General features: G+C 35.9%; 8 protein-coding genes and 1 non-coding gene across 10 annotated transcripts; 6 read left to right on the forward strand and 3 right to left on the reverse strand.

Annotated features, from left to right (window-relative positions):
• Positions 1–12,580: 12,580 nt before the first annotated feature.
• Positions 12,581–19,441, forward strand: LOC108340254 (callose synthase 12). The gene is made up of 2 exons (XM_017577501.2): positions 12,581–18,315; positions 19,087–19,441. The coding sequence occupies exon 1, from the start codon at positions 12,994–12,996 to the stop codon at positions 18,301–18,303; it is 5,310 nt and encodes a 1,769-aa protein (XP_017432990.1). The 5' UTR covers positions 12,581–12,993; the 3' UTR covers positions 18,304–18,315; positions 19,087–19,441.
• Positions 15,953–16,033, forward strand: LOC128196868 (small nucleolar RNA J33). Its single transcript, XR_008249274.1, has one exon. It is a non-coding gene; the product is annotated as a small nucleolar RNA J33 (small nucleolar RNA).
• Positions 19,442–20,757: 1,316 nt separating the features above from the next.
• LOC108338909 (protein SUPPRESSOR OF npr1-1, CONSTITUTIVE 1-like) lies at positions 20,758–24,155 on the forward strand. The gene is made up of 4 exons (XM_052877636.1): positions 20,758–21,461; positions 22,122–23,235; positions 23,330–23,602; positions 23,691–24,155. The coding sequence occupies exons 1-4, from the start codon at positions 20,953–20,955 to the stop codon at positions 24,012–24,014; spliced, it is 2,220 nt and encodes a 739-aa protein (XP_052733596.1). The 5' UTR covers positions 20,758–20,952; the 3' UTR covers positions 24,015–24,155.
• Positions 24,156–31,264: 7,109 nt separating this feature from the next.
• Positions 31,265–32,314, forward strand: LOC108339356 (callose synthase 11-like). The gene has a single exon (XM_052877637.1). The coding sequence runs from the start codon at positions 31,499–31,501 to the stop codon at positions 32,285–32,287; it is 789 nt and encodes a 262-aa protein (XP_052733597.1). The 5' UTR covers positions 31,265–31,498; the 3' UTR covers positions 32,288–32,314.
• Positions 32,315–35,988: 3,674 nt separating this feature from the next.
• Positions 35,989–36,553, reverse strand: LOC128196706 (secreted RxLR effector protein 161-like). Its single transcript, XM_052878216.1, has 2 exons — positions 36,333–36,553; positions 35,989–36,286 (listed from the first exon to the last, which is right to left on the reverse strand). The coding sequence occupies exons 1-2, from the start codon at positions 36,551–36,553 to the stop codon at positions 35,989–35,991; spliced, it is 519 nt and encodes a 172-aa protein (XP_052734176.1).
• A 2,462-nt stretch (positions 36,554–39,015) lies between these two features.
• LOC108340229 (disease resistance protein Roq1) lies at positions 39,016–43,103 on the forward strand. 2 transcript variants are annotated; one of them, XM_017577454.2, is made up of 5 exons: positions 39,016–39,580; positions 40,021–41,137; positions 41,234–41,506; positions 41,601–42,434; positions 42,519–43,103. In XM_017577454.2, the coding sequence occupies exons 1-5, from the start codon at positions 39,072–39,074 to the stop codon at positions 42,942–42,944; spliced, it is 3,159 nt and encodes a 1,052-aa protein (XP_017432943.1). In that variant the 5' UTR covers positions 39,016–39,071; the 3' UTR covers positions 42,945–43,103. The 2 variants fall into 2 exon arrangements, with proteins under 2 accessions (XP_017432943.1, XP_017432942.1); XM_017577453.2 differs by having other exon boundaries at positions 41,601–43,103.
• Positions 43,104–48,412: 5,309 nt separating this feature from the next.
• Positions 48,413–49,316, reverse strand: LOC108339357 (uncharacterized). The gene is made up of 2 exons (XM_017576496.1): positions 48,899–49,316; positions 48,413–48,831 (listed from the first exon to the last, which is right to left on the reverse strand). Exons 1-2 carry the CDS (start codon positions 49,314–49,316, stop codon positions 48,413–48,415), a joined length of 837 nt encoding a protein of 278 aa, XP_017431985.1.
• Positions 49,317–50,508: 1,192 nt separating this feature from the next.
• On the reverse strand, positions 50,509–52,075 carry LOC108339358 (mannan endo-1,4-beta-mannosidase 2). Its single transcript, XM_017576497.2, is given in 4 exon segments — positions 50,509–50,969; positions 50,971–51,030; positions 51,032–51,141; positions 51,342–52,075. Coding segments are annotated over 4 exon segments (639 nt in total). The 5' UTR covers positions 51,600–52,075; the 3' UTR covers positions 50,509–50,758.
• A 13,506-nt stretch (positions 52,076–65,581) lies between these two features.
• On the forward strand, positions 65,582–69,728 carry LOC108340230 (disease resistance protein Roq1). The gene is made up of 5 exons (XM_017577455.2): positions 65,582–66,159; positions 66,589–67,705; positions 67,801–68,073; positions 68,168–68,935; positions 69,020–69,728. The coding sequence occupies exons 1-5, from the start codon at positions 65,651–65,653 to the stop codon at positions 69,488–69,490; spliced, it is 3,138 nt and encodes a 1,045-aa protein (XP_017432944.2). The 5' UTR covers positions 65,582–65,650; the 3' UTR covers positions 69,491–69,728.
• The last annotated feature ends 1,051 nt before the right edge of the window (positions 69,729–70,779 follow it).

A 70,779-nucleotide genomic window follows, 5' to 3' on the forward strand; every position in this document is an offset into this window, starting at 1 on the left:
TTATAAATTATAATGAGTAAAGCGTATTATTGTGGTTATATTACTATTTTTACTGTGGTCAAGACTTAAAAGTCATATGACCTTGCAAAACTCACTCTTTGAATATAAATTAATTTTAAGAGCTTACAAAAAATTTATTGTGTTTCCTTTAGTGAAAATGGTGCTTGCATAGTTAAATTTTCTTAATTAGTTTCTTCTCTTGTCTTTTTGGAGCTACCAAAGAGTCTATCAAGTCTTGCCATCTTAGAGCTAACAAATATTGTGTCAAGAGACTAATAAAGAATAAGGGTTGCTTATATTTGGTAAGGTACTCACCATTTTACCTTTCCTCGTTTCAATTCCAATTGCATCCTTATGTTAATATAAATTGTTTTCATTCCATTTCTTGCATAATCTTTGTATTTTTTATAAGCTTCCATTTTTTAACTCACCATAATCTAAGGCTTGTCAATAATCACAAAAAACTCTCACCCAAATACCACTCCATTACCTAGGCAAGGTTTATCCAAAAAAATACCTCTCACACCCTTTTCTTAGTTTTCGATAATCAACCAAAAAAACCCATGACACCACCCATAATTCAAACTAAATTTTCCTAAACCTTATCTAAGTATACACTGTAAAACCTATAATGTCCTTACTTAAGAGGTACATTATAGTATTATGCTTATATATTATTTATGTTTTAGTTTTTAATTTTGATGTGAGATTGGAGTTCGTCTATGTTTGGAACTTTCATACAATTTTGTCTTTGAATTTTAAAAATGAATGAATATAATCTTTTTAATCCAATTATCTTAAATTTCTTTATGTGTCAAACATGTTTTATTAGTAAATATGAAAACGGGAATGTGTTAAACAATATAATAACTCAAATGTTAAATGAAACTTGTTTGATAGGTAAAAAGAATTAAACATAATTAGATGAAAAAAATTATATTAGTTTATTTTTAAAGCTTGAGAACCAAAATGTATCAAAGTTTTCAACAAGGAATAATTTCAATTTTATATCAAAGTTAAGGGATTAAAGACACATATATAGACACACACACACATATATATATATATAATATATATATATATATATATATATATATATATATATATATATATATATATATATATATATATATATGTGTGTGTGTGTGTGTGTGTGTGTGTGTAACATCTCAAAAATATATAGTATAAACTATATAATCTAAAGTCATCACATGCATGATAAGATAGTACAATTATCCGACTAAAATATAAAGTATTATCTATACAGTTATCTAGAATAACTGTAGAATTTAAAACTTTATATACAACCGATCTATTTCAAAACTATCTACAATACTACACCACAACGAACTAAACGACTGGATTCTCTTCATCAAGTGCCTGCTCCACAGAGATCTCATCTCCTCTGCTCACACCTACAGGATGATCATAGCAAAGGAGAAACACCACACATACAACACACAAACACAAAATAGAAGGGTAAGCTAGATATAAAAACATTCATATAATTATAGAACATAGATTATGCACATGCTAACTTAGGCAAGATAAATTAGTTCAGACATTCTAATATGTTAAGACCTATAACAGACCGTCCGGACTGAGAATGAATACCATGCTATGACGGGTTTTGCACTTATGGTGGCCTCTACTGCTTTGCAAAGCCATTGTCATGGGTTTCCCCCTACCACACACACACAAGGTTAGTCAGTTTCGCACAATAGACCTCCAAGTAGCGTTTACACTAAGACCTCCTACCACTCTCACCACGTGAATCAATCCTCTCTATGTGAGAACGAAAGTTCATTAGAGTGTTAGGATAACCCCCCATACTAAGCTTCCTCTATTCATTCTCAAACACACTTACATCTCACCAAGAGATTCCACTTTGAAACTCACTTTTACCACATTGAAATCATACTTTCATTCACTTTGAATTCCCATTTTATACCTTTTATATTCATATAATTCAATACACCTTCATACATAGCATTCAATGATTTACCATCATTCAAACAACTCATGAACCAATAAGAAAATAATGAACTAGACTTAAATAATTCGCTTAGCGCACCTTCTCGCATAGAGAGTGTAGAGGTTTCTCGCACAGCGTATTAGGATTATACCTAATCCATTACTGTCATAAAGACATTAACCATTTCTGTTTTACAAGGTTTTACTGTTACTCGTTTTTAGTTGTTAGTTAGAGCTCTATAAATAGAGCTCTCCTCTTTACCTTTCAACACTCTCTGTATCAATGCTTATCAAACTATAATAAAACAAGGAAAGAAAACACTTTTCTTACCTCTTTTGATTTCCTCTTCAACTTTGTCTTCTCCGGTGTCGTGAGCCACCGTCTCCTCCGCCGCTGACAGCACCGCTGCTCCATCGCCAGAAGGAACCCTCCATCGCTCCGTTCTCTCTCTTCCTACGCTCGTTCATCACAATGATTGCGTGGCAGTATTACTCTGCCTACGCTTATTCACTACAGGCCATTGTGGGCTGGGCCACAAGGACATCTACAGTGCTGGGCCAGTTCTAATATGGTATCAGAGCTGCTCTGCTTCCGTAGCCTCTGATTCAATTCTTGGTATCTTCTTGGGCTGTTTCTTGGATTCTTTCTCTCATGGATCAATCATCCAATACACCCATTTCTTACTATACAGCTGAAGCATCCAACCCATCCAGCCCCTACTATCTACACCCTGGTGAGAACCCAGGTCTCACCCTCATTGCCCAAACTCTAAACGAGAACAATTATTCCTCATGGAGCAGAAGCATGAGGAGAGCTCTTCTGTCCAAAAACAAAACAAAGTTCATTGACGGGTCCATAAAGAAACCCCAGAAATCTGATGTGCTGTTTGATGCATGGGAAAGGTGTAATGTAATGATACTGTCCTGGATAACAAAGACATTCTCCCCACAGATTGCTGAAAGCGTCATATACGTTGAAGAGGCTAAGGAATTATGGGATGAGCTGAAAGAAAGATTCTCTAAAGGGGACTACTTCAAGATTTCTGACTTGCTACAGGATATACATTCTATCAAACAGGGAGAGAGAGGAGTGAGTCAATTCTTTACTGATTTAAAGATCTTATGGGAAGAATTGGAATTTTTAAGACACATTCCCACTTGCACATGCAACATACCATGCACCTGTGATCTTTCAAGAATCACCTTCAAATACAGGGAAATGGAACATGTAATATGTTTCGTGAAAGGGTTAAATGACTCCTACAGCACCGTTAAGACACAAATCCTTTTAATGGATCCTCTACCTAATATCAATCAAGTCTTCTATCTCATTATGCAGCAAGAGAGACAAGAGAAAAATAGCTCTCCTGAAGTCAAGATTCTGGCAAGTACCACTGATAAAAACAATCAGTGGAAGGGCCAAGGAAGGGGATCTGGATTTCGTGGTCAAGGTAGAGGAAGGGGTAGGAATCCTAACTATGGCAAGCAATGTTCCTTTTGCAACAAGATGAATCACACCATAGATGAATGCTACTCTAAGCATGGATACCCCCCTTGGTACAAGAAGGGAGACAGCAACCAAAACAACCAAAACAAGATGGCTGACTGGGGTTCTGCAAATGCATGCCAGAACAGCACTGAACCTGCAGGTGTTCAGAGCACTCATCCAGCAAGCAATAGTGACATCTTTCAGTCCTTCACAACTGAACAGATGCAAAAACTTCTAAAAATGATAGACAAAGCCGATGAGCCCTCTCACAGAGTTAATCAAGTCCAGAGAAATGACACTCAACACAAACAAGGTACTCTTTCCTGGATTATAGACACTGGTGCCACAGATCATGTGACACATGATAAAACAAACTTTGTGACCTTTTACAAAATTAAACCAGTTTCTGTAAAACTGCCAAACAACTCTATTCTAACTGCTGAACACGCTGGGACAGTGCAATTTTCGAAAAATTTTATCATTTTTAATGTTCTCTATATTCCTGAATTTTGTTTTAATTTGATCTCTGTTCAAAGTCTCATTAAGGACCTAGATTGCAGTCTAACCTTTTCCTCTAAGACCTGCCAGATAAAGGAGAATCATACATTGAGGATGATTGGATGTGCTAATTCCTGGAAGGGGCTCTATTATCTGCAAGTTTCTCCTAAGTCTGATCACAGATTTACTGCTAAAACTGCTCTTTCTTTTAAAAATCTTGATGTAAACCTGTGGCATTGTAGATTAGGCCATCCAGGTGACAAGGTTATGAAATACATATCTGAGAACTTTCCCTATGTTAAAACTGATACTGATATTGTTTGTGACACCTGTCATTATGCTAAGCAACGAAAGCTATCTTTTCCTAAGAGTACTTCTGCCTCTACTGACTTTTTTGACATTATTCATTGTGATATTTGGGGTCCTCTTAATACTATTTCTGTCCATGGTCATAAATATTTCCTCACTATAGTAGATTATTACAGTAGACACACATGGATTTTTCTAATGAACAACAAGGGTCAAACTAGAGAATTATTGCAAAACTTTGTTACTAAGATTAGGAATCAATTTAACAAATTAATCAAAATCGTTAGATCTGATAATGGCCCTGAGTTTAATTGTATGGACTTCTACAACATGCATGGGATCAACCATCAAAAGAGTTGTGTTGAGACCCCAGAACAAAACTCTGTTGTTGAAAGAAAGCACCAACATATTCTAAATGTGACCCGTAGCTTACTCTTTCAATCTAATCTACCTAATGCTTACTGGTCCTATGCCGTTGGCCATGCTGTTTATCTGATAAACAGGCTGCCCACTGTCATCCTTAACCACAGAACTCCTCATGAACTCCTCTACAAGCTGCCTCCCACCTACTTGGATCTCAAGACCTTTGGCAGCTTATGTTTTGCCTCCACTCTTGAGAATAACAGGGGTAAGCTCGACCCTAGAGCTAGAAAAGGAATCCTTTTAGGATACAAACATGGTGTGAAAGGGTACATCATGCTTGACATCAATACCAAAGAACTCTTTATAAGTAGAAATGTTGTTTTTCATGAGAACATTTTTCCCTACAAAGAGGGGCAGGGCAGCAGAGAAGAATGTAACATTGAAAGAGACAAGGCTAATACTTTGAATGACCTCCTAAAGGACCAGTATCCCACTGATGATGGCAGAAATGACGATTTGGATACTGCTGGTCCAGCAGCAGTAGAACACCCAGGAGAACAGCTCTCTGACGATGAAAATGACAGTGAAGATACAGAAACCAGCCAGGAAAGTCAATAACAGAGAAGGTCTGACAGACCCAGAAGACCTCCCACATACTTGAAAGATTATGTTCACCAGGTGAATCAATCCTCATCTATTCAGAACAGTCTTAAAACACCATACCCTATTTCTGATATGTTATGCTGTGATAATCTTTCAGACAAACATTTGAAATACACTATGACTATCACTGGAAACAAGGAACCCAGATCATACAATGAAGCAAAAGGGATGAATGAATGGGTAGAGGCCATGCATAGAGAAATTAAAGCACTGCAAGACAATGATACATGGGTTCTGACTCAATTGCCCCCAGGGAAAAATACTATAGGCTGCAAATGGGTGTATAAAACAAAGTACAAAGCTGATGGCAACATTGAAAGGTACAAAGCTCGTTTAGTGGCTAAGGGCTATACACAGCAAGAGGGCATAGACTATTTGGACACCTTCTCTCCTGTGGCCAAACTCACCACAGTCAGATTACTCATTGCTCTAACAGCTTCCAACAGTTGGTTTCTTCATCAACTGGATGTTGACAATGCCTTCTTACACGGAGACCTTCATGAAGAAGTCTACATGGAACCACCCCCAGGGTTAAACGTATACAATAAAGGACAGGTTTGTAAGTTAACCAAATCACTGTATGGCTTAAAACAAGCTAGCAGGCAGTGGTTTGAAAAACTTTCTTCCTTCCTGACAACTGCAAAGTTTGTCCAATCCAAATCTGACCATTCTCTATTTACTAAGAAAACACCTACTAGCTTCACTGCTCTTCTTGTGTATGTAGATGATATTGTGCTAACAGGGAGCTCTATGATCGAGATCAACCACATAAAGGAGCTTCTCCATAACAGGTTCCGAATAAAGAACCTAGGAGAACTCAAATATTTCCTAGGACTGGAAGTAGCTAGATCTAAAAGAGGGATCCACTTATGTCAAAGGAAATACGCCTTAGATATACTGGAAGACACCGGAATGCTGGGCTGTAAGCCTTCATCTACTCCCTTTCTTAGTGACACAAACTCTTTGTACAGATTGGACAGCTACCTGGATGACCCAGGCCCTTACAGAAGGCTGATAGGGAAGTTGTTATACCTCACAAATACTAGACCTGACCTGTGTTTCTCAGTTAATTTACTTAGTCAATTTGTTCAATCTCCTACTGACCATCACTATCGGGCCATCCAACATATTCTCAGGTACATCAAGTCTAAGCCATCTGAGGGGTTGTTTTTCCCTGCTGATTCTCTTCTACAGCTAAAGGGATTTAGTGATTCAGACTGGGCTACATGTCCCAACACCAGAAGATCCACGACAGGATTATGTATCTTCCTTGGATCCTCTCTCATCTCTTGGAAATCTAAGAAGCAGAGAACTGTCTCCAGATCATCTACTGAAGCTGAATATAGAGCGCTTGCAGCCACTGTATGCGAGATACAGTGGCTCAGTTATCTCCTACAGGACCTTCAAGTAGAAGAGTCAGGAACACCGGCCTTATATTGCGACAACAAGTCAGCCAGGCACATAGCTCACAACCAGAGCTTTCATGAACGGACCAAACATATTGAGCTTGACTGCCATGTAGTGCGTGAGAAGGTACAAGAACAACTTTTGAACCTTCTTCCCGTACGCTCTGACGAACAGTTGGCTGACATCTTCACGAAGTTTCCCCATCGCGTCAGGTTTAGATCGATTATTCCCGAGCTTGGACTGACCACCATCCATCGTCCAGCTTGAGGGGAGGCTATTAGGATTATACCTAATCCATTACTGTCATAAAGACAGTAACCATTTCTGTTTTACAAGGTTTTACTGTTACTCGTTTTTAGTTGTTAGTTAGAGCTCTATAAATAGAGCTCTCCTCTTTACCTTTCAACACTCTCTGTATCAATGCTTATCAAACTATAATAAAACAAGGAAAGAAAACATTTTTCTTACCTCTCGTGATTTCCTCTTCAACTTTGTCTTCTCCGGTGTCGTGAGCCACCGTCTCCTCCGCCGCTGACAGCACCGCTGCTCCATTGCCAGAAGGAACCCTCCATCGCTCCATTCTCTCTCTTCCTACGCTCGTTCATCACAATGATTGCGTGGCAATATTACTCTGCCTACGCTTATTCACTACAGGCCATTGTGGGCTGGGCCACAGGGACATCTACAGTGTTGGGCCAATTCTAATACAGCGACTCAACTCGCTATGCGAACCCTCAAACAGAGACTCACCCCTCATAACCCTTCACACAACGATTTAATTCGTTGTGCGAATAAACCCTTTTATTGCATCAGACCCTAACCACTCGCATAACGCCCCAAAAGCTACGCGAGAGTCTCCAAACAGTGGCTCAGACTTCCCAAACTATCCTTGTGTGCCCATTTTCGCTATTCGAATAAAATTGGTAATAGTTTCAGACTCCAACTAGTCGCATAGCGCCCCAATTCGCCATGCGGATCACCAAACAGAGAGCAACCCTCTCAACCCATTTGCATAGCGCGCCCATTCGCTCTGTGAATGGCCTAGTAGAAAGCATCTCACCAGGGTAACTCACTATGCAAATCTATTCGCATAGCGAGTCTACATAATCTGTAGAACAAATTCTGCAGAATTAAGCAACTCAACCACCAATTACCAATTTTAACTATTTTTCCCAACTTCTAACACTCCCAGATTGTTTTATATACTTGATTAGACTTGTCTAAGTGATTCTAAATATTCCTAACATCAATTTAAAGTGTTTTATGAATCAATTTCTACTCTAAAACATCAAATTCATCAACTTATGGACCAAAAATCAAATCTACCACTTTGAACCTGTTTTTAATCATTTTGATGACTCTAACAAGTCACAATGGACTTCCTCAAGCTGTCCCAACAGTCTAATTGAGTCCACAACCCCTAACTCTCCAATTCACTACTCCACTTCCTCTAAAAAGACTCAAAACATGCATAATTCACTATACTTTCAATTTAGTTAATAATACAACATATTTCTCACATCAAGTACCTCCAATGTGTTCAATCACAATAATTAAATTCCTCCAAATAAGTTCATAAGCATCACAATATAGTTTCACAGATTAAACATTCCAGCACATACAACTCAATCTACTCAAAACATAAACAGTAATCGAAACCACATACCAATTCAGAATTTATCATATATACATATCATACAACCAATTTAAAGAAAGTATCTAGCTCCCCTTACCTTAGAGATAAACTGCTTAGCTCACAGAAACACTCCAACAGTACCTTTCATTGCAAGGGAACTCAATAGAACCTACAAATCACCAATCAGTGATATAAAACAGCTCTTAGAACCTAAATTGAGTTGAGAATTGAAAGATAAAACTACAAGACACATGCAATCAGCAAAAATTGCATGATCCAGGTTTAAGAACATGCTGAGAAAGGGGGAAAACAACTTACTAGCCAGAATCAAGAAACTGATAAGTCAGTTGTGTAGCACTCTACGCCGTGAATGTCTAGGTACCTCCTAATCATCAATCAGACAACTCGGTAGTGAGAAATCCTAGAGAAGCGAGAGAAAGAGTAGAGAATAATGTTTTAGAGAGATGAAGTGTTTTAAATAATAAACCGAGCTTTAGAAAGTTCTGTCTATTTTATAAGATTATTTTTAAAGTAAAAAACTCGTCTTATTATTTTAATAAACCTATCTACTCTATTACTCTATTTTCTAGGTTATTACAATATATATATATATATATATATATATATATATATATATATATATATATATATATATATATATTTATACACACACGAATAGAACAACTTGATCTTTCTGGATTTTTAAAATTTCATTTTGGCTCAGTAACTGGCTAGCTTGTCTATCAATATTGAGTTTGCATAATTTTAAAAACTTCACAAATATATTAAATAATCAAATTGGTGTATCTACACAATTTTATTTTTTTGTTTCTCATTTAAAAAATACCTCTATTTAGTTCAAAAGTGTCTCTGCACAGAATGAATTGACTAAAAAGATATATCTTAATTGATTAGTATTTACAAAAAAAATACCAACATATCACATATCATATTTCTTAACAAATTTTCAATCACAATTCAATTATACCGATCAAATTAATAATCTACATTTCACACAACAAAATAATGATCATATAACCTCTATTATTAGATAATTCAATCAAAACACTACTAGGAAATAATTAGTTTCCCGTATACTGAGTCTTGTGATTCTATTACAACTCTATTGCTAGTATATTGCTAGTCACTATAATTCAAGTTTTAATAAAAATACAAAAATGATTGATAATTCACGTATCCAAAGATCGGAAAATTAATTTATTTTAATTATGTTTCTATTAATATTTGCACATCTAATATAATGTTATATTCTTCTTATTTCTTACCATATTAAACACATTATTATTATTATTATTATTATTATTATTATTATTATTATTATTATTATTATTGTTATATAAGTAGACTTCAACAAAGATGATTTGAAATGAATTTGTGTGTTTTTGAATCTATTCAAACCTAAATTTAATAATTCATGTTTTCATACATTTATAAGTAGTTTTACACTAGCCATCAATTGTCAATCATTATGATAACTTTCAAAGCATAAATTTTATTATTATTATTATTATTATTATATATATATATATATATATATATATATATATATATATATATATATATATATATATATATATATATATATATATATAACTTTCTTTCTGAAAGTTTCTAAAATTATAACTTAAACATTAAGTTTATAATAAAATGGTAGGTAAAGAGTATGCGGAAAGGGAGAAGGAAAGATAAATCTCAATTACGAATCTATAATGTATAAATTTTATATTTGTTTCTTATTTATTAGAGTTTAATGCGTTTTCTTATTTTATAGTAAAGATTTAAAAATATTTTATATTGAAATTCTCGCTGTACAAAGAGAAAACTTATGTACTTTGTTAAGCAAAATGTTTCTGCGAAAGAGTTTACAGTTCAGTTTTAATAAATTACAACGATTTTTTATAATTTCCATAAATTAAAAATAAGCTTAAACATAACTTTTAAAATATTTATTTATTACAAAATTTAGGAATTTGACCCATGTAAAGTTCTTTAGTATGACTAAAAAGCAAGTTGTAATAACGTGATAGTGTGATGGTAAATGTATTTTTAAATAAATAATATTCGCCCAGTCTCATTTTCATTAACTAATTATTTGATATCATGAAAACATGTTCAATGTACAATTAATGTCTTAATTAATTATTTTTATCATTTGCTTAATATATTTACGGAATATAAAGATTTTAGTGAAGTAAAATTATTTTATCAAAAATATCTTTAGATATTTAAGGAATTTAATGTCTGAATTTCTTTTAATTATTTTTCTTAAATATTAATTACAATTTTCTTAACCATTAAGACTAGAAGAAGTAAAATACCTGCTCCACATCCGTTATGATTAGGTCCAATCTAGTGGGCCACTCTTCCATTGGACAACTAACCTGCCAGAAAACTGGCTAGCAGCTTTAACAAAATCTTTATATCTTTATCTCTATATATATATATATATATATAAAGAAATTTCATATTTATACAAAGTTAAATGATAATAATAATATTGCTTACAGGAATCAGGTTAGATGGATGAATGCAATTACTTTTTAAATTTAGGTTTAAATTTTATTTCGTGATCACGTTGATAGATGAATTTTTGTTTAGTACGTAATTTTAAAAATGAAAATATTGGATCTTAAAAATGAAAATATTGGATCTTTATATTATAGAAAATATATGAATAAGGTTCAGAAAAAAGAACAAATTTAATAAATTATCAAACAAAAACTTTAACAAGAGAAAAAAAATTGGACAACAAATGAAAAATATAGGTCACAAAGAAAGAAAAAGTTCAACAAATAATTAAACAAAAAGTTTAACAAGAAAGAGAAAAAACTTGACAACAAAACAGAGAAGAGAAAAAATACGGTCACACCAACGTAGCAACTCAATATCTTACCTTTTTAGAATTGAGTACTAACCAAAAATTCATCTGTTAACACAGAGAGAACCTTATATTTATTTTCAAAGTGAAAGTTTATTTTTTAATATTGGATGGAAATAAATTGTGTTTAATCTTTCTCAAATATATTTGTGCCAGTTAGAATATTTATTAAATATTCAAATTAAAAAAATAAAAGCCAAAAGAACGTTATACAATCATTCAAGTAATTAACACATATTTTTTAACGTCGTATGATAATGAAAACATTTTAATATAAATTAAAAATATTTAAATTGATTTAAAAGATTTGAGAATGTTTAATTTGATTTAATATTCCTTGTCAATACCAAGTTTATAAATGTTATTATTAATTTATTTGTGATCTTGATTTGGGTTATTTTTTCCATTTAATTGTATATTCTAAACATATACGGGAGATAAAGTTTAATATTTTTATATATATTTTAAAGTGAAAAAAGAGGTAAAATCAAAATTTGTATTTTTTTACAAGTTTAAAAAGTAAATCTCACAATTCTTTTATCAGGTTACCCGTTCCTACTAACTCGCGAGAATAATTTAATTTTTGTATTGTCTTAATTAATTTTCAAATATAACAAAAATGAAAATGCAGTTTTTTAAATTCAAATTTATCAATACAATATGTAAAAATGACAATATCTAATTACATCAATTGAAAATACAGTTTACAAAGACTGGACATATATTCATAACATTTTTATTTCAACATTAAAATTAACTGACACATTAAAATGTATTTTCTATTTTTTTTAATATAGAGCCATATTGTGTTAGCGTTCAAAATTGAAAGACTTGCTAGTGGTGATTTTTCTTTCTTTCTTAATTTTATTATTACGTACGCTTCAGCGGTTTTGAAATGAGAGAAGCGCGTAGCGTTTGTCTGTCTCCGCCATTCAAATTGCACGTTACGTTACCTTTTCACTTTTCTTTCGCTTTAAATCCAATTTGTCAACTTCAACATAATACAAAATTATTTCATTGTTACTTTATTGCTGTAAAACAAAAAAATACAGTGCTTCAAATTAATTAACTCCCCATATTTTAACTGAAAAAAATATAAAAAATACATATATTTCAATACAATTCGTTCAAGCACCTTTTAAGAAGCTGCTTCTTACACATGCCGGGAAGGGATATTCTCACACGATCACATCAACCCACAATTTCATTTTCTGTGTTTCAATGTCAAATTGGATTCAATGGTCAACAATACTCGTAAGTTGCAATTTTATTTTCAAATTTAGGGATCACGATCCATAAATTGACCACAAGAAAAAGAAAAGAAAAAAAGACAACGACGGGGAAAGCGAAGCAAGAACTAGGTCAAATTCGAGCTTACCAAAAACTTCATCGGTAAATTAATTAAAATAAAACAAGAAATAAATTCAAAAGAGACGAAAAAGGTACAAGTTTTAGGCAATATTGGTTAGGAAAATATTTAATCCGTTTAATTAACTCAGCAATTAATTAAAACTAAATAAGCAATGTGAAAGTATCTCAACGCGCTTCTAAGGCGCCTTTCTTCTTCCCCCTCAGCTTTCACCAGTGCGCACGTTAGCCACCATCACCATTCATCACCTTCTCTCTTTCTCTCTCTGTAACTAACACTACCCACACTTTCGGCACCCTCTTCAACTTCAAAACCCGTTACTGTGTCGTACTACTGCTACTGCTGTTACAGTTGCATCCTTCTTCTAGGGTTTCGATTCCCATGCTATGAGTCTCCGCCACCGTCACCCTCAGCCGCCGGCTGCCGGCGCTCCGGGCCGGGACGATGATCCTTTCAACATCATTCCCTTGCACAACCTCCTCACGGACCACCCGTCGCTCCGCTTCCCAGAGGTCCGCGCGGCGGTGGCGGCTATGCGGGCAGTCGGGGACCTCCGACGACCTCCTTTCGGGCAATGGCAGCAGAACATGGACCTCCTCGACTGGCTTGCGCTCTTTTTTGGATTCCAGCGTGACAACGTTCGGAACCAGCGTGAGCATTTGGTTCTCCATCTCGCGAACGCTCAGATGCGCCTCACGCCGCCGCCGGACAACATCGACACGCTCGACGCCGGCGTGCTCCGGCGGTTCCGCAAGAAGTTGTTGAAAAACTACGGGGCGTGGTGCTCCTACCTCGGGAAGAAGTCCAACATCTGGATCTCCGACAACCGGCGTGGTGGCGCAGGGGAGGACCTTCGACGTGAGCTGCTCTACGTGTCTCTGTACCTCTTGATCTGGGGAGAGGCTGCAAATCTTCGCTTCATGCCGGAGTGCATCTGCTATATCTTCCACAACATGGCGAACGAGTTGAACAGAATTTTGGAAGATTATATCGACGAGAACACTGGGCAGCCGGTTATGCCCTCGATTTCCGGTGAGAACGCGTTTTTGAACATGGTTGTGAAGCCTATTTATGAGACTGTTAAGCGTGAGGTTGATAGTAGTAGGAATGGTACTGCTCCTCATAGTGCTTGGAGGAACTATGATGATATTAATGAATATTTTTGGAGTAGGAGGTGTTTTGAGAAGCTGAAGTGGCCTCTTGATGTTGGGAGTAACTTCTTTGTTACTGCTGGTGGTGGTGGGAAGCATGTGGGGAAGACTGGGTTTGTGGAGCAGAGGTCGTTTTGGAATTTGCTTAGGAGTTTTGATAGGCTTTGGGTGATGTTGATATTATTTCTTCAGGCTGCTATTATTGTGGCTTGGGAAGAGAGGAAGTTCCCTTGGCAGGCTTTGGAGGATAGGACTGTGCAGGTCAGGGTTTTGACTATATTTTTCACTTGGAGTGGTTTGAGGTTTGTGCAGAGTTTGCTTGATGTGGGGATGCAGTATAGGTTGGTGTCTCGGGAGACAATTGGGCTTGGAGTGAGGATGGTGCTGAAGTGTGTTGTGGCTGCTGCCTGGATTGTTGTGTTTGGTGTGTTTTATGCCAGGATTTGGACGCAGAGGAACCAGGATAGGCGGTGGTCACCAGCAGCGAATGATCGGGTGGTGAACTTTCTGGAGGTTGTGGTTGTTTTCCTTATTCCGGAGCTTCTAGCTGTGGCTCTTTTTGTGCTTCCTTGGATTAGGAATTTTGTGGAGAAAACAAATTGGAAGATTTTCTACATGTTGTCATGGTGGTTTCAGAGCAGGAGCTTTGTGGGACGTGGTCTGAGGGAAGGTCTTGTGGACAATGTGAAGTATTCAGTTTTCTGGGTTGTGGTGCTGGCCACGAAATTTTGCTTCAGTTACTTTTTGCAGGTGAAACCCATGATTGCTCCGTCAAAGGCAGTGTTGGACCTGAAAAATGTTAGCTACGAATGGCATGAGTTTTTTCATAACAGCAACCGGTTGGCTGTGGGGTTGTTGTGGCTTCCAGTTGTGTTGATTTATCTTATGGATATACAGATTTGGTATTCGATATACTCGTCTTTTGCTGGGGCGGGTGTGGGGTTGTTTGCACACTTGGGTGAGATAAGAAATATGCAGCAGCTGAAATTGAGGTTCCAGTTTTTTGCCAGTGCAATTCAGTTTAATCTCATGCCGGAGGAGCAGTTATTGAATACAAGAGGAACATTGAAGAGTAAGTTTAAGGATGCCATTCACAGGCTGAAGCTCAGGTACGGTCTTGGTCGGCCCTATAGGAAGCTTGAGTCTAACCAGATTGAGGCCAACAAGTTTGCTTTGATATGGAATGAGATAATTCTGTCTTTTAGGGAGGAGGATATTATATCTGACAAAGAGTTTGAGTTGCTGGAGCTGCCTGAGAACTCTTGGAATGTCAGGGTAATCCGCTGGCCATGTTTTCTTCTCTGCAATGAGCTACTGTTGGCACTCAGTCAGGCTAAAGAACTGGTTGATGATAGTGATAAGAGGCTTTATAAGAAGATATGCAAGAGTGAATACAGACGCTGTGCTGTCATTGAAGCTTATGACAGTGTCAAGCACTTGCTTCTTGCGATTATCAAGCACAACACCGAAGAACATTCTATTGTGACTGTTCTGTTTCAGGAAATTGGTCACTCTCTCGAGATTGAAAAATTCACTAAATTGTTTGATACAACTGCACTGCCTAAGCTCCACGACAAGTTGATAAAACTAGTTCAGTTATTAAACAGGCCGGTCAAAGATCCTAACCAAGTAGTGAATACCCTTCAAGCCCTTTATGAGATTGCTATCCGAGACTTTTTCAAGGAGCAAAGAAATCCTGATCAGCTAAAGGAGGATGGTTTGGCTCAACAGAATCCTGCTTCAGGTCTACTTTTTGAGAATGCCATTCAGTTACCTGACGCCAGGAATGAGAACTTCTATCGGCAGGTCCGGCGCTTGTACACAATTCTTACATCCAATGATTCAATGCAAAACGTTCCAGTAAATTTAGAAGCTAGACGGAGAATTGCTTTCTTCAGTAACTCACTTTTTATGAACATGCCCCATGCTCCCCAAGTTGAGAAAATGATGGCTTTCAGTGTGCTAACACCTTACTATAGTGAAGAAGTGTTATACAATAAAGAACAGCTCAGAAATGAGAATGAAGATGGGGTTTCAATCCTGTACTATTTGCAGACTATATATGATGATGAGTGGAAAAATTTTATAGAGAGGATGCGTCGAGAGGGAATGACTAAGGACAGTGATCTTTGGACTGATAAACTTAGGGATTTGAGGCTCTGGGCTTCCTATAGGGGCCAGACCCTATCACGGACAGTTAGAGGAATGATGTACTACTACCGGGCTCTCAAGATGTTGACTTTTCTGGATTCTGCATCAGAAATGGATATTAGAGAAGGTGCCCGGGAACTTGTTTCAATGAGACCAGATAGCTTACATAGTTCCATCTCTGAAAGGTCACCTTCCTCTAAGAGTTTAAGTAGAGCAAGCAGCTCGGTTAGTCTGTTATTCAAAGGCCATGAGTATGGGACTGCTTTAATGAAATTCACGTATGTGATTGCTTGTCAGATATATGGAACTCAGAAGGAAAAGAAGGATCCTCACGCTGATGAAATTTTGTATCTAATGCAAAAAAATGAGGCTCTTCGGGTTGCTTATGTTGATGAGAAAACCACTGGAAGGGATGAGAAGGAGTATTACTCTGTTCTTGTTAAGTATGACCAACAGTTGCAGAAGGAGGTGGAAATTTACCGAGTAAAGTTGCCTGGGCCCTTGAAGCTTGGGGAAGGAAAGCCAGAAAATCAAAATCATGCCATAATCTTCACCCGTGGTGATGCAGTCCAGACTATTGATATGAATCAGGACAACTACTTTGAGGAAGCTCTTAAAATGCGAAATCTCTTGGAAGAATACAGGCATTACTATGGTATCCGAAGACCCACTATTTTGGGAGTTAGGGAACACATTTTTACAGGTTCTGTTTCTTCTCTTGCCTGGTTCATGTCAGCTCAGGAAACAAGTTTTGTCACCTTAGGGCAGAGGGTTTTGGCAAATCCTTTGAAGGTTAGAATGCATTATGGTCACCCAGATGTATTTGACAGATTTTGGTTCTTGACTCGAGGTGGTATCAGTAAAGCTTCCAGAGTGATCAACATAAGTGAGGACATCTTTGCTGGATTTAATTGTACTCTTCGTGGAGGGAATGTCACTCACCATGAATACATTCAGGTTGGAAAAGGAAGGGATGTTGGGTTGAATCAAGTATCAATGTTTGAAGCAAAGGTTGCTAGTGGAAATGGGGAGCAAATCCTAAGTAGAGATGTGTACAGATTGGGACATAGGCTGGATTTTTTCCGGATGCTGTCATTCTTCTACACTACTGTGGGGTTCTTCTTTAACACAATGATGGTGATTCTGACTGTATATGCATTTTTATGGGGTCGGCTATATCTTGCGCTTAGTGGTGTTGAGAATGCAATGGAAAGTAACAGCAATAACAATGAAGCACTTGGTACCATCTTGAATCAACAGTTCATCATCCAACTTGGACTGTTCACTGCCCTTCCCATGATTGTAGAAAATTCCCTTGAGCATGGGTTCCTTCAAGCCATATGGGATTTCTTGACAATGCAGCTCCAGCTTTCATCAGTTTTTTACACATTCTCAATGGGCACTCGTAGTCATTTCTTTGGTCGGACTGTACTGCATGGTGGGGCGAAATATCGAGCTACTGGTCGTGGTTTTGTTGTTGAGCACAAGAGATTTGCTGAAATCTATAGACTCTTTGCTCGTAGCCATTTTGTGAAAGCAATTGAGTTGGGGCTAATACTTGTAATTTATGCATCACATAGTCCTGTAGCTACTGACACTTTTGTTTATATAGCGTTGACGATCACTAGCTGGTTCTTAGTAGTGTCATGGATTATGGCGCCATTTGTGTTCAATCCTTCTGGCTTTGATTGGTTAAAAACTGTTTATGACTTTGATGATTTTATGAACTGGATTTGGTACAGTGGAAGTGTGTTTGCTAAAGCTGAACAGAGCTGGGAAAGGTGGTGGTATGAAGAACAGGATCATCTGAAGGTGACTGGCCTTTGGGGAAAGCTTTTGGAGATAATCTTAGACCTTCGATTCTTCTTTTTCCAATATGGAATTGTGTATCAGCTTGGCATTTCTGCTGGAAGTACCAGTATTGCTGTTTACTTGCTATCCTGGATTTATGTGCTTGTTATATCTGGGATTTATGTGGTGGTTGTGTATGCCCGGAACAAATACGCAGCTAAAGAGCACATCTATTATCGGCTGGTCCAGTTCCTTGTCATAATTCTTGCAATACTTGTGATAGTTGGTTTGCTGGAATTCACTAAATTCAAATTCATTGATATTTTCACTAGCTTGCTGGCATTCGTTCCCACAGGTTGGGGCCTGATATCAATTGCCCAAGTATTCCGACCATTTTTGCAGTCCACTATCATTTGGGATGGTGTTGTTTCAGTGGCTCGTCTATATGACATAATGTTCGGAGTCATTGTTATGGCCCCTGTGGCACTCTTATCATGGTTGCCTGGATTTCAGAATATGCAAACCAGAATACTTTTCAATGAAGCATTCAGCAGGGGCCTCCGGATATTCCAGATTGTTACAGGGAAAAAATCACAGAGTTGACTGTGAATTGAGGTAATTTTTATTCATATTTATTGTATATTTGATCTGGCTTAAGTCACGCTGTATTAGTATTGGAATCAGCATGTGCTGGTGTATTTTGTGAATGTCTAATGTTTGTGTGAAATATTATATCTGTCTAAGGCCTCAATGCATTAAATCCGGATCACAATAAGTTGGTGTACTTTGTTAAGTACTGCTATTTCTGAGCTATTGCGGTTTCTTTTGAATGAACTATATATGTATACTTGTGCCTTCGTGCATGTGATATCTGTCGACTGCAGTCCCTAAGGGGACGATAACCTGCTTCTAATGAAGCAGCTTCTGCTTTAATAACCTAAAAATATATTTACACCAAAAAGAAGAATATAAATAAGTGAATCAGCGTAGTTTTCTCAATTTTTCTATAAGCCCGAGTAAATTAATAGTGTAATATCAATTTCACTGAACCATGGCTATCATTTGACAACCCAGCACCCATATATATGTATTTTTTTTCTGAAAAATATTAAAAAAGTTCTGAAAAAATATTAAAAGTTCTGAAAAAAAGTTCAGCCCTTGGATTTATAGCCGCAGAAGGTGTTGTTGAAAATACCACTGCCGCTTATCCTATTATGCGTGTCTTGTTTGTCTATTGTTCCTTGTTGTTATTTATCTAAAGGCTCGTGCGGTTCTTTCCATCTTTCCTCTTATCACATTTGAACTTTTACTTGACTGAATTAATTACCTGCTATCATATGTTCGTGTATTTGTCCCTTTAGCTAAGAGGTCTGTTTATGTTTGCAGTATTGACGATGGAAAGATGTGTAGAGAAGACCATAGAAGACGAGAGATGAACTTTTTTGGGTTTCCAAATTTTCATCTGGTTGAGTTGGTGGCTGTGATATATTTTTTTCCTGTTCTGTGGATAGGGGAGATTAATTTTTTGCTTTACTTTGATTATCATATTTGTTATTGTAATTAGTCAACTCTGACGTTTTTTAAAATTAGTTTTGGCCGGTGATTTTCTGGTTGTGTGATACATCCCTGGCCATAATTGAGTTTTGTTAGCTTATTTCCTTAGTTAAGATTATAGTGCATGTTTAAGTCAAGAAAGATAATCGTTTATCTCTTGAATACCAAAAATACTTGCTGAATTGAACCCTCAGTCTTTGCAATTGAAATTGAAACTTATCTTTCTATACTATGTTGACGACCAGGGAGAAACTGTGGCGACTTTTTGTGCCTGATATTTATGAATAGACGACCGATTTGTGTCAGAAATTTTAAGGATTGTTCTTTGAACTTTACACCTAAATATCCATTTGGTCTTAAAATAATACATATCAGTAATACAATTTATATGAAAATGGTTCTGTAAAGTTAAATAATTTTGTATTTTAGCAAATGAAATAGTACATTAGAGTAATGCAATTTTTTTAACATTTTTCTCTTTTCTATTGTCTAATCATTCTTTTTGTCTTCTTTTTTTTTATATTCTTTCCATCTCTTTCACTCCTACTAAATTCTACTGGAAAAGAAATAAAGAAAAAAAAAGCTAAAGAGTCAACGTGAATGTAAATAGAAGTTGATGGAAAAGAAATAGATGAGAAATATAAAGAAAATGTTTTTTTATTGAAATAAAGTAAAATTATCATCCATTTGTACGTAGAAGTAAAATTACTTGTACGTGCGGCTTTAGTATTTTTGAATTAAATTAACATAAAAAGCCGTGACACGACTTTTGTATAACCAATATCCATTTGTACATATTACTGAAGTAATCTATATGGAACACATATTTTTAACCGAAGTCGTTCCTCCTAAGTATAACTAACTCACGACTGATAATATTTTTGGAATTTGGTCATTAGTAATTTTAGTATAAAAGTACATCATTTTTATATATAAAAAAGAAAATAATAGCTTCAATTGGTCTAGATCAAATATTTATCTCTGATTAATTTAATATATTTAAATTAAAAATTATAATTAATTATCTTGAATAAGAAAATGAACAGAACTCGGAAACCTATTTTATTTATTTCCTTTAAAAATTTGATTAACCATTTTTTATAAATTCATTCAAAATTACATGAGAGACGAAGTTTGTTAAGTAAATGGATGTAAGTAGTCACTATTAGAAAGTCATCCATCAAATATGTGAGAATGATGTAAAACATAGATTGTTGAATAAAAATCTGAAATGATAAATGTTGGAAGTTGAGACTTTTCAACTCTCTTTCATCATTCCCTCAACTTTTGTTTTGGTTGTAAATTTTGTAATATTTAAAAAATAAATTCCATAACTTTTATTATCCTCAGTGGAGTAAACACGGTAACGTAAGAAATAGCGCTTTCATATTAGCTTTTATTAAAGGTAATAAAAGTGAACCCATTTTGACTGGTAAAAGGCATCGAAGAATGTCACTTAATGATTATAATAAGCACAATTATCGGAAAAGCTATGTGGGAGAAGCTTCAACGAAAAAAAGAAAAATCACATATAGGAGCTTTTATATGATTTATATGATCTTCATAGAAAGAGACTGAAATAGAATTGGAGCTTAGCTTTGGAATTTCTCCCTTAAACACTTGGGTGGATTTATATTTCTTCAGTGTTTGTTTTTCACTTTCACAGTAATTCTCTCTCAACAACTTTGGCTTTCAGTAATGTGTTCTAAGGCCATCGTCCAATACACCGCTTCTTCATCTCATCCAATTAACAGATACGATGTATTTGTGAGCTTCCGCGGTAAAGACACACGCAACAACTTCACTGGTTTTCTCTTTGAAGCTCTCCGTAGAAAAGGCATCGATGCCTTCAAAGACGATGAAGATCTCAAAAAAGGTGAATCCATAGCACCCGAGCTCCTCCATGCCATTCAAAGCTCTCGACTTTTCATTGTTGTCTTCTCAAAGAACTATGCTTCCTCCACCTGGTGCTTGCGTGAACTGGCAGAGATACGTAACTGCGTTCAAACTTCCCCAAGACCTGTTATACCTGTCTTTTATGACGTTGATCCTTCGGTGGTGCGCAAACAGAGTGAATGTTATGAGAATGCATTTGCAGAACACGAAAAGAGATTCAGAGAAGACAAAGCGAAGATGGAGGAAGCTGAGAGATGGAGAGAAGCTCTCAGACAAGTGGCCAATCTCTCTGGTTGGGATATTCGAAATAAGTGAGTTATCCTCTCCCGTTTCAAGATTGATCACACTTATATATTTATTATGCAGTGAGTTATATAACCTTTTCTATGTCCTTTTGTTTTCTGAAATATTCATTATCCCTTTCTATACTAGAGTTCGGAGATGTTAGGAATTTAGGAAAAGTAGAAAACAGTGGTTGGTGTGTGTAAGTGGTATGAGTTTGGGAGGGGGGTTTAGCAATGTAAAGATAACTTATAGAAGGTAATGTATTAATTCTTGAGAAGTTTTGGTTGATAGAAGGTATCAATGGATTTGATGACAAATCTAGCTTTATTAATATGTCAGCTGAATGAGTTAAGCCGACAATACTACAGACTCACCCTAAATTACAAAAACTCCATACTGATTTAAGTTTATCTAACGCATTCTGCATCTTTAAAGTTGTTTTGCTTGTAAACTAATTATAATACATTTTCATGGGTTCTAAGACTTTCTCCATGGTAGTCGTGATTTATCTTGTGCCATTATGTAAAAACAAATGTTTAAGAGGAAATATGGAAACTGACTCCAAATGACGAAAATGATAGTTTGAAAGTTAAAATCTTTTACGTTATATATTATTTTGTCCTATAAATGCATATATTCTTTTTGTTCTATTGGGTGATTTTCTTTCATTTAATTTAAAATTGCAGGCCACAATGTGTAGAAATTGAAAAAATTGTTCAAACCGTAACAAATATTTTGGGTCCCAAAATTTGTAGTCTTCCAAAGGACGAACTAGTTGGGATAGAGCATAGACTTGAAAAATTAGCAAATATTGTATGTACTGAATCAGTTAATAATGTTGGAGTTGTTGGAATCAGTGGGATGGGTGGCATAGGAAAGACTACTCTTGCTCGAGCTTTATACGAAAGAATATATCATCAATATGATTTTCATTGTTTTATTGATGATGTAAGCAAAATATATCGAGATTCAAGTTCACTAGGTCTACAAAAGCAGTTAATTTCTCAATCTCTAAATGAGAAAAATCTAGAGATTTCAAATTCTTTTGAGGGAACATGTTTGATTTGGTCTAGGCTGCGCAATGTTAGGGCACTTGTAGTTCTGGACAACGTTGATGAAGTTGAACAACTAAGGATGTTTACAGGGAAGAGAGACACTTTGTTGCGTGAATGCTTAGGTGGAGGGAGCAGAATCATCTTAGTTTCTAGGGATGAACATATATTGAGGACGCATGGAGTAGATGACATTTATCAAGTCCAGCCATTGAATCGCGAAAATGCTATGCAGCTGTTTTGTAGAAATGCTTTTAAAGTTAATCATATTTTGAGTGATTATGAAAAGTTGGCACGAGGTATACTATCTCATGCTCAGGACCATCCCTTGGCAATTGAAGTAATTGGGTCGTCTTTGTTTGGTCGAAATGTGTCACAATGGGAAAGTGCATTGGCCAGGCTAAAAGAAAAAAAAAGTAAAAATATTATGGATGTTTTGCGTCTAAGTTTTGATCAGCTGGATGAAGATCAGAAAGAAACATTTTTGGATATTGCAAGTGTCCTATGCAATCATCATGAGAAATATGTGAAGGAAGTTCTAAACTTTCGTGGATTTCATGCTGAATATAGTCTACAAGTTCTGCTCGACAAATCACTAATAGTAAGTCGTGATGGGTTTATTCATATGCATTGCTTCTTGAAGGACTTGGCAGAGTATATTGTCAAAGAAGAATCACCTAAGGAACCCCTAAAGAGGAGTAGGTTGTGGGATTACCAAGATTTCCGCAAAGCTATGTCGAACAATGAGGTATAATTAATAAATTCAATTATAATTTTATGTTGCCATTTTTTTAGAGTATGAAAATCTTTCGAAAAATATAACCATTTTATTCTGTGTGTAGACAACTGAAATTCTTGAAGTCGTAGCTGTTCATGCACTATTGAATTCTAAAACTGTGAGGGTAGATGGTTTATCGAAAATTAGACACCTTAAGTATCTTAGACTTAAGTACGTGAACTGTTCAGGAAGGTTCAGTCATCTTTCAAGTGAACTAGGATATCTTGATTGGAACAATTATCCTTTTGAGTGTTTGCCTCAAAGTTTTCAGCCACACAAACTAGTTGAGTTACTATTGAGAGGAAGCAGTATTCAACGACTATGGAGTGGTACAAAGGTGTGATGTATATTAAATTTATATTTCTAAGAAAAAAATTAAAGAAAACGATTATTAATTGGGCTCTTGTATTTGCTAATCGTTGTAGGTGCTACCTAATTTGAAGCATTTGGATCTCTCTTACTCAGAAAAATTAGTTGAGATGCCAGATGTTGCAGAGGCCCTAAATCTTGAAGGCATAGAACTTGAAGGATGCATACAGCTCCGAAAACTCAGTCCATCGATTGGTCTTCTGAGCAAGCTTACTATTTTGAATTTGAAAAACTGTGAAAACTTAGTAAGCTTACCCAATAGCATATTGGGCCTGAATTCTCTTGAATATCTGAGTGTCTATGGTTGTTCAAATCTGTTTAATAATGAGTTATTTGATGAAGCAAGTAACACAGCATTTGAAGAAGCTTTGTTCAGTTGAAGGTCCTATTCATTCCCACTCAATATTCCCTTTGATAAAAAAAGCACGAAGAGAGTCGGTTAGTTTTTTGGTACCCTCCTCTCCCACTCTCCCTTGCTTGCGTAAACTCGATCTAAGATTCTGTAACTTAGCTAAAATCCCTGATGCTATTGGAAAGTTAAGTTGCTTAGAAAAGTTAAATTTGGAGGGAAACAATTTTGTTACATTGCCTAACCTCAAGGATCTTTTCAGATTGTATTATTTAAACTTACAGCATTGCAAGCGATTGAAATACTTGCCTCACCTCCCTTCACGAACTCACTTGTCCTTAAATCCTTACTTGTATTCGATGGAATATTTTCAAAGCTTCTTTTATCATGTGCCAAACAAAGATGAACGTATGGCTGGATTAATGATGTTCAACTGCCCAGAAATAGTTGAGAGGGAACGGTGCACTAGCATGAGTGTTTCATGGATGCTACAAATTGTTCAGGTGTGCATGTTTCTTCCTTACATCTACTAACGCATAACATAACTCAGTCGTGGTACAAGTCGAAATGTCTTACATCCCTTTCATTCCTCACACATCTTGGAAGTATTATCCCTGGAAGAGAAATACCAATGTGGTTCAACAATCAGCTTTGGAGCAATAACAATTCAATAATCATAAACGTCACTCCTTTTGTGCATTACGATAATTGGGTTGGTGTTGTGTGCTGTGCAATACTCAGTTACGAAACAAGATTTCTTGCGGATTTGAGAAGGATGAATATGGACAACTCAAATTGTATGTGGCTATTTTATTACTCTCGTCAACAGTTCTACGAAGAAAAACTCAAAATTTGGGGCAAACTTGGCTATAACTTCAAATTGAGATTTAAAATAAGCGACGACAATGGACAATTTGCTAAGTTTGAAGTGGAAAAATACGGGTATCGGTGGGTAAACGAGCAAGATCTACAGCTATCAACTTCAGCAATGAATTTGGCAGCTCCGTAGCGCAAGTTTTAAGCAATACCTTCAGAAGACAGAAAATTGTTATTGTAAAATTCAGTTGTTTTAAAAGTAAGGTGAGAGGAAATGCTCATTGTTTTTCCTTACAAGACACACTCCATTTCATTTCTCATGTTTCATTTTTTTAGTTTGTCTTCCCTTGAACTCAAGCTACTTAATGTTCTACAAATTTTAAATGTGCTAAGTTAGTTTTAAATAAACCGCTTACTTCTACTATCGTATATATAACAGATAAATGAAAAATAGAGGAAGAAAAATACTTTGTTATTTTTTATGGAATCCTTGTATTTCTTTTTTCTACTTTCTAGTCTTAAAATGCATTTCAGTTTTTGTTCCAGAAAGCTATTCTCCTGTGTTACAATATGCAGAGGAGTTACTAATTTTAAAGATTTCAAGATCAACCGACATGCTTACCCTTATATTTAAATGACTAGATTAAAGATAGGCTGAATTGGATTTTCTAAAATACTTTTGCAAAAATTAGAATTATATTTTAATAAAACCAGTTCATTACAGAATTTGGTTTTGATTGTTGTCGTTTCGAAAATCAAATAAAATATCAATCTTCTAAAGCATTACAAAAATATACTTGTGACATAAATGGATATTTTAGGGTTAAGATAAGTCAGCTCTTCCAATAAATACAGTTAAGAAACATAAAAATAACAAAAGTGAAAATTTAAAATAATAAATGATAAACAGAACTAAAAAATATATAAAAAAATAGGTTAATTTTCAAGTTCTTCCATAATTGAATTTTTTATTGGTTATTATATAATTATTTTCATTTATTCTAAGTCTCACTTAACTAAATAAGTCTCCCTTAATTCATTAAAACTCTTATTCATTCCAAACGTTTTTGAGTGAAATTTTAGTTATATTTTTCTGATTCCAAATGTCTATGATTAGAATAATAATCTATTCTTGTATTTTTATGTTAAGTAAATCAGTATACAAGTTTGAATTAAGTAAACATGTGTAAATTACTTATTCCAAACATATATACAATGTGAACCTATTAACATTTGATCCAAGAATACAAATTAAATGATCTATTTACATTACACATGTTCCAAGCATGAAAATTTACTTTTTCACTTACACAAAAATTATTAGAATTTAACAAAACGACAAGAATTATAATTAAAGATTAAGATTTAATCTATCAACAAGCATTATTAGACAAATGTAAAAGCAAAAGTTAGAACTGAAAAATAATAAATAAAAATGGGTCATCTTTTAGATTGAATTTTTTTTTACTTCAAGACGTTGAAGCTTATATTTTCATGTGTCATGTAACATAAAGTATATATGTCAGACCTCATTAAAACGCACCCAAAACTCCTCTGAACGGACGCCAGGTGTCAAGTAACGAGGATTTGGAAATCAGATAGTGGAAGGCAGGTGTCAGCAGACGAGCGGACGTTCGTTTTTGACGTTGGAAGAAAACTGATTTTTCTGAAACTTCCGTCCCACTCTCTTCTGCATGAACCCTTCTTCCCATAATCTGAAAAACCTTTTTCTCCTCCTTCTCACTACATCTCCTTCATCTTCTCTCTAAGAAAACTTACAAATTCTCTACTCCGATCTCCGTTCAGGCACCGTAGCAGCACTCCCGGCGTCCCAAGCTTCAATTTGAACCGAACAGTTCCGAGTTCTGAAACTGGTAAGTTTCTTGTCCCTAGCCGTTCGTTCTTGTGAACATGCAAACCAAGTTCTGGTTGCATGAGTCCTTAGTTTCGTTCTGAACCATTTTGGTCTGTTGTTTGATTTTTGGTTCGAAGAATTTTTTAGCATTGAGGGTAGAAGGAATCGTATTTTTGGTCTGTAGGACGTTCGTTCACGCTAGAGGTAAGGGAAGCTTATCTAATTTAATTGTATGTTGTTTGTACGTTCGTTGATAATGAATGCATGTTGCTGAGTGGTTGAATGTATATAAAGTATGAATGCTGATATGCTTGTTTACATGGAATATGATTATTTACGATGATATGGATTGTATGAAAATTGATTACGATATGAATTTATAAAGTTATGAAATTATGTATTAAGACATGAGTTGAAGATAAATGAGTCCGGAATATGGAATTTTCCTATGATAATGTACGTTCGTCATTGAACGGTCCTTAACCATTTGGTGTTTCTAGTAAACTTATTTGAAATGGAATTCTTTCATTTGGAAAGAATCCTAGTTGAAGACGAGCGTCTTCTATGGTAATACTATGCTTGAGCGTTCGGCCAAGCGTAGTTGTATCTGAGTATTCGGTGATAAACCTAAATGTTGTAAATATATGTATTTGTATATTTGGTTATTTTAAACACAATTCCAATAGTATCTTATTATATTTATTAATCTTTCTATTATAAGTGTAGTAGTGCTCGGTCTCACACCAAGCTCTCGAATTGAGTAGTGCTCGGTCTTATACCAAGCGCTCGTACTCGTTTCTGGTATAATCTATCTTGACGAAGAATATCGTTCGTCTAGCTTTAATAGAATTTTCTTCTCTACCGTGCTCGGTCATTGACCGACATTCAAACTTCTTAATGTAAATTCAAATAAGTTAAATATTCATAAGCGTTCGGTTTTCTTCAGATAAATCCTTCTAAGTATTTCCCTCTGAAAGTCTTGAAGTGTATACGTCCATTTGGTTTCGGCTTAGAGCCTTAGCAGTTGGTCTAGTTCTTACTATGTTCGGTTAGAACTCTCAAGGGTCAGTTCATCTAATTGACTCACTTTGTAAGTAACGGTCGTTCTAGTCATTCTTGAGATTAACAGTTGATTTCAGTTTCTTTCGAAATCCGATAGTAACCCTCTCGGTCTTATTCTATTCCGAAACTGGAGACCTCTCTGTCTCATTCCAAGTGTTCGTCCTCGTTCTGAGTGAGGATTGAACGTTCGGTATCTGGTGTCTTTATAAATCTTTGAACAAAGAGGACATTGAAATGATTGATAATGACAGATGAAATTGAGAATGATTATGAATGTGATATGGATTGAAATGTTGGATTTTGAACGAGCGTTCCCGGGAAGAACGACTCATGGATGAATATTGGAATTTGTAGAGTATGACTGTGGTGATGCTAAGCTGTCGATTCATACTGATGTTCCGTGAGTAGTCGTCCTCACGTAGAGGGGGTAGGTCATGTGTGGGAACGGTAGGAGGTCCTAGTCCTTAGGGGTACTTTGGACAGATAGGACTAACCTCGGGTGACAGCTGATGAGAATAATCCAGTTACTACATCACCCGGGTGCACGAACGTCGTAGCTACACAGATTTCATACAGTCCGGACAGTCAGTCAGTCTAGTATTAAGCCTTGCTTGAAATGTATGATGAAGTATATCTTATGTGTTTGAATGTGAGAATTGTATGTTTATACTTGAATTAAATTATATAAGCTTACCCTGTATTTCCTGTTTTGTCTGGTTTTGTACGTCCGTCCTTGTCATTGCAATGATCATCCGTGTGGATGTGAGCAGAAGGAGACGAGCTGCTGGAAGAGGCGCTGAAAGAAGAAAATTTGGTAGAAGTTGAAGTTAAGACCGAACCTTAGGACGTTCGGTCAGTAGAGTAGTTTTGTAATGAGGCGGTCTTTCACCTCTTTCTCATCTTTGTATGAATGACCGTTCGGTATTTGGTTTTATTAAACCGTTCGGTCAGACTCGTACTCATGTATTGTTTAAATACGGTAACTCTTTCTGCAAGGCCGTTCGGCCGAGACCGTACGTTCTTGTATAGTGTAAGACTGACCTGCTATATTATTGAATGTAATTATTCGATTATATGGTTTATTATTGTATTTTTGGGATGTTACAATATAAAACATGAATAATAAAACTTTGTGAGTCAAATAATCTAAGATATCGACCAAGTTATTTGAATCATGTAGTATCACTAGTGCAGTAAGGGGAAACGACAACGGTTATTTTCGCCTATAGGCAGCGATTTTTGAACCGAGTCATATACAGGCGAGACAAAAAGTAAACAACTTTATGCCTCGGTTGTGAACCGGGACAAAAAGGTGGAGGATTTCGCCTCGGTTTAAAAGAAACGATGCAATAGATTTTTTATTTTTTTTCAGCAGAATTTTATGCCTCGGTTCCTCTGAACCGAGGCAGTATGTCTTTTTTTATTTTAAGTTTCATTGACAGCAGGATTTAAGGATTATTACTCTGTGTTTGAGGCCTGTATGGTTTAAAGAATACATTTTAGTTCCCACTTCGGCACAAATTTTTCCAACAGTGGAAATAGTCTTCACAGGATATAATCCCCGCAAAGTGTCTGCCCCTAGAACTATTGCATCACTACCTACACCGTAAAATGGAAAAACAAAGTAAGATACAACCATTAATAAACACCATGAAGGTGGAAGAAGTATTAACAAATAATCAAAAACAAGTAGTGAATCTAATGCTAGTGACTAGATAATTTACAGAGGATGATACCATCAGCTTCTCGCAATATCTCATCAAAATGAGTCAATCCCTGTTACAATTTACAAACAAAAGATGCAGTTCAAAAGCACACACACCAACAATCTTGCATTACTGCTTTCAATTTACAAACTGTACAGGAGTTATACTTTTATAGATACATATGTAGGATTAATTAATAATTTTCCTTGAAAGGTAAAAGAAAAAAGAAAATTCCAATAATCTACTTTATGAAACTTCATCTTCTTCTAATCTTGGCTGAACGGTTTGCATTAAAATGGATTGAATTGAAGATGAATTGAAGAAATAGAGTGTCCAGAAAACGCACCAGAAGAGGCTCCAGATTGGTAGGAAGCAACGAGAGCGGTGGGGAAGTTCCGATGGAAGCAGTGGCCATGTTGCGGAAAGGAAAGAGAGTGGAGGCGCGGCGAATCAAATTCAGAAAAACCTAGAGCTTTAAGAGAAGTGGGTCGAAAAGAAGGGGGCCAAAAGGAAGGGTAGGCAAAGGGCGGTGGGTGGTGGTGGCACGACAACAAGGGTAGTGGAGGCGCGGCGAGAAATGAGTGAATGAGTGGTGGTGGAGGCGCAGCAAGGGAGGGGAGCAATGGTGGAGAACGCGACAGAGGCAGGGGGAGCGCCGCCACGGAGGCGCGACGAGCAGCGGCAGGGGAGGCGCGACGAGCAGCGGCAGGGGAGGCGCGACGAGCAGCGGCGGGGGAGGTGCGGCAAGCAGTGGCAACAATGATGGAGATGTAGAGGAAGAAGAAAGTTGGACGCATCAAAGCTTTTGGATGCTGCGGAGATAAAAGAAGAACGAAGAGCGCTTAGGGTTAATTGGGAAAAATATAAAAGCAATTGCTTCGGTTCTCATTTTAACCGAAGTAATGAAACAATACTGCTTCGTTATTCACCTGACCTGATGCCTAAACATGAATTATACGCCTCGGGTGCACACAAAACCGAAGCATAAAAGCTTCGTTCAAACTTACAAAGGCCCTATTGCCTCGGGTCCAAGGGCAACCGATGCCAATATACACTTTATGTCTCAACTCCTCTTGAACCGAAGTCTATAAAGTCGTTGAAATTGCAAAAATGCCATCGCATTTTCATCTGTTTTGGTTTTCGTAAAACCGATGTCTATAAGGCGCGTTAGAATGGAGTTTTTTTACTAGTGTATAGACTTGTCTAACATGGATTTCTAAATAGATTAAGATTGTTTTAGGATTTTAACCGGTCGGTTTTCTATGAACACATGAAGGAAATTTTGTTTTTGAGATTCACCACAAATTCTATAGCCAAGTTTGTTCTTGCAGACTTTACTCCCTGCGTTTCCTCAAATTTTTCAAATGATCATCTGATACTTTCAGAATATATATATATATATTTTAAAAACTTTTTGAAACAACTTTTTTAGAATTTTCGAAATGAAATTTCATGAAAATAATGTTTAGAATCAAATTTTTAAAATTTAATTTTCAAAACACGTGGAATACATTCCAAAAAAAAATTTCAAAATAAAATTTATTTAATCTCACATAATTTTTTAATTTAGTTCCTCTTTCAAATCAATTAAAATTTATTTTATAAAATTTAAAATATTTTTTTTAAATAAATTTTCCTACAAATATATTATTTTTTATTTTTATTTGTTTTTACTCATCTTTATCTATATCTATATATAAAAGGATTTTTCTTGTTGGTGTTCACTTTTGTTTTTCAATTTTACTCTTTAAATAATTTTTTTTTAATTAAAATAATGAGACTCTTGGAGTTGCTTATGAACTCAGAAGGAAAAGAAGGATCCTCAGGCTGATGAAATTTTGTATCTAATGCAAAAAAATGAGGCTCGTCGAGTTGCTTATGTTGATGAGAAAACCACTGAAAGGGATGAGAAGGAGTATTACTCTGTTCTTGTTAAGTATGGCCAACAGTTGCAGAATGAGGTGGAAATTTACCGAGTAAAGTTGCCTGGGCCCTTGAAGCTTGGGGGAAGGAAAGCCAGAAAATCAAAATCATGCCATCATCGTCACCCGTGGTGATGCAGTCCAGACTATTGATATGAATCAGGACAACTACTTTGAGAAAGCTCTTAAAATGCGAAATCTCTGGGAAGAATACAGGCATTACTATGGTATCCGAAGACCCACTACTTTGGGAGTTAGGGAAAACATTTTTACTGGTTCTGTTTCTTCTCTTGCCTGGTTCATGTCAGCTCAGGAAACAAGTTTTGTCACCTTAGGCCAGAGGGTTTTGGCAAATCCTTTGAAGGTTAGAATGCATTACGGTCACCCAGATGTATTTGACAGATTTTGGTTCTTGACTCGAGGTGGTATCAGTAAAGCTTCCAGAGTGATCAGCATAAGTGAGGACATCTTTTCTGGATTTAATTGTACTCTTCGTGGAGGGAATGTCACTCACCATGAATACATTCAGGTTGGCAAAGGCAGGGATGTTGGGTTGAATCAAGTATCAATGTTTGAAGCAAAGGTTGAGAATGCAATGGAAAGTAACTGCAATAACAATGAAGCACTTGGTACCATCTTGAATCAACAGTTCATCATCCAACTTGGACTTTTCACTGCCCTTCCCATGATTGTAGAAAATTACCTTGAGCATGGGTTCCTTCAAGCCATCTGGGATTTCTTGACAATGCAGCTCCAGCTTTCATCAGTTTTTTACACATTCTCAATGGGCACTCGTAGTCATTTCTTTGGTCGGACTGTTCTGCATGGTGGGGCGAAATATCGAGCTACTGGTCGTGGTTTTGTTGTTGAGCACAAGAGATTTGCTGAAATCTATAGACTCTTTGCTCGTAGGCATTTTGTGAAAGCAATTGAGTTGGGCTAATACTTGTAATTTATGCATCACATAGTCCTGTAGCTACTGACACTTTTGTTTATGGATCGCGATATTCTAACAACGCAATTTTGACAAAAAATTAACAACTGTACTCCCCACCTGGATGAACAGTACTCCCCATGCTCTATTTTTGTTAAATTTTTCATTTTTTGAGATGGGTGAGTGAGTTAAATGTTATTGGGTGTGCTCCCTGCACCAATAATGAGGTTAGGTCATTGATTTCTTCAAAATAAAAATGTCCATTTAGGTGGTTTTCTCCAATTGAGGTGAGGTGCATAACCCATGTTGTCAACTTTGACCTTTGCTGACTATTTTAATCATAACTTTTTCCACAGACCTCCAAATGATGTGATTCTTTTTTTATTAGAAAGTAGACTAAAAACTCTTTCCAATGACTACTAATTTATAATTTTTGGACATCTGAGTAGGTGCAGTTAATTCCTTAAAGTTAATGTTTTATATATTTCAACCACCTCTGACCTTTGCTCGTTGTTTTGCTCATAACTTTCTCCATCGAACTCTAAATGAGTTTATTCTTGTTTTGTTGGAAATCTGTTTGAGTCTAGATTCCAACAAAACAAGAATCAAGTCATTTGGAGTTCGGTGGAGAAAGTTAAGAACAAAACAAGTAGCAAAGTTCAGGAAAACAGAGTTGGGGAGCAGTGTTCATCTAGTTGGGGAGTACAGTTGAAGTTTTTGTACAAATTACCCTTTTTCCTCTGGTAATCGATTACAAGACCCCTGTAATCGATTACCAGAGGAAAAAGGGTAATTTGTACAGAAACTTCAACTGTACTCCTCAGCTAGATGAACACTGCTCCCCATTCTCTATTTTTGTTGAATTTTTCCCTTTTTGAGATGGGTGAGTGAGTTCAATGTTATTCGGTGAGCTCTCTGCACCAATAATGAGGTTAGGTCATTGATTTCTTCAAAATAAAAATGTCCATTTAGGTGGTTTTCTCCAATTGAGGTTAGGTGCACAACCCATGCTGTCAACTTTTACCTTTACTGACTATTATAATCATAACTTTTTCCACCGACCTCCAAATGATGTGATTCTTTTTTTATTAGAAAGTAGACTAAAACATCTTTCCAATGACTACTAATTTATAATTTTTGGACATTTCAGTAGGTGCAGTTAATTCCTTAAAGTTAACGTTTTATATATTTCTACCACCTCTGACCTTTGCTGGTTGTTTTGCTCATAACTTTCTCCATCGAATTCCAAATGAGTTGATTCTTGTTTTGTTGGAAAGCTGTTTGAGTCTAGATTCTAACAAAATAAGAATCAAGTCATTTGGAGTTCGGTGGAGAAATGTAAGAACAAAACAAGTAGCAAAGGTTAGAAAAATAGAGTTGGGGAGCAGTGTTCATCTAGCTCGGGAGTACAGTTGAAGTTTCTGTACAAATTACCCTTTTTCCTCTGGTAATCGATTACAAGACCCCTGTAATCGATTACCAAAGGAAAATGGGTATTTTGTACAGAAACTTCAACTATACTCCCTAGCTAGATGAACATTACTCCCCATTCTCTATTTTTGTTGAATTTTTCATTTTTTGAGATGGGTGAGTGAGTTAAATGTTATTGGGTGTGCTCCCTGCACCAATAATGAGGTTAGGTCATTGATTTCTTCAAAAAAAATGTTCATTTAGGTGATTTTCTCCAACTGAGGTGAGGTGCATGATCATTGTTTGTTCGTCATCATTGACACAGGACTGATGTTGTTGTAATCGATTACAGGGAGCTGATAATTGATTACTAGTGGAAAAATCCCCTTGTGTACCAAAAGTTGAGGAGTGCTACCCAGACATGGCCGAAGCACTCCCTAACAGTCCTGACGACTGTGTTTTCAAGGTTTTGTGGATTGATCCCCCTGTTGGTCATGGTTTAAGGCATCCACAACAAGCAATTTCAACTTTGGTGAGTCCTATGTAGATGGAAGACCCACGAAGGGTGTTTATAGGTTGAGAGGTAAGGTTCTGCACCATTGACACAGGAATGATGCACTTGTAATCGATTACAGGGACCCTGTAATCGATTACCAGTGGAAAAATCCCCTTTTGTACCAAAAGTTAAGGAGTGCTACCCAGACATGGCTGAAGCACTCCCCAACAGTCCTGACGACTGTGTTTTCAAGTTTTTATGGATTGATCCCCCTGTTGGCCATGGTTTAAGGTGTCCATAACAAGAAATTTCAAGTTTGATCAATCCTATGTGGATGGAAGACCAAGTAAAGGTGTTTCTAGGTCGAGAGGTGAGGTCATGCACCCTTCAAACAGGAATGATGCACTTGTAACCAAAGAGGAAGGAACAATGCACCTAAGTGACGAAGGAACAACGGTGCCAGCGGAAAAACCAGAGCTTTGGAGAAATGGCGCATAGAAAGCACTTCAATGGCGTAGAGAGAGAGAGACGACTTCCTTCAAAGACACTGGTGGACCCAAGCGACGGACGAACAACGGTGGACAGAGACACCACTTCAATGACGGAGAGAGTTTCAAAGGAAGGAACTTCAATGACGGAGATAGAGTTTTGAAGGATCTTTCGGTGAAGGGGGAGAGAAAGTTTCGAAAATGGGGAGAGAGAGTTTCGAAAAGGGGGAAAGAGAGTTTCGAAAAGGAGGAAAGAGACTTTCGCAGGGTTAGGTTTCAGAAATTAAAAAGCGCCAAAAAGTTTCTAAAAATTATTCCAAAAATGCCCTCCAAAACAAAATGTATCTTTAAAGAAAATTTAATAAAAATAACCAATGACAGTGCGTGTTGTTGTCAAATTGTTGTCAAAAATATGTTGTTGAAGAAACGTTTTCCTTTGTTTATATAGCGTTGACGATCACTAGTTGGTTCTTAGTAGTGTCATGGATTATGGTGCCATTTGTGTTTAATCCTTCTGGCTTTGATTGGTTAAAAACTGTTTATGACTTTGATGATTTTATGAACTGGATTTGGTACAGTGGAAGTGTGTTTGCTAAAGCTGAACAGAGCTGGGAAAGGTGGTGGTATGAAGAACAAGATCATCTAAAGGTGACTGGCCTTTGGGGAAAGCTTTTGGAGATAATCTTAGACCTTCGATTCTTCTTTTTCCAATATGGAATTGTGTATCAGCTTGGCATTTCTGCTGGAAGTACCAGTATTGTTGTTTACTTGCTATCCTGGATTTATGTGCTTGTTATTATTGAAACAGAGAAGTGGGATACAGAAAGAGAGCAAACAACAAAAGTGAATGAATGAATAATATTGATTATTACAACAGATAAAAGCAAAGCTTTATATACAAAGTTTAGTTACTGATAAAACAGTAACTGAAAGTAACAGAAAACGAATTTGAATATTGTTTGAATTACACCACAATACTCTTCCTTAATTCAAACTTCATTGAGAGAAACAACACCAATTCTTCTTTTCAGAAAATCAAATCTTTCACCAGCCAATGCTTTAGTAAACACGTTTGCCAACTGCTCCTCAGTTTTGCAATGTGAGAGCTCAATTCTCTCTTTATTCACCATGTCTCTCAAGAAGTGGTACTTCACTTCTATATGTTTGCTTCTCCCATGCTTTACAGAATTATTTGCCAGATTGATAGCAGAGGTATTGTCCATCATTAATTTCACAGCATTCTCCCTCGTAACCTTCAGTTCTGACAGTAATTCTTTAAGCCAAATACCTTGGCAAGCTCCATAGCATCCTGCTATTTATTCAGCCTCGCAACTGGACAGTGCAACTATCTTTGAACACCACGAGATAGGTGCCTCGTTCAGGAAGAAGATGTATCCTGAAGTGCTCTTCCTTTCTACCATATCTCCTCCATAATCCGAGTCACAAAAACCTATCAACTCTAGCTCACGTTTCTTTCTTTCATAAGGAAATAAGATTCCAGTATTCAAAGTGCCCTTTATGTACCTGATTATGCGTTTTACAGCAAGTAAATGACTTCTCCTGGGCTGATTCATGAATCTGCTCGTTACACCAACATAGAATGCTAGATCAGGTCTGCTATTGCACAAAAAATCTCAGTGATCCAATCATTTGTTTATACAACGTTTCATTTACCGTTTCCTCTGCATCATCATTCATCAACTTGACATTCACCTCCAACGGACTTTTCACAGCGTTGCACTGATTCATTTTAAATCTTTCAAGCAAATCTTTCACATACTTACGCTGATGCATAATCATCCCAACCTCGGTATGCACGACTTCCATGCCAAGAAAGTAACTGAGTTTGTCGAGATCTGTCATCTCAAACTCAGTCTGCATCTTCTTCTTAAATTCTTCAATATCTTCTTCTTAAATTCTTTCGTTTTGTTCTTTGTCTGTGAAATTTATCAATCTCTTTTTAACAGAACAGGGTCAGTAATGAATTTTTATTGTAGCATGCAGAGAAAAAATTATTTTCATCATTGCTTTTTATCTTAATTTTCTTATCAAGTGTCTATTTTTCATCATTTATCTATTTATAGAAGAAAAAAAGTCATCATATTTTTCTTATTTTTGTAAGTATAAAAGTTGCTGAATGTAGGATCTCCATAGATGAGCTGACTGACAGAAACAGTAGATGCTTGATCCTCTCTCAGTGCTTCTTACTGGGATGGCAGAGAAGTTTATTCAAATAATCTTCCAAAATTTCAATGACGTTTAACTCAAATTTAAAATAAAATTTCTACTCACGGTCAACAATAACTGGACAAGCAGTGTTCACAACATACATTTTATAAATACTTCAGAATTATAGTTAGTAATCATTCAATCCAACTCACTATCAAAATCAACAATCACATTCGAACATATTCTGCATCTTCATTCATACTAACATATTACAGCTTCAACATTTAGAAGCTAAGCTAAAAAAAAATATACTTACCTTCAATGGAGGGTCTAATTCAAAAGGGGTTTTGATTGGTGGAGATTGTTCCGAGAAGTTGGGGTCTTTTAGAGTGATTGCTTGATTGTAGAAGGCAACGATTGGTTATGCTTGTTCAAGATGTTGAGATCATGGGGAGTGTTCTCTGCATTTGAACTTGGGATTTTAGAGATTGAAGTAGGTTTGTGCTTGTAAGAGAATGATCGGGGAAGAAAGTTTGTGAGAGATGTGAAGGAAATGATGCTAGAAGAAGGAGTTGTGAGAGTGCGAGAAAACTGTTGTTTGGGGTCAAGGGGCTGACCCGGCCCTAACCCAATATCAATCTCTTTCATAGGGCTTTTGAGGCCAAGGGCTTTGAAAAAGCCCCCTGAAACGTGGGCCAAGAAAATGGGGCTTATTTTAAAGAAGGGCTGGTCTTGGGGTTTCAAATTAAAATGACAGCTCTATCTGTGGAGAGGAGATTAATTTTTTGGAAAATGATACTTCAACAACAACTTTTGACAATATTTTGACACAGAACATGTGTCAAAAATTGGGTGGTCCACGTGGAAAAAAAAATTTAAAAATGAAAATGACGTGGAAAGAGAATTGGGGGAAGGGTTTGAAAGTGAAGAGGTTCATTTTCTCTCTTCAGAATTTGAATCTGAAGCAAGGTGAGAGAGAACCAAAGCTTAGAGAGAGAAAGCGAACCTTAGAGTGAGTCCCACTCCCTCCCACCCAGCCAACTCGCCTCTTCCTAGAAACGTGTCGGTGCAAACGTGGTCCGCCGGAGTTCCGCGTGACAAAGTGGTGTCCGTTCCAGTGACCAGCAGCGTTGAAAGCTTTGATTGGAACCGCCACCGACAAAGACACGTTTTGAGCTACCGTCGTTTACGTCTACTCACCTACCCAATCATTGTGGTTCGTCTTCCTTAGAGCGTCACGATCTTTTGTCCATCGGAGTGTCGCCGTCGATGTTTACCAACTCACCCATCTTGCTTCGTGCCACCTACCGAGAGACGTTAGTGTTCATTAAAGTGTAGTCAGACTGTCTTTATTCATTAAATGTTGGTTTAATTTTTTTAAATTTGTTAGAAAATTGATGTGTTGTTGTGTTTTTTAGATATTTTTAAAAAATATAAAAAAAATACACAACAACACATCATGTACATAGTATGAAAAAACCGGTGAGAAACTCTTACGACTTTTTGTGCCTGATACCTATGAATTGACGGCCGATTTTTTTTATTGAAATAAAGTAAAAATATCCATTTCTAGGTAGAAGTAAAATTACTTGTACGTGCGACTTTAGTATTTTTGAATTAAATTAACATAAACAAAGCCGTGACACTACTTTTGTATATCCAATATCCATTTCTACGTATTACTGAACTAATATGTATGGAACACCATTTTCCAACTGTTGAATATCTAAAAACCACTCCCTCGACAATCTAAGAAACATAGATTGTTGAATAAAAATCTGAAATGATAAATGTTGGAAGTTGAGACTTTTCAACCCTCCATCATTCACGCAACTTTTGTTTTGGTTGTAAATGGTTATATTTAAAAATTAAATTCCATAACTTATATTATCTTTAGTGGAGTAAACACTATAACGTAAGAAACAGCGCTTTCATATTAGCTTTTATTAAAGGTAATAAAAGTGAACCCATTTTGACTGATAAAAGGCATCGAAGAATGTGACTTAATGACTATAATAAGCACAATTATTGGAAAAGCTATGTGAGAGAAGCTTCAACGAAAAAAAAGTAAAATCACAGATAGGCTGGAAATGAATCATACTAAATATATATATATATTTAATAGAGTTGACGAAGACTTGGGTGGATTTATATTTCTTCAGTGTTTGCTTTCCATTTTCACAGTCATTCCAATAAGACTCTTCTCTCCCAACAACTTTGGCTTTCAGTTATGTCTTCCAACGCCATCGTCCAATACACCGCTTCTTCATCTCATGCAATTAACAGATACGATGTATTTGTGAGCTTCCGTGGTGAAGACACACGCAACAACTTCACTGGTTTTCTCTTTCAAGCTCTCCGTAGAAAAGCCATCTATGCCTTCAAAGACGATGAAGATCTCAAAAAAGGTGAATCCATAGCACCCGAGCTCCTCCATGCCATTCAAAGCTCTCGACTTTTCATTGTTGTCTTCTCAAAGAACTATGCTTCCTCCACCTGGTGCTTGCGTGAACTGGCAGAGATACGTAACTGCGTTCAAACTTCCCCAAGACCTGTTATACCTGTCTTTTATGACGTTGATCCTTCGGTGGTGCGCAAACAGAGTGAATGTTATGAGAATGCATTTGCAGAACACGAAAAGAGATTCAGAGAAGACAAAGCGAAGATGGAGGAAGCTGAGAGATGGAGAGAAGCTCTCAGACAAGTGGCCAATCTCTCTGGTTGGGATATTCGAAATAAGTGAGTTATCCTCTCCCGTTTCAAGATTGATCACACTTATATATTTATTATGCAGTGAGTTATATAACCTTTTCTATGTCCTTTTGTTTTCTGAAATATTCATTATCCCTTTCTATACTAGAGTTCGGAGATGTTAGGAATTTAGGAAAAGTAGAAAACAGTGGTTGGTGTGTGTAAGTGGTATGAGTTTGGGAGGGGGGTTTAGCAATGTAAAGATAACTTATAGAAGGTAATGTATTAATTCTTGAGAAGTTTTGGATGATAGAAGGTATCAATTGATTTGATGACAAATCTAGTTAAAATAAAGGTTTAGTAGAAAACATGCAAATGATAGTTTGAAAGTTAAAATCTTCTGCATTATATATTATTTTGTCCTATAAATGCATATACTCTTTTTTGTTCCATTGGGTGATTTTCCTTCGTTTCATTTAAAATTTCAGGCCACAATATGTACAAATTGAAGAAATTGTTCAAAACGTAATAAATACTTTGGGTCCCAAAATTTGTAGTCTTCCAAAGGATGAACTAGTTGGGATAGAGCATAGACTTGAAGAACTAGTTGGGATAGAGCGTAGACTTCAATCAGTTAATAATGTTGGAGTTGTTGGAATCAGTGGGATGAGTGGCATAGGAAAGACTACTCTTGCTCGAGCTTTATACGAAAGAATATATCATCAATATGATTTTCATTGTTTTATTGATGATGTAAGCAAAATATATCGAGATTCAAGTTCACTAGGTGTACAAAAGCAGTTAATTTCTCAGTCTCTAAATGAGAAAAATCTAGAGATTTCAAATTCTTGTGATGGAACATGTTTGATATGGTCTAGGTTGCACAATGTTAGGGCACTTGTAGTTCTGGACAACGTTGATGAAGTTGAACAACTAAGGATGTTTACAGGGAAAAGAGACACTTTGTTGCGTGAATGCTTAGGTAGAGGAAGCATAATCATCGTAGTTTCTAGGGATGAACATATATTGAGGACGCATGGAGTAAATGACATTTATCAAGTCCAACCGTTGAATGATGAAAATGCCATGCAGCTGTTTTGTAGAAATGCTTTCAAAGTTAATCATATTTTGAGTGATTATGAAAAGTTGGCATGGGATGTACTATCTTATGCTGAGGGCCATCCGTTGGCAATTGAAGTAATTGGGTCATCTTTGTTTGGTCGAAATGTGTCACAATGGGAAAGTGCATTGGCCAGGCTAAAAGAAAAGAAAAGTAAAAATATTATGGATGTTTTGCGTATAAGTTTTGATCAGCTGGATGAAGAAGACAAAGAAATATTTTTGGATATTGCATGTGCCCTATGCCATCATGATGAGGAATATGTGACGGAAGTTCTAAAGTTTCGTGGATTTCATCCTGAATATGGTCTACAAGTTCTGCTTGACAAATCACTAATATCGAAAAGGAGTGGGATTATTGATATGCATCGCTTGTTGAAGGACTTGGGCAGGTATATTGTCAAAGAAGAATCACCTAAGGAACCCCTAAAGAGGAGTAGGTTGTGCAATTACCAAGATTTCTGCAAAGCTATGTCAAACAATCAGGTAAAATTAATAGATTCATTTATAATTTTATGTTGCCATTTTTTTAGAGCATGAAAATCCTTCGAAAAATGTAACAATTTTATTCTTTGTGCGTAGACAACTGAAATTCTTGAAGTCGTAGCTGTTTATCTACTACGGAATTCTAAAACTGTGAGGGTAGATGGTTTATCGAAAATTAGACACCTTAAGTATCTTAGAGTTGGGTACGTGAACTGTTCAGGAAGTCTCAGTCATCTTTCAAGTGAACTAGGATATCTTATTTGGCACAATTATCCTTTTGAGTGTTTGCCTCAAAGTTTTCAGCCACACAAACTAGTTGAGTTACTATTGAGAGGAAGCAGTATTCAACGACTATGGAGTGGTACAAAGGTGATGTATATTAAATTTATATTTCTAAGAAATAAATTAAAGAAAATCTAAGTTTCATTATTAAGTGGGTTCTTGTATTTGCCAATCATTGTAGGTGCTACCTAATTTGAAGCGTTTGGATCTCTCTTACTCTAGAAAATTAGTTGAGATGCCAGATGTTGCAGAGGCCCTAAATCTTGAAGGGATAATTCTTGAAGAATGCATACAGCTCCGAAAACTCAGTCCATCGATTGGTCTCCTGAGCAAGCTTACTATTTTGAGTTTGAGAAACTGTAAAAACTTAGTAAGTTTACCCAATAGCATATTGGGCCTGAATTCTCTTGAATATTTGGGTGTCTATGGTTGTTCAAAACTGTTTAAAAATGAGTTATTAGATGAAGCAAGGAACACAAAGCATTTGAAGAAGCGTTGTTTAGTTGACGGTCCTATTCATTCCCACTCAAAATCCCATTTAATAAAAAAAATGCTTTTGTGGCCTTTAGGTTTGTTGTATTCCAGAGCACAAAGAGAGTCAGTTAGTTGTTTGTTACCTTCCTCTCCCACTCTCCCTTGTTTGCGTGTACTCGATCTAAGATTCTGCAACTTAGTTAAAATCCCTGATGCCATTGGAAAGTTAAGTTGTTTAGAAAAGTTAAATTTGAAGGGAAACAATTTTGTTACATTGCCTAACCTCAAGGACCTTTTTAGACTGTATTATTTAAACTTAGAGAATTGCAAGCGATTGAAATACTTGCCTGACCTCCCTTCACGAACTCACTTGCCCTTAAATCTTTACTCGTATCCGATACAATATTTTGTATCCTTCCGCGATCGTATAATAGAGGACTATAAAGATATGACGGGATTAATGATGTTCAACTGCCCAGAAATAGTTGAGAGGGAACGGTGCACTAGCATGACTGTTTCATGGATGCTACAAATTCTTCAGGTGTGCATGTTTCTTCCTTACACTTTCCTTCTTTTAATCTCTTTTGGATTTGAAAAAAAACTACTAACGCATAACAAAACTCAGTCGTGGTACAACTCAGAATGTTTCATCCCAAGTATTGGAAGTATTATCCCTGGAAGTGAAATACCAATGTGGTTCAACAATCAGGTTGTGAGCATGGACAATTCAATAATCATAGATGTCTCTCCTTTTGTGCATGACAATAATTGGGTTGGTGTCGTGTGCTGTGTAATATTCAGTGAAAATGTTTCCCGTAATAGTATTTACAACTTAGATCATATGTGGCTATTTTATTACTCTCGTCAAGAGTTCCGCCGTGAACAAGGCATATTTCAGGGCAAACTTGATATACGTAACTTGAGATTGACATTTACATTAGAGGACGTGAAAATACTTTGTATATCAAAGGTAGATAGGTTCCTGGAATTTGCTGATTTTGAAGTGAAAAAATACGCCTATCGATGGGTAAATAAGCAAGATCTGCAGTGATTCATGGTTGAGATTTGGCAGCAAGTTTTAAGCAATACCTTTAGAAGACAGAAAATTGTTATTGTAAAATTCAGTTGTTTTAAAAGTAAGGTGAGAGGAAATGCTCATTGTCTTTCCTTACAAGACAGTCCATTTCATTTCTCATATTTTATTTTTTTAGTTTCTCTTCACTTGAACTCAAGCTACTTAATGTTCTACAAATTTTAAATGTGCTAAGTTAACATTAAATAAACCGCTTACTTCTACTATCGTATATATAACAGATAAATGAAAAATAGAGAAAGAAAAAGACTTTGTTATTTTTTATGGAGTCCTTGTATTTCTTTTTTCTACTTTCTAGTCTTACAATGCATTTCGGTTTTTGTTCCAGAAAGCTATTCCCCTGTGCTACAATATTATGAAGGGGAATTACTAATTTTAAAGATTTCAAGATCAACTCTTAGATTTAAATGACTAGGTTAAAGGAGGCTGAATTGAAATTTCTAAATATTTTCGCAAAACTTTTTAGAATTATATTTTAATTAAACCAGTTCACTACAGGATTTGGTTTTGATTGTTGTCGTTTAGAAAATCAAATAAATATCAATCTTATAAAGCATTGTAAAAATACACTTGTGACATAAACGGATATTTTAGGGTTAAGCTAACTGCTCGTCTTCCAATAAATACAATTAAGAAACATAAACATAACAAAAGCGGATTTTTAAAGTAATAAATGATAAAAAGAAATAAAACAAATATAAAATATAGATTGATTCTCGAATTCTTCTATAGTTGAATTTTTTATTGGTTATTATATGATTATTTTCATTTATTCTATAAATAGAGACTTCAAATTAAGTAAATAAGTCTCATTTAATTAATTAAGGCTATTACTCATTGCAAACGTCCGTGATTAAAATAATAATCTATTCTTCTAGTTTTTTTATGTTAAGTAAATTAATATACAAGTTTGAATTAAGTAAATATGTGTAAATTACTTATTTCAAACACATACAATGTAAACCTATTAAGACTTCACTTAATTTAAGAGTACAAGTTAAATGATCTATTACATTATACATGTTCCAAACGTATATGTGAAAATTTACTTTTTCACTTACAGAAAAGATTATTACAATTAAACAAAATAACAAAAATTATAATTAAAGATTAAGATTTAAACTATCAACAAGCATTATTAGACAATTGTAAAAGCAAAAGTTAGAACTGAAAAAGAATTTGAAGCATCTAGGTTGAATTATTTTTACTTCAATATGTTGAAGCTTATATTTTCATGCGTCATGTGACATATAAGTCAAGTCACCAAGTTATTTGACCCATGTAGTCTAGACTTGTCAGCATGGGTTTTTAAATAGAGGTTAAGATTGTTTTAGGATTTTAACTGGTGGGTTTTCTATGAACACATGGAAGGAATTTTTTTTTCTTTACATTCATCACAAATTCGATAGCCAAGATTGTTCTTGCAGAATTTACTTCCTTCGTCTCCACAAATTTTTAAAATGATCATTTTACCTTATGACTTTCAGAATATATATATTTCAAAAACTTTTCGAAACAACTTTTTTAAAATTTTCGAAATGAAATTTTCGGAAGAGAATGTTTCGAATCAAATTTCTGAAATTGAATTTTCAAAACACGTGGAGTGCATTCCAAAAAAGAATTTTCAAAATAAGATTTATTTAATCTCACATAATTTTTTAATTTAGTTCCTCTTTCAAATCAATTAAAATTTATTCTATAAAATTTTAAATAATTTATTTTAAATAAATTTTCCTACAAATATATTACTTTAGATTTTTATTTGTTTTTACTCTTCCTTATCTACACCTATATATAAAAGGATTTTCCTTTTACTATGAGGTAATTAATCGAGATACGTATATGTACATTTATAGTATGATTTCATAGATTTATTTGGGGATTCTATGGTGCAGGTTTCAATAATGTATGTATTGATGTGAGATTATTCTGTCACTCTAATAAACACTCATACTCAAGTAGATACTAGTGGATTATGTCGTGAGAGTAGTAGAATATCCTAGTCTTGAGGTTTGGTGACCTAAGACGTTCAAGGATTAACCTTGTGGTGACAATATAAAACCAAGTTGGTAACGACTCTATAGAGCATTTAAGATCACCATAAGTGCCAGGATCCGATATTAATACTATATCCGGATGATTCAGTCTGGAAATAGGTTATATGTATGATACAAACATGTTGAGTATAGCCAATTATGTACAATGATTTTTTAATTGATTTAATAGCTGGTTTCTTTTGGAATTTAGCTTAACATTTTTCCTTGTGATTGTGTTTGTTTATTTTCTTGTTTGGAAATTTGTCACTTGATCGATGGAAGCAGGGGAGGAAGTTGCTTTGGAGCAGATGTTAGGTAGTGAAGAGACTGATGCATATATAGGTGTTTAACTATTTGATTTTACTACTTAAAATCTTTTGAAAAACTTTTAGATTTGTACTCAAACTTCTTTTGAAGTTTTTACTGTATAAAAAAGTAAAGATATTATAGTTATACACGGATAACTGTAATAACTAAGTTTTTATGTTTTTCTTGTCATCTAACTGTTTTGTGTTATTGGATTTGTGATAATTCCATGATAGTGGTAAATCTTTTAAAATGGGATGTCACATTTTTGGTATCAGAACAATTCTTCCTCAGTAAACCTGTAGGTTACGAGTGTACCAAGTTTCAGTTATTTACTCTTATTTATGTCTAGTTGGTATTTTAGTTTCTTGAGTTAAACTGATAACTTTTTTTCGTGTGAGCAGGGTATGACACCTAGGCCTCCTCCTCCACTCACAAATCCAAATGTTCTTAATCTTATATGGATGATGGAATCCTTGGTAGCGATGATGTAGGAGTAGAATGCTTCATTAGTTCAGCTAAATAGAATAGCTCTTTAAAACTTTACATTTGTGTTCAAACTTCTTTTGAAGGTTTTGCTGTATAAAAAGTAAACATATTATAAATATCCTTGAATAACTCTAATAACTAAATTTTTATGTTTTCCTTATCATCTAACTGTTTTGTTTTTTGAATTTGTGATTATTCATGATAGTGTTAAAATGGGATACCACACCTACAAATATATTATTTTTAATTTTTATTTGTTTTTACTCTTCTTTATCTATACCTATATATAAAAGGATTTTCTTTGTTGGGGTTTACATTTGTTTTTCAATTTTACTCTTTAAATAAAAAAGTTAAATTAAAATAATTATTTTAGCAATTTTACTGTTTAAATTACCATTTCCTTAAATTTTAACTGTTTATTTATTTGACTATATTTTTAAATTTAACTATTTTTTAATTAAAAAATTATTTACAAAATAAATAAAAATGATTTACAATAAAATTATAAAAATTATTTATATTTAATATCACTATAGATAATATATTCCCAAAAGTATCGTTTTATTTATAACACTCATTGTAATATTTTATTTTCAGCATTCATATTTAATGAAATTTTAAGAGTTAATGATTTGAAAATATCAAGTTATATAAATTGTAAAAAAATTAAATGGAAACTTATTTACCTCTCATGAAGTTGAAGTTATGTTGAATGTTTTTCACGTCTCCAGTTTTAAGATAAATTTTGACTTTAATTATATAACCCTAAATAATAATGTGTTAAAAGAAAAGGTTAAATAACCATAAATGATATAAAGGTGTACCAATATGTTAGTTTTTGACACTTTTAAAAATAAACTCTTAAAGATATATAAAATAAAAATAATTTATCTATCTTAGATAAATATTAAGTGTTTTGGTAGAGATTAATTCAGGATCGAGTTAACCTTTTCGACGTGTCCTCCTTGCTTCTGAACGTTTGGATCATCTGAACTACTCGCTGTCAGTCTGGACCGCTCGGTTGTAGCCTGTTCCGCTCGGTTGAATATTTGAGTCTCGTAGAGTGTGTATTGAACGTACCTGACTTTTGGCCTTGACCTTTTATTTATAAGTCATCTCATGGATCTTTTAAACTAACACAGATCCAATAGAATAAAAAAAAACTTACCTTTATGTTCGGTCAGTTACTAATAAACAGCTTATCTATTTTAATCAGATATCTTTGATTATTTTATCGTCTGCTAGACTATTGGCTTAATAATAATTTGAACGTTGGCCCAATTAGGGCTCAACATTGTTGAAGTAGCGGATGGACCGAACGACCCTTAATGGATGGACCGAACGGTCCATACCGTATACCATACATATGCCCCCCAAGTCCGAGTTAACCATTTGGCTCTAGCCAAGGTTAAGTATAGGACTTGTATGAGCTTGGGAGAGACCGTCCTCGCTGTATTGGGGAGGTTGTTTTGATTGTACTTCGAGTCGTTGCTTTTAGAACTTTTTCTTGTGTGGCCGAATTGCCGGATACCTTTGAGGCCGAATGCCTGAATACTTAAGGCCATGGAAGGCCGAGCAGTAGAGGCCGAATGGCTGAAATGTAGATGATCAAACTCATTTTATAAGGCTGAACGACGAAGCAAGCGAGATTGTTCGGTTGAAGATTCAAATGAGAATGACTGTTCCTAGTTTTTAGCATCCGTCCTAGGAGTTCACTAGAGAACTTCATGATGGTCGAGCACGTTCGGACTTAAGCATAGGAGTTTATCGGGCAACATTCCCTAGGTTTTGTTGACGAGATTGACATTTCATGGAGCTCACCGCTCGGTTTAGGACGAGAGTGAGAGTTCACGAAGCTCACCGCTTAGTTTAGGACAAGAGTGAGAGTTCACGGAGAACGTTCCTCACCGTTTGGTTTATCGACCTAGGAGTTCGTTTTGGAACTTCCTAGTGGACGAGAGTGTCAGTCCTCGGGGACGTCCAACACCGCTTGGTTTAGGACGAGAGTGAGAGTTCATGGAGAACGTTCCTCACCGCTTGGTTTATCGACCTAGGAGTTCGTTTTGGAACTTCCTAGTGGACGAGTGTGTCAGTCTCGAGGATGTCCAACACCGCTCGGTTTAGGACGAGAGTGAGAGTTCATGGAGAACGTTCCTCACCGCTCGGTTTATCGACCTAGGAGTTCGTTTTGGAACTTCCTAGTGGACGAGAGTGTCAATCCTCGGGACGTGCAACACCGCTCGGTTCAGGATGAGAGTGAGAGCTCACGGAGAACGTTCCTCACCGCTCGGTTCAGGACCAGGGGCTTTCAGAGAGCGTTCCCTGGGTTTTGTTTGTATTGCCATGCAACTTGTGATTGAATGGAAATTGTCTGGCTTTATTCATACTGAAAGTGTAAGTCTTGTCAAAAGAATTTATTAAAAACAAAACATCACATCAAAATTCAACTAAAGTAAACTTGAGATGAGTCGCATTCTAAGTGTTAGGAAGGAATTTTTATTATATATTCTAGAAGATATGCCCCCTAATCTAGCGGTCAGGGCTACAACTGCGGCTGCTACTTCACCTATGTCTCCGATCCTCTTTTCTATACTATCATTCGATACTTCTCCGTGGAGATCTTCTTGATGGGTTCCTCACCTGCGACCGTTCCTCCTTCACGTATTTGCGGAGATGACCTGCACGAATAAGTGGTTCGATCTTATCTTTGAGTGTTACACACTCTTCGGTAGTATGTCCCAGGTTTTGATGGTATTGACAGTGCTTTCCTTCATCAACATTTTTAGGTGAATGAAGCTTTCTGACCGAAAGATGTTCAGTCCTAAGGGCTTCCTCAAGGATTTTTGCCCTGGGCGCATTAACAGCTGTATAATGATCAAATTTAGGCGTTCGGGGGAAGTCCTTTGGTCGAGGATCTCCTCCCTTGTCGTTGCCACCGAATGATTGCCTGCCGTCCTTTCTAATTCCGTCTGCAGAAGCTTCATGCTGTTGTTTTTCCCTTGAATTCCTTATACCTTCAATACGAATGAATTTAGCAATTCTTTCCTGAAGTTCATCCATAGTTTTGGTGGTCTGGCATACAATTTTTCAGCAAAATATCCTGGTCGTAGGCATGAAGGCAAATTGCTGATGATAAATTGTGATTAACATCTTTAACTCGTCGTGCGGTTTCAGTGTACCTTTTCATAAAGGCTTTCAAAGTTTCACCCTTCTCCTGTTTGGTGTTTACCAATTCCGCCGGTGTTATCTCCTGTCTTTGATTGGCTGCGTATTGTCTCCTAAAGAGGGTTTCTACATTGGTGAAGCAATCCACTGTCTTGGGAGGAAGAGTGTTGTACCATTCCAATGCCTCTTCCTTGAGTGATAATGAGAAGGCTCTACACATGATCGGGTCGCTGTTTTTATAGAATTTCATTGCGTTACTGAACGTCCTTAGTTGATCGTCCAGATCAATTGAACCATCATACTTATACAATGCGGGAGGAGGTTTTTCTGGCATTGGAGTTTGCATGATGGTCGCCGTAAAAGGGAGTAAACTGGTAGGCCAAACGGTTTGTAGGGGTGTTGGCTCCCTTCTACCTCTACCGTTCAGGTTGGTTTGATTACGACTTGCTTCGCTTTTGTTCTCTCGGTTTGAGGCAGACCGCTCGGGAGGGACTCATTCAGCCCTTAGCGCCACAATCTCCTCTGCGTGTGTTCGCTGCATCTCTTGTTTCGGTAGGGATTAATTCAGGACCGAGAGACTAACCTTTCCGACGTGTCCTCCTTGCTTCTGAACGCTTGGATTGTCTGAATCGCTCGCCGCTAGTCTGGACCGCTCAGTTGTAGCCTGCTCCGCTCGGGTTTATTCTTGACTAGGGGGGAGGTACCTGCAAAAGGTACTCCGACGCTCAAGTTAGGAGCTGTTTAATGAACTATTTATCATAGTTGAATATTTGAGTCTCGTAGAGCGTGTATTGAACGTACCTGGTTTTTGGTCTTGACCTTCTATTTATAAGTCATCTCATGGATCTTTTAAACTAACACAGATCCAATAGAATAAAAATAAAGTTACCTTTATGTTCGGTCAGTTACTGATAAACAACTTATCTATCTTTAATCAGATATCTTTGATTATTTTATCGTCTATTAGGCTATTGTCTTAATAATAATTTGAAAGTTGACCCAATTAGGAGCTCAACATTGTTGAAGTAGCGGATGGACCGAACGACCTTTAATGGATGGACCGAACGGTCCATACTGTATACCATACATTAAGGATTATAAATTAGGAATCGAAATTTTAGAAAGATGAAAATTAAAAAAGAAATATATAGAGTAGAATCAAAATTCATAAACACTAAACAATAATTTAATTTTTACATATATGAAAGACTAACGAAATAAATTATTATAAAGACTAAAATCAAAACTCATGACCAAGACAATTCTCAATAAAATAACATTCATATCCTCTTTGATTTTTAAATGAAAATTAATTTCTTTTATGTTTTTTTTAAATGAAAGTCACTTATCTTATGTTTTCAATTTCTTTATTTTATTTAAAAATATCTTCTTGACTAAAATTTAAATAAAGATATGGAAATTTAAAATTTAAATTTTCCATAAAAATTAGACAATTTTTCAAAGGAAAAAATATCTTAAATAAAATAAGAAAAATGAAGATTTGATGATAGAACTCAAAAGTTAAAAAAAAAAAAAAATTGCCTCACATCTTAAAACACTTGATGGTTGATTTTGTTGATGAGGTTACAAGCTTTGAAAAAAGTGTTTATAGAGTAATATCTAATCTATGTGTTACCACACTATATATACGCCACTAACCAACTACACCATTGGTGATGAAAACAGAACCATATTCTACAGAACTAGTCTTAAACCACAAAACAACCCATATTTCTCCCCTTTTCAAATCAAGGGCTTTTATTTCCACACTTTTTTCTAACAAAATTGTTTGAAACTTTTGTCCTTATGCGGCCACTCCTTTACCTTCGTCAATCTGCATGATTGTTCAATGAACGGTGAAAGAATTGGTGTCTTTTCCCTAAGGATGATTCCAAAATCATCACTAAACTCCTGCATTCCTCCAACCAAGAATTGCCAAACCAGACATCCACCTCCAGACCTGTTTTTCTTTGCATATTTGTACGATGTCTAAAATTGTTTTGTACATTGTTTTTCTCTCTGACATTGTAAAATTTATGTCTGAATCCAAATTCAGAGAACACAACCGGCTTGTTCAGTACCTTATCACCATCTTCAATGTGAGAAAGCATCCACTTTGACACAAATTTCATGTAGTCTTCAAATACCTGCTCATGAAACTTATGCATAGGTTTTTTGAAAAGTTAATACTAAACATTAAGCTAATCAGAATCATCATAAGATGTCTTGGGATTCAAGTTTCAAACAAATTATTGCTGAGATAGTTGAGTTCTTTGATTCTTTAAGAGTTCAGTTCCTTCATTAACAGTCAAAGAAAATACAAAATCATAGACATAGGCATGTAGCAGTTAAACAATGCTTACCAATGATCAGGATAGATATGAACAGAGATGAAATCAATGCTTGAGATCAAGGAGTTCCTTATAAAATCAGATCCAAGTCGAGATGCCCAGTCCTCAGGGTTCACCATCAATCTTTTTGGATCATTAGGACCGTAAAAACCTTCGAGTCCGACCATCACGAGATGGCGCTTGTCGATGAGTTTGACAAAAGCTGACATTTCCTCTATCCAATCTTGCAGTTCTATGACAAGTAAACTGTATACAACTATACTCATATATACCTACATTACAATTGGTGAAATAAACCTCTATTGTTTTCTTTCCCTTCTAAACTCAGCAGAAAGAATGGTATTTGTCTATCCTGAATTTAAATTCCACAAGAAAAAATAAAATCTTAGTTACAATTACATGCTTAAATTGAAATGTTTCAACTCCTAAGTTCCTTTCTTCCATGTATTATACAGAAGGGGTTCAAAAAGAACTAATATCAGAATGAACATAACAAATAGTGGCTGAAATTCAAAGTGCACCATAAAACACATATCATCTGAGATCATAATATTTTATAAACATAGATTTCAAGGAAAGGAAAGAATAGGTAAATTGGAATCAATAATATTTCAGCAATGCTATTCATATGGAATTTGAGGTTGTGAAAGGAATAATTAATGGGATAGAGAAAATCTAGAGATAGCGGAATGCAGAGAAAATGTGGAAAACAGTAGTTGGAAGAAGTGTTGTAGTTGTCTTAGTTGTGGTAGATATTGTCTTGCATCAAAAGGTAGAGTACATGAATATTTATAGACTCATATTATTCCAGAAGATGCTAGCCACAACTTATGTTGAATCTTCTAGATTTTTACCTATGTAGAATGGTCTTGATTTTTTTCTTCCTAGCTTAGACTTTTCTATAATATTCTAGAATTTGTATTAAATTTCAATTATTCTATATAAGGAGTTTCTACATTCTTCTAGAATGTGCATTACACTTTAATACTCATTCTTAATGAAAATTCGGTAACTCTAAGCATAGTGCATAATAGTTCAAATCTTGGTCATGGTAATATGTTAAACTCTTTGGCAAGTGCACCAAATCGTTCAAGTAATAAACCATGGTAAGACCAGGTATCGTTTTCCCAAGAGACTCATAATACTAGAAAATTGTGCGATTAACAACTCATCTAGACTCAAGAACAACTCATCATTTAAGAATATGTGCAAAAAGATAAATTCACAAGTAATTACAAGGTTGGACTTTGGTATTGAAGGCACTTGGAAATGGAAAAGACTAGAAATGGTATGAAATGACATTGTTAAGGTTAGTTTTCACCAATGCACTCTTGTGTATAACCAATTTCATCTCCTCTCTATCAATTTACTAAAGTCAATCCACTAAAACACTCTAGCCCTAATCCCTTAGGTGAAAGAGCCTAGGTTTTCCTTATCAAACTCCAATCCCTTGGACAATCTAACAAGCAAACCCGCATTAAGAACTAGGATCTAAGACAACATGTGAATCATATCCCATCCCTGGCTCAATGACCCACAAGGACTCTTGTTTCAGTTCAAGATTTCATATCTCATCCTTGGCTCAATGAAACCCTAAAATCAAGTCATGAACGTCCCCATTACATGCAAGCTTTAAGATCGGAAACAAGAATACTAGTAATAGATAGAAAAGGCATTTATAAATACGAAACAATCATTCATTACACAAGAGTTCATAGGCTACATCTAACCCTAACAAGATGAATCTGGTTCTCCATTTCCATGGAGAACCCTAAAGCTTACAAACATGGAAGATGGAAGAAGAAGGAGACCCAAAGGAAGAGGAGGAGATGTTCCCACAAGCTCCTCGCGTCCTCCATGAGCTCCAGACGTGAAATCGCGCCTCCAAAGAACCAAAGACCATTTTTCTTTCTGCCTCGTGAGTATATATACTGCCCGAATTCTCGCTTAAGCTAAATTATTCTCGCTTAAGCGAGAATTCTTCTTGGAGAAGATAGTCATTCTCGCTTAAGCTAAATTATTCTCGCTTAAGCGAAAATGACTGTTAAATCAATGACTTCCTAGATCATCGAGACTCTTCAATGTAATGGAGGATCTTCCTAACATCAAAATAGATCAAAGAAAACAAGGGATTAGAGTATTATTTACGTAATGTAGCCCAAAATATAGATAAATACTAAAACTAAATAAAAGAGAGGATTTAAGCAAGTAATAAGCTAAAGAAGAGTTGATTTTGCTACTAAAATGATGCTTAGATAATGGTAAGAATTAGCATTATCATAATACCTTCGTAAAAATATCTACAGTTTGGTCTTCTGTTGGACAATGCTCGAGTCGGATTTGTTTAATTGTCTCTTCATCTCGAATGAAGTGATATTTAATGACTATGTGTTTTGTTCTTTGATGATGGACTAGATTTTTTGCTATTGCTATTCTCAATTTGTTGTCGCAATAGATAATAGTCAGTCCATCTCGTGGTTTACCCATTTTTTCAAGTATTCTTCGTAGCCATATTACTGGACTTGTGGTTTCAGCACCTGCTACATACTCTGCTACTGCTGTTGATTGTGCCATGGTTGCTTGCTTCTTTGATGCCCAAGATAAAATACCTGATCCTAGTGAGAAAGCATATCCTGACGTACTCTTCATGTCGTTCATTGATCTTGCCCAATCACTATCTGTGTAGCCAATCATCCTTGAGTTAGTCATGATTTTGTACCATATACTACTCTTTTGTGCCTCGTAGATATCTTAAAATTCTTTTTCCTACTCCATAATGAATCTGACTTGGCTTTTGCATGAATCTTCATAGAAGATTTGTAGCATACATAATGTTTGGGCGTGTGGCTGGGAGATACAAGAGACTTCCAATCAAACTCCTATAGCATGATGCATTTGCCTCTTGTGCTCCATCATCTTTTTGTAGCTTCTCATTTACCACCAACGGAGTACAAAAAACTTTACAATCATCCATCTTGAACATTTTTCAATAGAGCTTCAATATATTTCTTTTGAGAGATAAATATTCCTTCTTTTTGTTGTTTCACCTATATATCGACAAAATAGTTTATCAAGCCAAGGTCGGTCATTTCAATTGTCTTCATCATGTCTTCTTTAAATTCTTTCATCATCTCCATATTATTTTCTGTATAGATAAGATCATCGACATATAAAGAGACAATTAGATGGTACTGACCTTATGCCTTAATATATAGTGTTGGCTCACTCTTGCTCCTCCTAAATCCTTGATCGATGAAGTATATATCAATCTTGTTATACCATGCTCGAGGAGCTTGCTTCAGGCCATATAATGCTTTTTAAAGTCTTGGAACTTTGCCTTCATTGCCTTTATTGATGAAGTCTTGTGGTTGTTCAACATAAATCTCTTCTTCGAGCACCTCATTTAGACATGCTGACCTAATATCCAGTTGATAGGTATTTCATCCTTTTTGCGTTGGGATCGAGGTCGTTCCCAAGTCAAATTAATAAGCAATTAGAATTTTGTATTTGCTTAAAAAGGCTTTATATGGCCTAAAACAGGCCCCTAGAGCATGGTACAGCAGAATTGATGAGTACTTGATGAAATTGGGATTCAAGATAAGTCTTAATGAAGCTACTCTCTACATTAAAGGTGATGAAATACATTTTATTTTTATCTCATTATATGTGGATGATTTGCTGGTTACAGGAAGCAATGAAGAACTCGTGAGAAAATTCAAAGAAGATTTGAAGCAAATTTTTGAGATGACAGATTTGGGGGAAATGGCTTATTTTCTAGGAATGGAAATAAATCAGAAAAATGGAGAAGTATTCATCTGTCAAAAGAAGTATATTAAAGAAATTCTAAAAAAGTTTAAAATGGATGAATGCAAGAGCGTAGATACTCCAATGTGCTAGAAGGAAAAGTTGAGCAAAAAGGATGAAGCCGAACCAGTTGATGAAACTTTTTATAGAAGTCTAGTTGATTGCTTAATGTACTTAACAACTACTAGACCTGATATCTTACATTCTGTAAGTCTATTATCTAGATTTACAAATTATGCAACTGAGACACATCTTATTGCTGCAAAAAGAGTTCTGAGGTATGTGAAAGGAACATTAAATTTTGGAATCAAATTTTTTGCAAGTCAGGATGATACACTGCAAGGATATTCTGATAGTGACTAGGGAGGCTCGCTGGATGACCTGAAAAGCACTTCAAGCTACTGTTTCTTGTTTGGATCATGTGTGTTCTCACGGTGCTGTAAAAAACAAAACATTGTAGCACAATCTACTACAGAAGCTGAATTTATTGCAGCCAACGCTGCTGTAAATCAAGCTTTGTGGTTAAGAAAGATTCTAGTCGATTTAAATATGAAGCAAGAAAAATGCACTAAAATATTTGTTGACAATCAAGCTGCTATTTCTATTTCAAGCAATCCCGTTTTTCATGGAAAACCAAACATTTCAATATCAAATTATTCTTTCTTAGAGAAGTGCAAAAAGAAGGTACAATTAGCTTGACATATTGCAAATCTGAATTGCAACTTGCTGATATATTTACCAAGCCTTTACCAAAAAGCAAGTTTGAATTTCTTAGAGAAAAGCTTGGAGTTTGCAGCAACCAAAGTAAGGAGGAGTGTTAAAGTTATACTTTAGTTGCAGCAGCAGTTACAAGTTCATCAATTCAATAAAAGATGTAGCTTTTACTCAGAAAATCTCCAACACAGCTGAATGAGTTAACCCGACAATACTACAGACTCACCCTAAAGTAAAAAACATCCCTACTGATTTAAGTTTATCTAACACATTCTGCATTTATGAAGTTGTTTTGCTTGTAGACTAATTACAATACATTTGGATGGGTTCTAGGACTTTCTCCCTAGTAGTCATGATTTATCTTGTGCCATTATGTAAAAACAAGGATTTAGGAGGAAACATGCTAACTGAGTCCAGATGACGAAAATCATAGTTTGAAAAGTTAAAATCCTTTAGTTATATATTATTTTGTCCTATAAATGCATATACACATTTTTGGTTCTATTGGGTGGTTTTCCTTCATTTTTTTTTAAATTTTAGGCCACAATATGTACAAATTGAAGAAATTGTTCAAAATGTAACAAATACTTTGGTCCCAAAATTTGTAGTCTCCCAAAGGATGAACTAGTTGGGATAGAAAGTAGACTTGAAAAATTAGTAAATCTTGTATGTTTTGAATCAGTAAATATTGTTGGAGTTGTTGGAATCAGTGGGATGGGTGGCATAGGAAAGACTACTCTTGCTCGAGGTTTATACGAAAGAATCTATCATCAATATGATTTTCATTGTTTTATTGATGATGTAAGCAAAATATATCAAAATTCAAGTTCATTAGGTGTATAACAAGAAATTTTATACTAATGGAAGAAATTTATAGCACCTCTCTTTCTCTAAAGAACTTCTCAAAATTATGAGAATACAAGAAATGAGAGAACAAAGGAGAGAATGGGATGTATAACAAAGGGGGCAAGGGGTTTCTTTTATAGCCACCAAGCCATACCCCTTTACAAGTTCCCACCAATGTGGGACTTCATTTCTCACAGTCTACAAGTTCTGCTTGACAAATCACTAATATTAAAAGAGGATAGGTGTATTTATATGCACAACTTGTTGAAGGACTTGGGTAGGTATATTGTCAAAGAAGAATCACCTAAGGAACCCCTAAAGAGGAGTAGGTTGTGGGATTGCCATGATTTTGCCAAAGCTATGTCGAACAATCAGGTAAAATTAATAGATTCAATTAAAATTTTATGTTGCCATTTTTTTAGAGTATGAAAATCCTTCAAAAAAATATAACAATTTTATTCTTTGTGCGTAGACAACTGAAATTCTTGAAGTCGTAGTTGTTAATTCACTTTGGGGTTCTAAAACTGTGAGGGTAGATGGTCTATCGAAAATTAGACACCTTAAGTTTCTTAGACTTGAGAACGTGATATGTTCAGGAAGTCTTAGTCATCTTTCAAGTGAACAAGGATATCTTACTTGGAACAATCACTAGTACACTAAGAGGATACTGCACCGGTTACTTTTGCTTTTAGACACCGGTTTTACAACCGAGGCATATACCGGCGAGGTAAAAAAGGGTAAGTTTTATGCCTCGGTCGTGAACTGAGTTAAAAAGAATAGGATTTATGCCTCGGTTTTTACGTAACCGAGGCAGTAACTTGTTTTTTTTTTTTAAGCTTTATAGGATGTTGTTGATGTTTGTTCTTATGCATCACCCATCTTCCACTGCCATCACCCATCTTCCACTGCCACCAGCATGATTTCCCACTTTCAGAGCTACCAACACAACAACGCAATTCCACATTTTTAGTGAAACAAGAATGATTCTCCACCAGCCTCTGTTCCTCTGTTCCTTGAGGTCTCAGCTCTGCCGCCACTCAAAAACTCCAATCAAAAATCCAAAAATTGAAACTCCAATCAAAAATCCAATCAAAAACTCAAGCAGAAACTCCAATCAAAAATCCAAAAATTGAAATCGGAACCCTAGACGAATCGGAACGACCAGTGCACCCCGTCGCAAGAAAAGGAACGACCACTACGCCCTTGCGTCTTCGCCGCAGTCTGTCCACAGATTGCTGCACCGGAGCAACGAAACCAGACCGGGCACCGCACCAGACTCGCCAATCAGGGCACCGCTGCTCCTGCGTCCGCTCTGTTAATCCCTTCGTCGCGCCTCCATCAGAGCAAAGAAGAGGAAGGAAGGGATGCAAAAGAAAATGGGAGAAAAGAGAGGAGCGGCGCAACTTCTATCTCTGTTTGCGAAATTAAACCCTAAACACATGTTATTACCTCGGTTATTTTTTTAACCGAGGCAATAAGGGTCTACGACCGCGGTTCTATAAAAAACCGATGCCTAAACGCTCTCAAAAAAATAAAAAATAATTACAAAACCAGTTTTAGGCATCGGTTCCTTTTGAACCGAGACATATACCTTTGCGCGATAATTACAAAAATGCCACCGCACCAGTTTTAGGCATCGGTTCTTTTTGAACCGAGGCATATACCTTGCGCGATAATTACAAAAATGCCACCGTATCAGTTTTAGGCATCGGTTCTTTTTGAACCGAGGCATATACCTTGCGCAATAATTACAAAAATGTCACCGCACCAGTTTTAGGCATCGGTTCTTTTTGAACCGAGGCATATTCAGTTGTAATAACTACAAAAAGGCCACCGCGCCATTTTTTGCTTCGTTTACAATTTAACTGATGCCAAATGCGCAAGTTAAAATCTTGTTTTTTTACTAGTGAATTATCCTTTTGAGTGTTTGCCTCAAAGTTTTCAGCCACACAAACTAGTTGAGTTAAAATTGAGAGAAAACAGTATTCAACAACTGTGGAGTGGCACGAAGGTGATGTATACTAAATTTATATTTCTAAGAAAAAAATTAAAGAAAACCATTATTAATTGGGATCTTGTATTTGCTAATCGTTGTAGGTTCTACCTAATTTGAAGCATTTGGATCTCTCTTACTCCAAAAAATTAGTTGAGATGGCAGACGTTGCAGAGGCCCTAAATCTTGAAGGAATAGTTCTTGAAGGATGGATACAGCTCCGAAAACTCAGTCCATCAATTGGTCTTCTGAGCAAGCTTACTATTTTGAATTTGAAAAACTGTGAAAACTTAGTAAGCTTACCTAATAGAATGAAAAATATGTACATAATATATATGGAACACGATTTTTTTAACCCATCGTAAGCATAACTTACCCACGACTGATAATTCAAGGTCTAGAACAAATATTTATCTTTGATTAATTTAATATATTTAAATTAAAAATTATATTTAATTATCTTAAACAAAAAAATAAACAGAACTCGAAAACCTATTTTCTTTATTTCCTTTAAAAATTTAACTAACCATTTTTTATAAATTCATTCAAAACTAAATGAGATACGAAGTTTCTTAATTAATGGATGTAAATACTCACATACTTGAAAGTCATCCATCAAATATCTGAGAACGATGTGAAACACCAACTGTTGAATAAAAATCTGAAATGATAAATGTTGGGAGTTGAGACTTTTCAACTCTCCCTCAATATTCATACTAGCTTTTGTTAAAGAGTAATAAATGTGAACCTGACTAATAAAAGGCTATGTGAGAGAAGCTTCAAGGAAAAAAAGCAAAATCATAGATAGGCTGGAAATGAAACATACTAAATATATGGACCGCGATATTCCAACAACGTTTTCTTAACACATTTTTTACAACGTCACGTGTCGTGCTTTCATTGGTTTGTTTTAAAAAAAATATTTTATAAAAACCTTCAAAATGGAAGTCCGGAACCCTTCTTTTAACTGAAAATCCGAAAATACCCCTTTCTTTGTTTCATTGGAGACGAAGGTCCCTTCTCGTGAAGGTCCAAGGTCGCGTTTCGCAGAGAAACTTTTATGCGTGCCTTAGAGGACCAAGAATTTCTAATTGAAGAACTTAAAAGGAGGGTTGCAAGTTTGGAGGCACAATTGGCTGAAGAGAAGGCAAGAAGGCAAAACAAAGATGACGTTGGACAAAGTGTGCCTCGTACAGAACCATCCGTGAACACTGGTTTTGTATTCCCTACTGACATTGACGGAAATGAACAACCTTTGAAGACGTATGTTAGGGTTCGTTACAAGGAAAGAGCACTTAGGACTCCACACACCGGAACCGTAGTGCTTAGAATAAAAAATGAGTGATATGTGTATTTAGTTGATTAATGGAAAGTAAATGATAATTGTAATCATTGTAAATAGATTAAGAAAACAAAGTGTAATGTATCGGATTTAGTTCAATGATATAAAATTTGAGTTTTTGTTTGAATTGGTCTCATATTTTATTTTTTCAATACCATTGTTATTATGAGTTGTGGGTTTGTGGATTTCAGAATGTGGTCAAGTTTAGTGTCTCCTAAGTTGCAGACTTGTTTGTAAGATGTTGGTGTTTGAGTGGTCATTCTGGGTAACATGGGTGACCAATGTCAAAACCAGTTCATTTGAATGACAATTTGAGTGGGGGGTGATGTGATGTGAGGCCAAGGAGTGTGGAGTGACCCCTCATCACTTGGAGGACCAAGCTGTGCAAGGGATGACTGAGGGTGTTGAATAAATGCTCTGGTAATCGTTTACAAGTTCCTGGTAAACGATTACCCGAGAGAAAATGAGATTTTGTACAGAAAGTCCAACTCAGGTAGTCAGTCAGGTTAACAGGGGTGACCATTGTCAAAAAAAATGGGTTTGAGGCACTTTTGCACTTGTCTGAGGCTGGTCTTGGTGTTTCAAGGGTGGGAGAGGGTGGTTAGTGATGTGATGATGTCCCAAGGAGGGTGGAGTAACCCCTCATCAGTTGGAGGAACAAGCTGTGCAAGGGATGACTGAGAGTGTTGAAAAAAGGTTGTGGTAATCGTTTACAACCTCCTCGTAAACGATTAGCCGAGAGAAAATTGGATTTTGTACAAAAAGTCCAACAAAGGTAGTCAGTCAGGTAAACAAGGGTGACCATTGGAAAAAAAAGTGAGTTTTAGGCACTTTTGCACTTGTCTTAGGCTGGTTCTGGTGTTTCAAGGGTTGGAGAGGGTGATTGGTGATGTGATATGAGGCCAAGGAGTGTGGAGTGACCCCTCATCAGTTGGAGGATCAAGCTGTGCAAGGGATGACTGAGAGTGTTGAAAAAAGGTTGTGGTAATCGTTTACAACCTCCTCGTAAACGATTACCCGAGAGAAAATTGGATTTTGTACAGAAAGTCCAACAGAGGTAGTCAGTCAGGTTAACAGGAGTGACCATTGTCAAAAAAAGTGAGTTTTAAGCACTTTTGCACTTGTCTTAGGCTGGTCCTGGTGTTTTAGTGGTGGGAAGTGATGTTTTGGCACCCCATGATGGAGGGAAAAAACAATGTTTATGAGATGAGCAACTTGGGTGAGATAACATGCTGTCAACTTTGACCTTTACTGGCTATTTTACTGATAACTTTTCCCACCGACCTCCAAATGATGTGATTCTTTTTTTATTAGAAACTAGACTCAAAAATCTTTCCAATGACTACTAATTTGTAATTTTTGGACATCTGAGTTGGTACAGTTTATTCTTTCAAGTTAGCGTTTCATATATTTTTGCCAACTCTGACCTTTGCTTGTTCTTTTGCTCATAACTTTCTCCACCGAACTCCAAATGAGTTGATTCTTGTTTTGTTGGAATCTATACTCAAAGACCTTTCAAATTATGCCTTAGAAATCAAGTTTACACCTTCTTTGACACTGTAATCGATTACAAGGACACTGTAAATGATTACCCGAGAGAAAATTGGATTTTGTACAGAAAGTCCAACAAAGGTAGTCAGTCAGGTTAACATGGGTGACCATTGTCAAAAAAAGTGAGTTTTAAGCACTTTTGAACTTTTCTTAGGCTGGTCCTGGTGTTTCAGTGGTGGGAAGTGATGTTTTGGCACGGAGGAAAAAAAAATGTTTATGAGGTGAGCAACTTGGGTGAGATAACATGCTGTCAACTTTGACCTTTGCTGGCTATTTTACTGATAACTTTTCCCACCGACCTCCAAATGATGTGATTCTTTTTTTATTAGAAACTAGACTCAAATATCTTTCCAATGACTACTAATTTGTAATTTTTGGACATCTGAGTTGGTACAGTTTATTCTTTCAAGTTAGCATTTCATATATTTTTGCCAACTCTGACCTTTGCTTGTTCTTTTGCTCATAACTTTCTCCACCGAACTCCAAATGAGTTGATTCTTTTTTTGTTGGAATCTATACTCAAAGACCTTTCAAATTATGCCTTAGAAATCAAGTTTACACCTTCTTTGACACTGTAATCGATTACAAGGACACTGTAAATGATTACCCGAGAGAAAATTGGATTTTGTACAGAAAGTCCAACAAAGGTAGTCAGTCAGGTTAACATGGGTGACCATTGTCAAAAAAAGTGAGTTTTAAGCACTTTTGAACTTTTCTTAGGCAGGTCCTGGTGTTTCAGTGGTGGGAAGTGATGTTTTGGCACGGAGGAAAAAAAAATGTTTATGAGGTGAGCAACTTGGGTGAGATAACATGCTGTCAACTTTGACCTTTGCTGGCTATTTTACTGATAACTTTTCCCACCGACCTCCAAATGATGTGATTCTTTTTTTATTAGAAACTAGACTCAAATATCTTTCCAATGACTACTAATTTGTAATTTTTGGACATCTGAGTTGGTACAGTTTATTCTTTCAAGTTAGCGTTTCATATATTTTTGCCAACTCTGACCTTTGCTTGTTCTTTTGCTCATAACTTTCTCCACCGAACTCCAAATGAGTTGATTCTTGTTTTGTTGGAATCTATACTCAAAGACCTTTCAAATTATGCCTTAGAAATCAAGTTTACACCTTCTTTGACATTGTAATCGATTACAAGGACACTGTAAACGATTACCCGAGAGAAAATTGGATTTTGTACAGAAAGTCCAACAGAGGTAGTCAGTCAGGTTAACATGGGTGACCATTGTAAAAAAAAGTGAGTTTTAAGTACTTTTGAACTTTTCTTAGGCTGGTCCTGGTGTTTCAGTGGTGGGAAGTGATGTTTTGGCACCCCATGATGGAGGAAAAAAACAATGTTTATGAGGTGAGCAACTTGGGTGAGATAACATGCTGTCAACTTTGACCTTTGCTGGCTATTGTACTGATAACTTTTCCCACCGACCTCCAAATGATATGATTCTTTTTTTATTAGAAACTAGACTCAAAAATCTTTCCAATGACTACTAATTTGTAATTTTTGGACATCTGAGTTGGTACAGTTTATTGTTGGCTTAATACCTCTTTTTGTCCCTCTTTATAAGGGAAATGTTCAAGTTCGTCCTACCTTTTTTAAAAAGTTCAATGTGGTCCCAAGTTGTGAAAAAAGTGTCCAATTTAATCCTTTTTGGTCACGACGTTAGATATTTAACGATGAAACTGCTCCTCTGGACTAAACTTGATGAGCTGTTCATTTTTTCTCTTACGTGGCATGGTGACGTGTCAATTTTGAATTTTAAAAAAAATGGCTTGACACATCATCTTCTTCTTCCACCTCTGCCACTCCCAATAATTGCAATGGGTAGTGTTTTCAAATTCCCCAAACAGCCGTTCGAGAACATCTCATCCCAGAGCTTCCTCGCAGGACGCAGTAGATCCTCCTTACAACACGCTTCCATTATGTAATTATAAGACGAGACATTGGGTTGAAACCCTTTCTTCTTCATCTCCTGCAGAACAGTATAGCCTTCTCTCACTTTCCCAGCCCTGCACAAAAATGAAATCATTACATTGAAACCCTCCACATCTTTAAAGTAGTTTTGAGAATTCAAAACATGGAACGTCTCCAATAACTCATCAACCTTGCCATGCCTACACAGATTCCTACACAAATCATTAACAGTCAAAATAGTTGGGAACCTCTCTTTCTCAACCATGAAATTGAAAAACATTATAGTCACATTCCTCATTGATCGGAACCCTGCGACAACAACCCAATAAGCCATGAAATCGGGTTTCCAACCCCTACTCCTGAGATCACCCAACATCCACAAAGCCTCCGATACCTTAGAAGCTCGACACAATCCATAAACAGTCAAATTGCGATTTCGAAACCCAATACCTTAGAAGCCCCAAATTGCGATTTCGAAGACCTAACCCTAACTCAGAAATTTTAATCACTACCACGTTCTTAGTTAATGAAAAATATTGTCACTGCCACGTTACCAAGGTAAACAGCCACGTTGCACACATCAGTCCACGCTGTCAGCTGGATCGTTAAATATTTAACGCCGTGACCAAAAAGGATTTAATTGGACACTTTTTACACAACTTGGGACCACATTGAACTTTTTAAAAAAGGTAAGACGAAATTGAACATTTCCCTTATAAAGAGGGACAAAAAGAGGTATTAAGCCTTTATTCTTTCAAGTTAGCGTTTCATATATTTTTGCCAACTCTGACCTTTGCTTGTTCTTTTGCTCATAACTTTCTCCACCGAACACCAAATGAGTTGATTCTTGTTTTGTTGGAATCTATACTCAAAGACCTTTCAAATTATGCCTTAGAAATCAAGTTTACACCTTTTTTGACACTGTAATCGATTACAAGGACACTGTATACGATTACCATAGTGTTTTTTCTACAGATTGGCTCTGCACTTGTCCAACTTGGTCCCCTAAGTAAGAATGGCTTCTTCTCCACTTCTTGGGGTCACCTCCCATCACTTTCCACTCTCTACCTCGACTGAAACACCAACACCAAGTAAATACAAGTGGACTTGTGCCTGAAAGTAACAATTTTTGCCAATGATCACCCATGACACCACAGCTGACTACTTCAGTTCAACTTTCTGTACAAAACAGTGATTTCTCTCGTGTAATCGTTTACCAGGCCACTGTAAACGATTACAACAGTGTTTTAGTTTTACAGACAACTGCAATGTCATTAAGTGGTATTGGTTAGTGGTATTGGTGTTTTACTCACAACTGCAATGGTATTAAGTGTATCATAAATTGAACATTACATAATAAATGTCGAGAATTGAGGAACCAGTTTTAAAGTAAACAACTTCATTAAATTAAAGACTTGAAATTATCAAAGTAGGAACTGTGGTACATAGTTCTTTATAATGCAGAAAATAAAGCCTAAACAACCAATTTTAAGTCTGAGGATTGTTTTCAGAAGCACTTTGGAAGTGTTGTAGTTGTTGTTCAATGTTCCCAACGCGCGATTGCAACGCATCAAACCTTGTAGTGATGACCATGTTCATGTTTCCAAATCTTGTTTCAAGGGCAAGATGGAGGACAGAGCGACACACAAGATGGAAGGGTTTCCGTGTGGACGACAGACCCACACAAAAGATGGAAGGGTTCAACGCCCGTATTAGGGTAAAGATGGACCACACAGCCACAGAGAATATCGAACGGTTGAACGCACGTATTGAAGACGGAGGAGAGAACGACAGCGAAGATGGAAGCTTCGAAGATGGACGACAGAGCGAGAGAGCGAGACACGAGATGGAAGGGTTGAACGCACGTCTTTCCCACCCTAAACCGCCAAACCCAAAACTTAAAATTTTAGTCTGAAAATCCCAAAATACCCCTCGCCCCGTAACCCTTTCTCTGTTTTATTTTCAAATTATTTAGCCAAGAGCCGACACGTGGCGTTGTGAAATCGGTGTCAAAATTTCGTTGTCCAAATAACATTTTCCTAAATATATATAGAAAAATAGAGTTTGAGTCTCCACAAAGACTTGGGTATTTGCTTTCCACTTTCACAGTAATTCTCTCTCAACAACTTTACCTTTCAATAATGTGTTCTAAGGCCATCGTCCAATACACCGCTTCTTCATCTCATGCAATTAACAGATACGATGTATTTGTGAGCTTCCGTGGTGAAGACACACGCAACAACTTCACTGGTTTTCTCTTTCAAGCTCTCCGTAGAAAAGCCATCCATGCCTTCAAAGACGATGAAGATCTCAAAAAAGGTGAATCCATAGCACCCGAGCTCCTCCATGCCATTCAAACCTCTCGACTTTTCATTGTTGTCTTCTCAAAGAACTATGCTTCCTCCACCTGGTGCTTGCGTGAACTGGCAGAGATACGTAACTGCGTTCAAACTTCCCCAAGACCTGTTATACCTGTCTTTTATGACGTTGATCCTTCGGTGGTGCGCAAACAAAGTGAATGTTACGAGAAAGCATTTGAAGAATACGAAAAGAGATTCAGAGAAGACAAAGCGAAGATGGAGGAAGCTGAGAGATGGAGAGAAGCTCTCACAGAAGTGGCCAATCTCTCTGGTTGGGATCTTCGAAATAAGTGAGTAATCCTCTTCCGTTTCAAGATTGATCACAATTATATATTTATTATGCAGAGAGTTATATAACCCTTTCTATGTCCTGTTGTTTTCTGAAATATTCATTATCTCTTTCTAGACTAGAGTTCAAAGATGTTGGGAATTTAGGAAAAGTAGAAAACAGTGGTTGCTGTGTGTTAGTGGTATGAGTTTGGGAGGCATAGCTTATAGAAAGTAATGTATTAATTTTCGAGAAGTTTTGGATGATAGAAGGTATCAATTTGATGACAAATCTAGCTTTATTGATATGTCAGCTGAATGAGTCAACCCGACAATGACTCACCCTAAAATGCATATACTCTTTTTTGCATTATATATTATTTTTCTCTATAAATGCATATACTCTTTTTTGTTCTATTGGTGATTTTCCTTGATTTCATTTAAAATTTCAGGCCACAATATGTACAAATTGAAGAAATTGTTCAAAACGTAATAAATACTTTGGGTCCCAAAATTTGTAGTCTTCCAAAGGATGAACTAGTTGGGATAGAGCATAGACTTGAAGAACTAGTTGGGATAGAGCGTAAACTTCAATCAGTTAATAATGTTGGAGTTGTTGGAATCAGTGGGATGGGTGGCATAGGAAAGACTACTCTTGCTCGAGCTTTATACGAAAGAATATATCATCAATATGATTTTCATTGTTTTATTGATGATGTAAGCAAAATATATCGAGATTCAAGTTCACTAGGTGTACAAAAGCAGTTAATTTCTCAGTCTCTAAATGAGAAAAATCTAGAGATTTCAAATACTTCTGAGGGAACATGTTTGATATGGTCTAGGCTGCACAATGTTAGGGCACTTGTAGTTCTGGACAATGTTGATGAAGTTGAACAACTAAGGATGTTTACAGGGAAGAGAGACATTTTGTTGCGTGAATGTTTAGGTGAAGGGAGTATAATCATCGTAGTTTCTAGGGATGAACATATATTGAGGACTCATGGAGTAGATGACATTTATCAAGTCCAGCCGTTGAATAACGAAAATGCTATGCAGCTGTTTTGTAGAAATGCTTTCAAAGTTAATCATATTTTGAGTGATTATGAAAAGTTGGCATGGGATGTACTATATTATGCTGAGGGCCATCCCTTGGCAATTGAAGTAATCGGGTCATCTTTGTTTGGTCGAAATGTGTCACAATGGGAAAGTGCATTGGCCAGGCTAAAAGAAAAGAAAAGTAAAAATATTATGGATGTTTTGCGTATAAGTTTTGATCAGCTGGATGAAGAAGACAAAGAAATATTTTTGGATATTGCATGTGCCCTATGCCATTATGATGAGGAATATGTGACGGAAGTTCTAAAGTTTCGTGGATTTCATCCTGAATATGGTCTACAAGTTCTGCTTGACAAATCACTAATATTAAAAGGGCGTAGGTGTATTTATATGCACAACTTGTTGAAGGACTTGGGTAGGTATATTGTCAAAGAAGAATCACCTAAGGAACCCCTAAAGAGGAGTAGGTTGTGGGATTACCAAGATTTTGCCAAAGCTATGTCAAACAATCAGGTAAAATTAATAGATTCAATTATAATTTTATGTTGCCATTTTTTAGAGCATGAAAATCCTTCGAAAAATATAACAATTTTATTCTTTGTGCGTAGACAACTGAAATTCTTGAAGTCGTAGCTGTTAATTCATTTGCGAGTTCTAAAACTGTGAGGGTAGATGGTCTATCGAAAATTAGACAACTTAAGTTTCTTAGACTTGGGAACATGAACTGTTCAGGAAGTCTCAGTCATCTTTCAAGTGAACTAGGATATCTTATTTGGCACAATTATCCTTTTGAGTGTTTGCCTCAAAGTTTTCAGCCACACAAACTAGTTATGTTAAAATTGAGAGGAAGCAGTATTCAACGACTATGGAGTGGCACAAAGGTGATGTATATTAAATTTATATTTCTAAAAAAAAAATTAAAGAAAACCTAAGTGTCATTATTAATTTGGCTCTTGCTTTTGCTAATCGTTGTAGGTGCTACCTAATTTGAAGCTTTTGGATCTCTCTGACTCCAAAGAATTAGGTGAGATGCCCGATGTTGCAGAGGCCCTAAATCTTAAAGAAATAGTTCTTGAAGGATGCATACGGCTCCGAAAACTCAGTCCATCGATTGGTCTTCTGAGCAAGCTTACTATTTTGAATTTGAAAAACTGTCAAAACTTAGTAAGCTTACCCAATAGCATAGTGGGCCTGAATTCTCTTGAATATCTGAGTGTCTATGGTTGTTCAAATCTGTTTAATGAGTTATTAGGTGAACCAAGTAACACAGAGCATTTGAAGAAGCTTTTTTCAGTTGAAGGTCCTATTCATTTCCACTCAAGAGAGTCAGTTAGTTGTCTGTTACCATCCTCTCTTACTCTCCCTTGTTTGCGTGAACTCGATCTAAGATTCTGTAACTTAGTTGAAATCCCTGATGCCATTGGAAAGTTACGTTGCTTAGAAAAGTTAAATTTGAAGGGAAACAATTTTGTTACATTGCCTAACCTCAAGGACCTTTTCAGACTGTATTATTTAAACTTACAGCACTGCAAGCGATTGAAATACTTGCCTGACCTCCCTTCACGGACTCACTTGCCCTTAAATCTTTACTCGTATCCGATGCAATATTTTGAAGGCTTCATCTATAAGGTGACAAACGAAGATGAATGTATGGCTGGATTAAGGATGTTCAACTGCCCAGAAATAGTTGAGAGGGAACAGTGCACTAGCATGACTTTTTCATGGATGCTACAAATGGTTCAGGTGTGCATGTTTCTTCCTTACACTTTCCTTCTTTTAATCTCTTTTGGTGTTGAAAAACAACTACTAACGCATAACATAACTCAGTCATGGTACAACTCGGAATGTCTTACATCCCTTCCATCCCTCAAAAGTCTTGGAAGTATTATCCCTGGAAGTGAAATACCAATGTGGTTCAACAATGAGCTTGTGAGCATGGACAATTCAATAATCATAGATGTCTCTCCTTTTGTGTATGACAATAATTGGGTAGGTGTTGTGTGCTGTGCAATACTCGGTGAAGATCTTTACAGAACAAGAATTCTTGAGGATTCGAGAAGGGATCTATCTGTGGAGCACTCAGATCATATGTGCCTATTTTATTACTCTCGTCAACAGTTCTGCCATGAACAAGGCATATTTCGGGGCAAACTTAATACACATGACTTGAGTTTGACATTTAGATTATATGACGTGGTAGTACTTTGTGCATACATGAAGGATAGGGACGAGGGATTTTATGATTTTGAAGTGAAAAAATACGGGTATCGGTGGGTTAAAAAGCAGGATCTACAGTGACTGATGGTTGAAATTTGGCAGCAAGTTTTAAGCAATACCTTTAGAAGACACAATTTTATGAGTTGAAGACATATGAACTCAAACTACTTAATGTTCTACAAATTTTGAATGTGCAACGTTAACATTAAATAAACTTCTTACTTCTACTATCGTATATATATAACAGAGAAATGAAAAATAGAGGAAGAAAAAGTCTTTGTTATTTTTTATGGAGTCCTTGTTTTTCTTTTTTCTACTTTCTAGTTTTACAATGCATTTCAGTTTTTGTTCCAGAAAGCTATTTCCCTGTGCTACAATATGTAGGGGAGTTACTGATTTTAAACATTTCAAGATCAACCAACATGCTACCCTTATATTTAAATGACTACGTTAAAGAGAGGCTGAATTGAAATTTCTAAATATTTTCGTAAAACATAGAATTATATTTTAATTAAACCAGTCCACTACTGGATTTGGTTTTGATCGTTGTCGTTTCGAAAATCAAATAAATATCAATCTTCTAAAGTATTACAAAAATACACTTCTGACATAAACGGATATTTTAGGATTAAGCTAATTGAGCTTGTCTTCAAATAAATACAATTAAGAAACATAAACATAGCAAAACTGGATTTTTAAAATAATAAATGATAAAAAGAAATAAAACAAATATAAAAAATAGGTTTATTCTCAAATTCTTCTATAATTGAATTTTTTATTGATTATATATGATTATTTTCATTTATTCTATAAATAGAGACCTCAAATTAAACAAATAAGTTTCATTTAATTAATTAAGGCTCTTATTCATTCTAAACATTTTAATTAATTAAGACTCTCATGAAGTTGAAGTTATGTCGAATGTTTTCCACATTTCCAGTTTTAAAATAAATATTGACTTCAATTAAATAACCCTAAATAATAATGTGTTTAAAGAAAAGGTTAAATATCCATAAATGATATAAAGGTGTACCAATATGTTATTTATTGACACTTTTAAAAATAAACCTTTAAGATATATAAAATAAAAATAATTTATCTATCTAAAATAAATATTAAGGATTATAGATTAGGAATTGAAATTTTAGAAAAATTAAAATTAAAAAAGAAAATATATAGAGTAGAATCAAAATTCATAAACACTATACAATTATTTAATTTTTACATGAAAGACTAACAAAATAGATTATAAGGACTAAAATCAAAAGTCATTAGTTTTGCAAAGACCAAAACGGTTACCAATGTGAATCATTGTTGCTTTGAAGTAATTTTGATGATGATGCAAGGAAACTTGAAGACTTGAAGAACCT

The sequence above is a fragment of the Vigna angularis genome, chromosome 5 (genome assembly GCF_016808095.1).
Source record: "Vigna angularis cultivar LongXiaoDou No.4 chromosome 5, ASM1680809v1, whole genome shotgun sequence".
Lineage (NCBI taxonomy): Eukaryota > Viridiplantae > Streptophyta > Magnoliopsida > Fabales > Fabaceae > Vigna > Vigna angularis.

What these genes read in the sequence shown, in the direction of transcription:
- LOC108339356 (XM_052877637.1), top strand. Translation starts at nt 31,499, where the DNA reads ATGAATCAGGACAACTACTTTGAGAAAGCTCTTAAAATGCGAAATCTC.
- LOC108339357 (XM_017576496.1), bottom strand. Translation starts at nt 49,316, where the DNA reads ATGCCAGAAAAACCTCCTCCCGCATTGTATAAGTATGATGGTTCAATT. An exon ending in GGATATTTTGCTGAAAAATT is followed by an intron (nt 48,832 to 48,898) that starts GTATGCCAGACC and finishes TTCGTATTGAAG; the next exon opens with GTATAAGGAATTCAAGGGAA.
- LOC108340254 (XM_017577501.2), top strand. Translation starts at nt 12,994, where the DNA reads ATGAGTCTCCGCCACCGTCACCCTCAGCCGCCGGCTGCCGGCGCTCCG.
- LOC108340229 (XM_017577453.2), top strand. Translation starts at nt 39,072, where the DNA reads ATGTCTTCCAACGCCATCGTCCAATACACCGCTTCTTCATCTCATGCA. An exon ending in GGTTGGGATATTCGAAATAA is followed by an intron (nt 39,581 to 40,020) that starts GTGAGTTATCCT and finishes TTAAAATTTCAG; the next exon opens with GCCACAATATGTACAAATTG. An exon ending in GACTATGGAGTGGTACAAAG is followed by an intron (nt 41,507 to 41,600) that starts GTGATGTATATT and finishes CAATCATTGTAG; the next exon opens with GTGCTACCTAATTTGAAGCG.
- LOC108340230 (XM_017577455.2), top strand. Translation starts at nt 65,651, where the DNA reads ATGTGTTCTAAGGCCATCGTCCAATACACCGCTTCTTCATCTCATGCA. An exon ending in GACTATGGAGTGGCACAAAG is followed by an intron (nt 68,074 to 68,167) that starts GTGATGTATATT and finishes TAATCGTTGTAG; the next exon opens with GTGCTACCTAATTTGAAGCT. An exon ending in GGATGCTACAAATGGTTCAG is followed by an intron (nt 68,936 to 69,019) that starts GTGTGCATGTTT and finishes AACATAACTCAG; the next exon opens with TCATGGTACAACTCGGAATG.
- LOC128196706 (XM_052878216.1), bottom strand. Translation starts at nt 36,553, where the DNA reads ATGCAGACTGAGTTTGAGATGACAGATCTCGACAAACTCAGTTACTTT. An exon ending in GAAACGGTAAATGAAACGTT is followed by an intron (nt 36,287 to 36,332) that starts GTATAAACAAAT and finishes GTGCAATAGCAG; the next exon opens with ACCTGATCTAGCATTCTATG.
- LOC108338909 (XM_052877636.1), top strand. Translation starts at nt 20,953, where the DNA reads ATGTGTTCTAAGGCCATCGTCCAATACACCGCTTCTTCATCTCATCCA. An exon ending in GGTTGGGATATTCGAAATAA is followed by an intron (nt 21,462 to 22,121) that starts GTGAGTTATCCT and finishes TTAAAATTGCAG; the next exon opens with GCCACAATGTGTAGAAATTG. An exon ending in AAGCTATGTCGAACAATGAG is followed by an intron (nt 23,236 to 23,329) that starts GTATAATTAATA and finishes TTCTGTGTGTAG; the next exon opens with ACAACTGAAATTCTTGAAGT.